Source organism: Pantherophis guttatus, chromosome 2 (assembly GCF_059756535.1).
Source record: "Pantherophis guttatus breed Tessera chromosome 2, ASM5975653v1, whole genome shotgun sequence".
Classification (NCBI taxonomy): Eukaryota; Metazoa; Chordata; class Lepidosauria; order Squamata; family Colubridae; genus Pantherophis; species Pantherophis guttatus.
In genome coordinates, this window is record NC_142064.1 from 276,215,900 (window position 1) to 276,276,847 (window position 60,948).

A 60,948-nucleotide genomic window follows, 5' to 3' on the forward strand; every position below is an offset into this window, starting at 1 on the left:
CCCGTGTGAGTGGGGCCTTGAACTAACTGGGTCAGGTCTATGGCTGCCATGGAAGCCATGAACTCCCAGGCTGCCTCCGACATTTCACCAACAGATGACAGATTGAAATCCCCCATGACCATAAGTCTGGTGCGCACTCCCGAAAGATGATGTGGCCCCCTGGCCCGCCATATCTGCCCCTCCCACCCACCGTACTAATTGGATAGCCCTTCACCTCAACCCCCGGCATTGACTAGACACCTAAGACAGGGGTGAAATGTAAAATTTGTTACTACTGGTTCTGTGAACATGGCTTGGTGGGGGTGGGGTAGGATAATGTGACTGTGTGGGCGTGGCCATCTTTTTTTTTTTAACTTTTCAGTGTTTAAAAATGCTTTGAAAAGCCTCTGACGATCCCAGCTGATTTACCTGATCGGCAGAGGCTTTCTTTTAACTTTTAAAAGCATTTTTTTTAGCCAAAGAGGTTATAGAAAAAAAAAATGCCTTTAAAAGCCTCTGGCGATCCCAGCCGAGTTGCCTGATCGTCAGAGGCTTCTAAAAGCATTTTTTTCTGCAACCTCTTCAGGTTGTAGAAAAAATGCTTTTAAAACTAAAAAAAAAAAAAGTTGGCCACGTCCACCCAGTCACATTACCCCCCCCCCCCACAAAGCCACGCCCACAGAATCGGTAGTAACAAATGTTACATTTCACCCGTGAGGCAAAGTACTGGAGTTCCATGTTTTCTTTCTTGCATGACAAATACTGCATTAAGATAGAACTGTTCTTTGCTTGGTGTTGAATGCATGCAAATAAAAAGTACAGCGTATTGCCAATTCGTAACCAGAAGTGCTGGGAGGATTTGGGGTTCTGGAGGGGGAATCCCAGCACTCCTCCTACGTGTACATTAAAGGGATTAGAAATGACTCACTCAAGCAATGCCCCACCAGCAATCAACACCCAGCTCACCATAGATGAACTCCAACATAATGATGAAGAAATAAATAACACCCCAATCAAGAAGCTCCCAAAAAGCCAACAGTAAAAAGCCCAGCCAAGGAATTTCTAAGATCACCCTCTCCAACCCTTTCAGGGCAAGGCCCCAGAATATAAACTGACAGAAAACGGCCCTCCTTCCTAGCACTGATGATGTTATCTAATTTGGGTAATTTTTTTTTTTCATTTGATTTATATGCCGCCCTTCTCCGAAGACTCAGGGCGGCTTACAATGTGCTCAGCAATAGCCTTCATCCTTTTGTATATTTATACAAAGTCAGCTTATTGCCCCCACAAACTGGGTCCTCAATTTACCTACCTTAGAAAGGATGGAAGGCTGAGTCAACCTTGAGCCTTGGCGAGATTCGAACCCTGCAGTAATTGCAGGCAGCTGGTCTTAATAACCAGCTTAAGAACAGGGTGCCTTAAACCCCTGTACTACCAAGGCTCTTAGTTGACGTCTGCAAGAAAATAAGTAAGCTCAGAGTCTCTGCAAATTCTCCGTCATCCAGATCATGTCTGTCCCAAAGGTGCTTTTTCAAGGGCTTTTAGCATTTTGCAATGCTAGGGCAAAAAAGATTGCCCGCCACAGCTGATCCCCCCCCTCCTCGTGCGCTGTTCTACTTACCGCATGCCTCTTTTTGGCGTGCACTGTGTGCGCGCACCTCACATTTGGTGCGTGGTGCACACCGCGCATGTGCAGCCAGCGAACCAGTAGTAAACCAGTTCAGATTTCCCCACTGGCTCAGACCCCATGTCTCCTTTTGTCGTCTTGAAAATTAGTTCGCCTTCTTACACTCTTTTATTCACAGGCCTTGAAAGCAGCTCACGTTTAACAGCGGCTAGAATTCCGTTTGCTAAAAATTGGAAAAAATGAGAAAATACCAACGCAAGATGAAGTCATCAAGAAAATCATGGAATGTGCTGAAATGAGCAAATTGACATTTGAAATTAGAGAACAAGAAGATAAACAATGTTACAAGATATGGGACTTATTTTATCAATGGTTAGATTAAAAAAAATATGGAAATGAAAAGATGGTAGAGATTTTAATAATACGAGAATTCTAGAATTCTATAAAATGTAACATAAAGAAGTATTACTATCAGACTGATTTAGTGATGAAATGAATGTTATAATATAAATTAATTCAAATCTTAGAATATTTTGCATAAAATGAGGGAAGAATAGCTATGGTCATATAAATGATCAACGAGGACCATAATACATAGATATATATTAGATTGATAATATAAGAATTTAGGTAAACTGTAAGCTATGAATATAGTGAAGACGCGCAAAAAACTTGTAACCAACTGACACACTGTGTGCAATTGAAGAGGGTTTTATGTTTTTATGTACGTTTGTTTAAAAATAAAAAAGGGGCTTTTGCCTGCAAAAGAAAGAAAGAAAGAAAGTAGCTTATACAGAGATATAAGAGAGTTTCCTATTAGATAAGGACTATCAGAAAATGTAGAGGCCCTGGCAAGGAAGGCAGGAAGGAAGTTCCCGGGGAGCCCGGAGAGGGCAAAAACGCCCCCCCCATGGTGCAGGAGACCGACTACGCCATACTCACCATGGCCACGCCCACCCAGCAAGAGGGCAGAACAGGGGTGAAATGCTCCCGGTTCGGACTGGATCGCCCAATCCGGTAGCGATGGAGGCGGGTAGTTCGGAGAACCAGTAGCAAAAATCCCTGCCCTCCCACCCATGCCCAGCTGAGCCGTGCGATCATCAGAGGCTTTTTTTTTCTTTTAAATGCCTCTGATGATCCAAGCTGAGTTGCCTGATCGTCAAGCTGAGTTTGACGATCCAAGCTGACTATCCAAGCTGATGATCCAAGACGATGCCTGACGATCCAAGCTGAGTTGCCTGATCGGCAGAGGCATTTAAAAGGAAAAAAAAGCCTCTGACGAACAGGCAACTCAGCTGGGATCGTCAGAGCCTTTTGAAAGCACTCCAAGCATCAAAGGGTATTCAACCTGCTTTCATTTTCACCACTTAGTGGCTTTGCGGAGGAGGGAGGGAGAAATTGGAAAGTGTTCTATAACAAGAATAACAGGAAAAGGTCTTATGGGAACAAGGGACATTTCAGCCGGTGTTTACCAAATATTTCCACAACAACACCTGGACACTTAATTGGACAATGTGACCTACACTAATGGGGGGGGGGAGGATTTTAATTAATCTTTAATTAATTAAACTTTAATTGCACTGAATTGCCTGGAAATTCCCCAGAGCTGGTTTTGTTTTCATTCTGGGCCGAAATGATGTACTCAATAAATATCTGCATTCAGAGATTGGATCATCTCAACAATGTTTGCTTAGTTGGGTTTGTCAGTCATAACTTCGACAGGCTGGTCGGTTGTCTCTTTTGCATAGTCTGTAGCAGTGGTGGGTTGCCCCCCCTCCCCCCCGTTCGCACAACCTCTTCCGATGAAAAAATGCTTTTAAAAATAATTTTAAAAAAAAGCCTCCAATGATCGCGCGGCTCAGCTGGGATCGTCAGAGGCTTTTCAAAGCATTTTTTTCTGCAACCTCTTGGCCGAAGAGGCGGTTAAAAAAAATGCTTTGAAAAGTCTCTGACGATCCCAGCTGAGTTGCCTGATCGGCAGAGGCTTTTCAGAGCATTAGAAAAAATGCTTTGAAAAGTTAAAAAAAAAAAAAAGTTGTCCCCCCCCCCCACCCAGTCACGCCCCACCAAGTCATGCCCACAGAACACTAACAAATTTTACATTTCACTCCTGTTGTTATGCAACTTTGGGAAGGCTAAGCCCACGCTTCTTTGCAGCAAGCAGTGGTTATAAGTTATTTGGCAATAGGGTTTTATCCGGTGGTGGGATTCAAGGAATTTAACAACTGGTTCTCTGCCCTAATGATTTCTTCCAACAACTTTCTTGCCAAACTGCTCAGAAAGTTAACAACCGGTTCTCCCGAAGTGGTGCGAACTGGCTGAATCCCACCACTGGTATTATCCCTTTTACAAAAGCACCTGGCTACCTAGCAGCACGTACATTATCTTGATCCATCTCAAAAAAGCTAAGCAGGGTGTCAAACAGGATGGGAGGCCACCTGGAGAAACCGGAATGCAGTCTAAACTGAGAAATATTTAAAAGCTCAGCAAAGGGAAAGCTAATTCTCTATGCTACTAATAAAACTCCCTGAATTATCAGAAACTGAGTAAGCATGATTCAGAGGAAATACTCAAGATTCCAGACCTTCTGTTTCTCTTTTCATTCTTATTCATCTTTTATATATTTCAGTCTGTCTCATCTCTCATCTATCTATCTATCTATCTATCTATCTATCTATCTATCTATCCTCATCATCATTATCTATTTATTTATCTATCTTCATCTATCTTCATCATCTATCTTCATCATTTATTTATCTATCTTCATCATCTATCTTCATCATCATCTATCTATCTTCATCATCTATCTATCTATCTATCTTCATCTATCTATCTTCATCATCATTATTATCTATCTACATCATCATTATTTATTTATCTTCATCATCTATCTATCTTCATCATCATTATTTATCTACCTTCATCATCTATCTATCTATCTATCTTCATCATCATTATTTATCTATCTTCATCATCTATCTATCTATCATCTATCTATCTATCTATCTATCTATCTATCTATCTATCTTCATCATCATCATTATCTATGTATCTATCTATCTATCTATCTATCTATCTATCATCTATCTATTATGCGGCCGTGCGGGTGATTATGGGAGCGACATGGCGCTCACATGTAACACCTCTCCTACGCGAGCTACACTGGCTCCCGGTGGTCTTCCAAGTGCGCTTCAAGTGTTGGTTCTTACCTTTAAATTGCTCCATGGCTTAGGACCTGGGTACCTACGAGACCACCTTCTGCAACCGATAACCTCCCACCAACCAGTACGCTCCCACAGAGTGGGCCTCCTCAGGGTGCCGTCAGTAAAGCAATGTCGACTGGTGGTTCCCAGGGGGAGAGCCTTCTCTGTGGGGGCACCTACCCTTTGGAACAGGATACCCCCAGGGATACGAATGATCCCAGATCTCCGTACTTTCCGTTGTGCATTGAAGACCTTTCTGTTTCACCAAGCCGGGCTGGCATAAATTTTCAAATTGTCTAAATTCTATGCTGAGGATCTTTTTTTTTTTTTTATTGAAAAGTTTTACAAAAGTTTTAGAAAAAAGAAATCCCTCCCTGTTCCCCCCACCCTTTCCCCCCCTTCGTCCCCCCCTCCCCCCGACTTCCCAGAGCAAAATACAAGGTATTTCATTTAATCAAACATAAACTAGGTTAATCTATTTATCCTCAAAGTACTGCCTCCCCCACTGAAACCTTAACTCCACTACAGATAACCAAATACTTCTAATACTAACATTCATTCATAAGCTATTTGATATTTTCTTGTCTGATACTTATTTTGAATATAATCAATCCATCTTCTCCATTCCGATACGTATCTTTCTTGCGTGTGATCCTTCAAGTACGCCGAGATTTTTGCCATTTCTGCTAGGTTTGTTACTTTCAATATCTACTCTTCAATAGTAGGCAAAGAGTCCTTCTTCCAATATTGAGCTACCAACAGCCTAGCTGCTGATATTAGATTCAGAATCAATTTAGTCTCAAACTATACAGTCCGTAGTTATACCCAATAGAAACAATTGAGGAGTAAATTTCAACCTTCTTTTCAAAATGTTCTGCAGCACCCACCAAATTTTTATCCAAAATGCCTTGATTTTCTTACAAGTCCACCATATATGATAATAGGTTGCGTCATTACATTCACATCTCCAACATTTAGCTTGCAAGTTCGAATACATACATGATAATTTCTTAGGATCTAAGTGCCATCTATAAAACATTTTATAAAAATTCTCTCTCAAATTTTGTGCTTGCGTAAATTTAACATTTCTGGCCCAAATCTTTTCCCACGTTTCCATCATCACTGGTTCCTGGAAGTTTTGTGCCCATTTTATCATACAATCCTTAACCAATTCCGTTTCTGAGTCTATTTCCAGTAATGCATTATACAACCTTTTAATATGCATCTGACTTTGATCTCTAATCTGTTTCACCAAATTTTCCTCATTTTGCATAACCCCAATTTTTTGATCCTCCCTCCATCTAGCTTGAAGCTGACCATACTGAAACCAAGTATAAATTATCCCTTCTTCTTTTAATTCATCTAAAGATTTCAATTGCAACTTGCCCCTTTCCAAGTATCTTAACTGATGAACCAAATTGGTTTAATTATTTTAAATTGTTTTTATTTCACATTATATGTATGTTATGTATGTTCACCGCCCTGAGTCCTTCGGGAGAAGGGCGGTATAAAAATTAAATAAATAAATAAACAAATAAATAAATAATAATCTACCTACCTACCTACCTACCTACCTATCATCTATCTATCTATATCTATCATCTATAAAAACCATGAAACAATAAAAACATTTTTGCTTTTTATAAGCTTTTCTGATATGTCATAACGCTGGGAGGAATTGGGCATTTTTCCTCCCCTTATGCTTGAATATTTGCATTTTATTCTTCAATCTCAAAGGGTTCAGATCATTTATCCTTTTTTTAAAAGTAGGTATAGGGCAGTGATGGCTAACCTTTTTGCCATCGCGTGCCAAAAGTGGGGGGAGCGTGGTGAGGTCACATGCACGCGTGCCCACATCCATAATTCTATGCGCCCCCCCATGCTCCCCCCGCTTTTGGCATGTGATGGCCCGGTGGGCCCGCTAGGCCCATTTCTTGCTCTCCCCAGGCTCCAGAGCCTTTCTAGGAGCCTGGGGAGGACAAAAATGGCCTCTCCCCCCCCAGAGGCCCTTCAGAGGCTGGAAACTGTGTGTTTCCTGACTTCTGGTGGGCCCAGAAGGCCCGAAAATCAGCTGGCTGGCGCATGCATGCGTGCCGGAGCTGAGCTCGCATGCCCACCGATATGGCTCTGCGTGCCACCTGTGGCACCGGTGCCATAGGTTCGCCATCATGGGTATAGGGTTTCCTGCTTAGAGCAGGGTTTGGACCAGTGGTGAAATGTAAAATTTGTTACTACCGGTTCTGTGGGCGTGGCTTGGTGGTGGTGGGGTAATGTTACTGGGTGGGTGTGGCCAACTTTTAAAAATGCTTTTAAAAGGTAAAAAAAAAAAGGCTCTGACAATCACAGCTGTGCTTCGCGATCGTCAGAGCCTTTTTTTTTTAACCTTTTAAAAACAGGAAGTAATGGCACCTGCCACAATTGCTACTGGATTGCTCGATCCAGTCCGAACCAGGAGCATTTCACCCCTGGTTTGGACCAGAAGACCTCCAAAATCCCTTCCGACCCTGTCATTCTGTATTCTCTATATGTCTGTCTGTCTTATATATGATAATCATAGGTGGCACACAAAAACACAGCAACATTTATAAAATCAAATATAAATATAAACCACAAAACCCCACAAAATCGCATTTGAAGATATGGGAAACTGAATGTCTGCCCTTCCCCAAAAGGTCCAGCCTCAAAGCTTTCAGGATTTTAAGGCCAGTTCCTGGACGTCCAACTTGCTGATGTCCCCCAATATTTAATCCTATTTTCTGAACCTCCCACAGAGGATCCTTTATTCCTTGCAGGGGGAAATACAGTTCCCAACCCTTTCTGGTATTCCCCAAATCCCTTACAGAAAGAGCTGAAAATTAACAGCCCTGTCAATCAAATCTATCAAAACCTGCACCTGTTAATAGTGGTGTTCCCCAAGGCAGTGTTTTAGGTCCAACACTCTTCATACTTTACATAAATGACTTTTGCGATCATATTAAAAGCAACTGTGTCATCTTCGCTGATGATGTTAAACTATTCAACACCACCGACAATGCAACTCCCCTTCAAAAAGACCTTGACTATTGTGTCAGATTGGTCTAACAAGTGGCAACTTCAAATCTCAACCAACAAATGCTCTGACTTGCACATTGGCAAAAAAAAAATAAAAAAAAAATCAGAACACAAAATAGAAGCTGAGTAGACATGACCTCGTAGATGAGCCTCACTCTGTCAAGGACCTTGGAGTACTTCAAGATCTAAGTGCCAGAGCCCACTGTACCAACATTGCCAAAAAGGCATTAAGAGTTGTTAACCTAATCTTGCGTAGCATCTTCTCTGGTAATATTGCACTACTAACCAGAGCATACAAAACATTTGCTAGACCAATTCTCGAATACAGCTCATCTGTCTGGAACCCGCACTGCATATGGGACATCAATAGAATTGAGCGAGTCCATAGATATTTCATGAGAAGAGTCCTCCACTCCTCTGCTCACAACAGAATCCCTTATGCCACCAGACTTGAAATTTTGGGCGTAGACAACTTAGAACTACGCCGCCTTCGGTCTGACCTAAGCGTAGTACATAAAATTATCTGCTACAGCGTCGTACCTGTCAGTGACTATTTCAGCTTCAACCACAACAGTACATGAGCACACAATAGATACAAATTTAAGGTAAACCGCTCCAAACTCGATTGCAGAAAATATGACTTCAGCAACAGAGTGGTCAAAGCCAGGAATGCTCTACCTGATTCTGTGGTTTCTTCCCCAAACCCCCCAAAACAAGACTGTCTACTGTTGACCTCACCCCATTCCTAAGAGGTCTGTAAGGGGCATGCATAAGTACACCAGCGTGCCTACTGTCCCTGTCCTAATGTTGATTTTTACTCTTACTCTTTTCATGTATTCAAATTATGTTTATACTTTTACCTGTTATCTTATATATGCTTGACAAATAAATAAATAAAACTGTTTCCAATCATTATGAAAGGAGAAGCATTTAGTGGAACAACAATTAATCAGTGGAACAACTTGCCTCCAAAAGTTGTAAATCCTCCAGCATTGGAAGTTTTTAAGAAGAGATTGGAGAACCATTTGTCTGAAATGATATAGGTTCCTGTCTAAGCAGAAGGTTGGACTAGAAAAACCCCCAAGGTCCCTTCCAACTCGTGTTATTCAATTCAATTCTAAACTAAAATTAGCCATGCAGTAGCCACAAATCACATGTCAAAATAGTTGGTTCTGCAATTTTGGGAAGGCTGAACCCACTCTTCTTTTTAACCATCAGCTGTTATATGTGCTCTGTCAATATGGTTTTATCCCTTTTACAAAAGGACCTGACTACCTAGCATCACATACATTATCTTGATCCATCTCAAAAAAGCTAAGCAGAGTGTCAGAGGGGATGGGAGGCCAACAGGAGAACCTGGAGCACAGGTTAGGCTGAGAAATATTTGAAAATTCAGAAGGCGGCAGTGGAAAATCACCTCAATGTTTGCTAATAAATCTATTATTATCAGAAACTGAGCAAGCATGGTTCAGAGGAAATGCGATTTATGACTCAACGTGCTTGAACTTTTATGTTTCTTAGTCATCTTATAACTTTTTATGACTTATATAAGTCATCTTATAACTCATTTTATAACTTTTTTGTTTCTCTCCCGCTCTCCCTTCCCTCACCTCAGATACTTCTATCTCTACTGTATCTCTCTATATCCATCCATATCTATCTATCTATCTATCTATCTATCTATCTATCTATCTATCTATCTATCTATCTATCTATCTCACTTCTATCATATCTGTCTGTCTTCTCTGCCTGCCTGCCTACCTATTATCTCTCTCACTTCTATCATATCTGCCCGCCTATCTACCTATCATCCATCCCTCCATCCATCCCTCCATCCATCCATCTAACTTCTATCATATCTGTCTGCCTTCTCTGCCTGCCTGCCTGCCTGCCTACCTATCTATTATCTCTCTCTCACTTCTATCATATCTGCCTGCCTACCTATCTACCTATCATCCATCCATCCATCCATCCATCCATCCCTCCATCCATCCAACTTCTATCATATCTGTCTGCCTTCTCTGCCTGCCTGCCTGCCTACCTATCTATTATCTCTCTCTCACTTCTATCATATCTGCCTGCCTGCCTACCTATCTACCTATCATCCATCCATCATCCATCCATCCATCTCACTTCTATCATCTGTCTTCTCTGCCTGCCTACCTATCATCTGTCTGTCTGTCTGTCTATCATCTATCTATCTATCTATCTATCTATCTATCTATCTATCTATCTATCTATCTATCTATCTATCATCTATCTATCTATCTATCATCTATCTATCTATCTATCATCTATCTATCTATCTATCTATCTAATCTGTCTTCTCTGCCTGCCTGCCTATCTATCATTCTCTCTCTCTCCTTCTCTCTCACTTCTATCATATCCGCCTGCCTGCCTGCCTGCCTGCCTGCCTGCCTGCCTGCATACCTACCTATCTATCTATCTATCTATCTATCTAACTATCTATCTATCTATCTATCTATCCATTTATCTCTTTCTATATATACGTACACATGCATATTCACACACACACACACACACACACACACACACACAGACTGTTGTTAACTGGCTCTCAATATATACAGATAGTCCTCAGTCTATGACCACAATTGAACCCAACATTTCTCTTGCTAAGCTGAGTTTTGCCCCATTTTACAACCTCTCTTGCCACAGTTCAGTCAATCACTGAAGGTGTTAAGTTAGTAACACGGTTGTTAAGTGAATCTGGCTTCCCCATTGACGTTGCTTGTCAGAATGTCGCAAAGGGGGATCGTAGCAAGAGTCATAAATATGAGCCAGTTGCTAAGCATCTGAATTTTGATCACATGATTACGGTGATTTTGCAACAGTTTTAAGTGTTAAAAATGGCCACAAGTCACTTTTTTCAGCGATGTTGTAACTTCAAACAGTCACTAAATGAACTGTTGTAAGTTGAGGACTACCTGTAGAACCGTCCTGTCCTGTCCTGTCCTGTTCCGTTCTACTCTATATAAGTTTTATGATAAATATTTCCTGACAGTGAGAACAATTAATCAGTGGGACAACTTGCCTCCAGAAGTTGTGAATTCTCCAACACTGGAAGTTTTTAAGAAGAGATTGGACAACAATTTGTCTGAAATGGTATAGAGTTTCCTGCCCGAGCAGAGGGTTAGACTAGACCTCTAAGGTCCGTTCCAACTCTGTTTTCTGTATGTCTGCATATTATTGGTATAAGTGCAAAAGTGGAAGTGCAATAAACAAATTTTCCCAAACAAACTGGGGAAGCAAAAGCCAAAGTACACGAGGTGCGCCAAAGCAGAACTGCAAGTTCCCTCAGAGAAAATCCCTGAGAAAAAAGGGGAAGGGCTGAGGACAATGATCCTCTTCCCACATCCAGACAAGGATGGACTCTAACAAAAAGTTGTCAACACCTAGAGCAGGGGTGTCAAATTGGTGGACTGCAGGTGTTGTGGCCCGCCAGCAGCCTGCGCGGATTGTGGCTGATCCTGGCGACGAGGAGGCTGGTGTGGTGTCACGCCAGCATCCTGTGCAGCCGGCGCTCGAGTTGGACAGTGAGGAGGCTGAAGAAGATGTGGTGCCAGAGGCAGAGATTCAGCCAGAGCCTTCCGATCCTCCAGAGGCTCCTTCAAGTGAAGAGAGTGAAGTGGAGGAGCCTCTTCTCAATGCACAAGCACGCAGAGCTGCCAAAAGGCAGGAGTGGTTACTCAGGAGGAGGTCTCCTGGAGAGTAAGGCTTGGGGCTAATTGGCCACTCCCTTGGTCTATTTTTTTTTTTTTAATTTGATTTATATGCCGCCCTTCTCCGGAGACTCAGGGCGGCTTACAATGTGCTCAGCAATAGCCTTCATCCTTTTGTATATTTATACAAAGTCAGCTTATTGCCCCCACAACTGGGTCCTCAATTTACCTACCTTAGAAAGGATGGAAGGCTGAGTCAACCTTGAGCCTTGGCGAGATTCGAACCTGCAGTAACTGCAGGCAGCTGGTCTTAATAACCAGCTTAATAACAGGGTGCCTTAGACCACTGTACTATCAAGGCTCTACTTAAGTTTGCACACAGCTGGCAAACGTTGCAGGAAACAACGTGTGTTCGTCCTGTCGTGCGTTGAGCATTTGAGAGTGAATTTTCCTTGGAAACCTGGTTTCTGGGCTAATTGCCAACTCTTGTAAGCCTTTATCTAATCTTTGGAATTTCTGGCAGGCTGTTAAGGACATTTTTAGTAATAGCCTGCATTTGAAAAAAGGACTGTGTTTGTAGTAAACGGAGTTGTTTGGAGTTTTGTCTGTGCTACATTTCTTGGGTTCCGTAGCTGGGGCAGAACAGCAGGATGGATGTGTCAGGTGCAGGCCACACCCACCCGAGCTCCGGGAAAGGGAAAAACATCACGTGACGGCAACATGGCGCCAAGAGCTTGACACCCGTGACCTAGAGAACCGAACACAGATAATAAAACTCAATTATACAGGGGCTCAAACACCACAGACAACTCCTGCAGGGCCAGTAATTGATGGTGGAAACTTTGTTCCTAAGAAATCATTGACAAACAGAATGGAACATAACAGAACCGAATAGAACAACGGAAGGGATCTTGGAGGTCTTCTAGTCCAACCCTGTTTAAGCAAGAAATCCTATACCAGTGATGGCTAATCTTTTTGCCGTCACGTGCCAAAAGCAGGGGGAGCATGGAGGGGTCGTGTGTGCCCACACCCATAATTCAATGCCCCCCCATGCATGCACACGAAACCCACCCGTGCTCCCCCTGCTTTTGCGATGGCAAAAAGGTTACCGGTGGGCCCGGAAGGCCCGTTTTTCACTCTCCCCAAGCTCCAGACACATTCTTGGAGCCTGGGGAGGGCGAAAATGGCCTCCCCCCCCCCGGAGGACAGAAATGGCCCGTTTCCTGACTTCAGGTGGGCCCGGAAGGTCCGTTTTTTGCCCTCCCCAGGCTCCAGAGGCTTTCTTGGAGCCTGGGGAGGGTGAAAACAGCCTTCCCCAACCCCCTGGAGGCCCTCCAGAGGCTGGAAACAGCCCGCTTCCTGACTTGGGTGGGCCTGGAAGGCCTGAAAATTAGTTGGCCGGTGCGCGCATGCACGCTGGAGCTGAGCTAGGGCAACACTCGCATGCCCACAGATATGGCTCCACGTGCCCTCTGTGGCACACATGCCATAGGGTTTGCCATCACGGCCCTATACCATTTCAGACAAATGGTTGTCCAATCTCTTCTTCTAAACCTCCAGTGTTGGAGCAGTCACAACTTCTGGAAGCAAGTCCCAAAGGTGTTTTTTCAGGAGGCAATTGGACTTTCTTGCTTTCCTTTTGAAGACATTTCGCTTCTCATCCATAGAAGTTTCTGTAGCTCTGACTGGAGGGTGGAGGATGGAAGGATTTATACTCCTTGCAGACAGTTGGTCATTTGCATCCTTTTAGAGCAGGGGTGGACAAATGTGGCCCTTTTACAACCTGTGGACTTCAACTCCCAGAAGCTGTCTCAGGAATTCTGGGAGTTGAAGTCCACAGGTTGTAAAAGGGCCACATTTGCCCACCCCTGTTTTAGAGGATCGTTGAAGCACTTGGTGGTTTATTTGTGTCCTCAGGGTCACCTGAGTGGTGTTTCTGGGTCATGTAGTCTGCAATTTTTCTCTGGAAATCTATTCCTACTGCCACATGTAAAATGCAGATAACCAGCTGTCTGCAAGGAATATAAATCCTTCCATTTCCCCACTATCCTGTCAGAGCTGAAGAAGCCTCTTGGATGAGAAGCAAAGCGTCTTCAAAAGAAAAACAAGTTGCCTCCTGAAAAAGCCCCTTTGGCACAACTATGACCTGGATGACTGAGAATCTCTACAGACTTCTGGAGGCAAGCTAACACACATTTCTGGATTTGCACTAAATTTATTTATTTATTTATTTATTTATTTATTTATTTTATTAAATTTCTCTACTGCCCTTCTCCCGAAGGACTCAGGGCGGTGAACAGCCAAAAGATAAAAAACAGAGATACAAAATTTAAAATAGATTAAAACAGATTAAACAATTTGGCTAAATTTTAAAATCCCATAATTAAACAAATTAAAATTAGTGTTTAAAATTTAAATTTTAAAATTTTAAAAGGGAGAAGATTTAGGCCAGGCCAGCTTGATGAAATAAAAACGTTTTAAGCGCGCGACGGAAGGTGCGCAGATCCGGGATCCTCCGTATCTCCGGGGGCAGCTTGTTCCAGATCGTAGGTGCCCCCACAGAGAAGGCTCTCCCCCTGGGGGCCGCCAGTCGACATTGTTTGGCCAATGGCACCCGGAGGAGCCCCTCTCTATGGGAGCGTACTGGCCAGTGGGAGGCTATTGGTGGTAGCAGGCGGTCCCGTAGATAACCAGGTCCTAAGCCATGGAGCGCTTTAAAGGTGGTGACCAGAACCTTGAAGCGCACTCGTAAGACCACCGGGAGCCAGTGCAGCTCGCGCAGGAGAGGTGTTACATGGGAGCTCCACGTTGCTCCCATAACCACCTGCGCGGCCGCACTCTGCACCAGTTGGAGCCTCCGAGTGCACCTCAAGGGGAGCCCCATGTAGAGAGCCTTACAATAGTCCAGACGAGAGGTGACGAGGGCATGAGTGACCGTGTGTAGGGAGTCCCGATCTAGAAAGTGACGCAACTGGCGGATCAGGCGAACCTGATGAAAAATCCTCCCAGTCACAGCCATCAAGCGCTCTTCTAGAGACAGCCGTGAATCCAGGAGGACGCCCAAGTTGCGAGCCCTTTCCGTGGGGGCCAATGATTCGCTCCCAATAGTCAGCGATGGCACCAGCTGACTATATCGGGACGTCGGAAACCACAGCCACTCAGTCTTGGATGGGTTGAGCCTGAGCCTGTTCCTCCCCATCCAGATCCATACGGCCTCCAGGCACCGGGACATCACTTCAAGGGCATCGTTGGGGTGGTCCGGGGTGGAGATGTACAGCTGGGTGTCGTCAGCGTACTGATAGTACTTCACCCCGAAACCACGGATGATCTCGCCCAGCGGCTTTACATAAATGTTGAACAAAAGGGGCGAGAGGACCGATCCCTGTGCCATCCCACATATGAGGGGCCTCGGGGTCGACCTCTGCCCCCCTGTCAACACAGACTGCGACCAGTCGGAGAGAAAGGAGGAGAACCACCGTAATACGGTGCCTCCCACCCCCAACTCTTCCAACCGGTGCAGCATACCATGGTCGATGGTATCAAAAGCCGCTGAGAGATCTAACAGGACCAAGACAGAGGAGCAACCCCTGTCCCGAGCCCTCCAGAGATCATCAACCAACGCGACCAATGCCTTTTCCGTGCTGTACGCAGGCCTGAAACCCGACTGGAACGGATCTAGATACGACGTTTCATCCAGGTACTGGGGAAGCTGTCGTGCAACCACACTCTCAACAACCTTCGCAACAAAGCGAAGGTTGGAGACTGGACGATAATTAGCCAATACTGCCGGGCCCAGGGAAGGCTTCTTGAGGAGAGGCCTCACCACCGCCTCCTTCAAGGCGGCGGGGAAGGCACCCTCACCCAATGAAGCATTTATAATCCCCTGGAGCCAGCCTCGCGTCACCTCCCGGGAAGCCAGTACTAACCAGGAGGGACACGGGTCCAACAAACATGTGGTCGCATTCAGTCTACCCAGAATCCTGTCCACGTCATCTGGGGTCACAGGATCAAACTCATCCCAGATAACATTCTCAAGACCTGCCCCTGTCACCCTCGCTGGACCTACCCAGTCGGAGTCCAGACCTTCCCGAATCTGAGTGATTTTGTCATGCAGATATTGAACAAAGTCCTCGGCTCTTCCCTCCAAGGGGTCCTCCCGCGCTTCCTGGTGGAGCAGGGAGCGGGTCACCCTAAACAGGGCGGCCGGGCGATTATCTGATGACGCAATAAGAGCAGCACAATGCGTACATTTTGCTGCTTTTATTGCCACTAGGTAATTCTTAATATGAGATCTTACCAGTGTCCGGTCCGATTCAGAAAGACTAGCCCTCCAACTATTCTCTAGGTGTCTTTTCCGGCGCTTCATCTCCCTCAGCTCCTCAGTAAACCAAGGAGCCAGGTGAGAACGGCGCCGGGTCAGAGGCCGCAAAGGAACGACTCGATCCAGAGCTCCAGCAGCCGCTCTATCCCAAGCGGCCACTAAGTCTCCAGTCGAGGCGTGTGCAAGATCCTCGGGGATTGGCCCAAGCTCCCTTTGAAACCTATCAGGTTCCATCAGGCGCCTGGGGCGGTACCATCTTACCAGTTCTGCCTCCCTGCGGTGGGGTACCGCGGTTCGAAGGTCAAGGCGAAGGAGAGAGTGATCCGACCATGACAAGGGCTCAATGACTATGTCCCCTATCTCAAGATCACTCAACCACTGTCCAGAGACAAAAACCAGGTCCAGTGTGTTTCCCCCCCTGTGCGTAGGGCCATGAATTAGCTGGGTCAGGTCCATGGCTGTCATGGAAGCCATGAACTCCCGAGCCACCTCAGATGCCTCACCCGCGGATGGCAGGTTGAAATCCCCCATGACCATAAGTCTGGGGGTATCAACCGCCACCGCGGCGATAACATTGAGTAGCTCGGGCAGGGCTGCAGCCACGTGGCAGGGAGCCAGATACGTGATCAACAAGCCCATCTGAACCCCATGACCCCACTTCACAAGGAGGGACTCACAACCGGCTGTCTGAGGAACAGTGGTCTCCCTCGGCCTAAGGCCTTCACTAATAATAACCGCTACTCCCCCACCCCTCCCCTGAGGCCTCGGCTGATGGAATGCGTGGAAGCCTGGTGGGCACATTTCTACCAGAGGGACCCCTCCCTCCGGGCCCAACCAAGTCTCCGTAATACCTGCCAGGTCCGCTCCCCCTTCCTGAATAAGATCACAAATGAGGGGGGCTTTATTTACTACAGACCTGGCGTTGCACAACATCAGTCGAAGGCCCAGGCCCTGAGGGTCTATGCAACCTGGAGAACGAGTGGAGCTATGGGGGCCGGAGCGCCCTACCGCTTGAAGACAGCGGGTGCGTGCTCCCTTAACATGATATGGCCCCCTACTCCCGCCATATCTACCCCTCCCACTCACAGTACCAATGATGGAAACACAGTCTGGACAAGCTTGACCCCCCCTGTTACCCCCGGATCCCCCCCACCCCCTGCCGCACATCCTGGCCCGGTCCGACCCTCCCCTAAGTGGGTTATCCCCCAAACCCACAACCCTAGTCCCTGTCCAACCCCCTCCCCCCTCCCCAAACCCCTTAAAAGTTTGGACAAAGACAGTTTTAAAAAATCCCGCAGCCCCCTCTTTGTGGCATGCCACCTCTTGGGGTTCCAAAGCCCATCATCGAGATAGGCCCTCGATAGAGTGGAGGGCCAAGCCTGCGAGAGGGGGGAGTCTCGCAGACCAAGAAGTTCCGCCGCTGAGTACATCTTAGCCAAACGGGTAGCACGACCATATCCTAAGGGTCTATAAAAGGTCCGGGGGAGAAGACGAAGAAATGGGGGATCTAGGAACATATTTACAGGACCAAGTCCACTGTCCCCTCACAACAGGGGACAAAGTCCAGAACCAAGACGACCACAATCCAAGGGGGGCAATAGATCCTACCACCCTCTCACGGTGGTTAGGTCAGCTGGTCGGACCCCTCTTGTGGTGAGATGGCAGCAATGGACCAATGAAACAGACAGCGTCCGGGGGTCAGGTCCAAAAACCCCCCTCTCACGGCAGTTGGTCCGATGGTCAAGTCCCCTCCGCTGACATATATGTAAAATCATCCCGGTTCAGCCCCCAGGGGCCCTGACATCCAGGCCACCCTCTCACTGTGGTCAACTGATGTCCAGCCCCCTCAGCCGATGGGATGCAGCAATGTACCGTCCTTCTATTTCAGATGGAATAGCCCTCTCATAGTCAGGGGGGTTTAGATGGTATGAGCATAGCCAGGTGAGTCCTACGGGCTAACAGCTGGTATAGTTGGGCCCGGTCTTTAAAGGGGACCCTGGAGGAGAGGAGAGGGAAATGGGGCAAAAAGTGGGGCAGTTGTCTCAAGCCCCCAGCCCTCGCGCAATCACAGTTTGAGGCCTCCCAGGCCTGGGAAAAGATCTCACACCAGGTCCTAGCCCCAGCCCTGGTTGCAAGTCTCCCACTCTTGATGTTTCGTTTCGTTACGTTGCCCCCCACTCCAACTCCAGTTCCAAAGGGGGGGAGGGTCACCAGCATCCTCCTGTTGTTCCATTGCCACCCCGTCTCCAACTCTGGGGGGGGGTGCCAGCGCCCTAGATATTTTGTTTTCTCCCCCCCTCCAACTCCGGGGGGGGGTTGCCAGCGCCCTTGATGTTTCGTTTCTGTTTTCTCACTCCCCACTCCAAGGGGGGGGGTTTTGCCAGCGCCCTCCGCAACATCGTCGCCGGCGCCAAACAAGCCTGGCGGCGTCTCAAAGATCTTCGGGGGTGCCCGACACGTCGTAACGCTCTTCGGGCAACCCCCCTCGCCATTCAAACATCCAGGCGGCCTCCGGCTGCGGAAAACGCCGCCGCCACCCAGCTGAGCTGCCCGCCGCTCCCGACATCGCTCTCCCTCGCTGCTCAGTCACGGAGAGGGAAAAAACCCTCTCCGTGCTGCCAGGGAGCTCCCCTAACCGGTCCTGGGGTCTCAGATCTCCAAACGACCCCCAAAGGACCCAAAAGATAGGTTGGCGCCCTGTCCTCAGATCGCGATCTCAGTGGGCGCCGCCATCTTGGACATGCGCAAAAATGGTTCAGTAAAGTAATGCTCAGTAAAGTAATGCTCAGTAAAAAAGGGTTGTGAAATCATTTGCTGAGAAAGAAGGAAATGAATTGGCGAGAATTCAAATGAAACAGAGAGCAAAACTGTTAGGGAGGAACAGAAAGGAATGGAAACAGAATCTGGAAAAGACAGCGTTCTCTCATTGACTAGACACCTAAGACAGGGGTGAAATGTAAAATTTGTTACTACTGGTTCTGTGGGCATGGCTTGGTGGTGGTGGTGGTAATGTGATTGGGTGGGCGTGGCCAACTTTTTTTTTTTTTAACTTTTCAAAGCATTTTTTCTACAACCTCTTCGGTAAAATCTCCATTCCTACCCACTCCAGGGGAAGGATATTGCAAAATCTCCATTCCCATCCCACTCCTGGGGCCAGCCAGAGGTGGTATTTGCTGGTTCTCTTAACTACTCAAACTTTCTGCTACCGGTTCTCCAGAACCTGTCAGAACCTCCTGGATTTCATCCCTGCTTGTTTATTTATTTATTTATTTTATTTTATTTTATTTTATTTCTATACATCTTGTATATATCTATATATCTTGTTGCTGTGTCCTGCGGTCAGGTGGTCCCATTTTGAGGCCTTCTGACCAGCCAAGTCACCGGGGGAAGGCAGATTCGCTTAACAACCCTGTCACTGACTTAAACAACCGCAGTGATTCACTTCACAACTGGGAGGAGAAAGGTCATAAAACAGAGCAAAACTCACTTAACAAATGTTTCGCGGAACAACAGAAATTTTGGGCTCAATCGAAGTCGTGAGTTGAGGGCTGCCTTTATTTGATATGGGGAATCTTTTGGGGGGAGGTTTTGGGTGCCCCCTAGACTCATCCAGGAGTGTCCCTTCAACTCAGAAACAAAAGTTGTGGAGAATTCAGAAGCAAATGTGCCAAGCATCCATTTTGGTCTAAGCCGCTTATAAAAATATTGAAAATACCTGGATCCCTGCCAGGACCTCCAGGTCCCCCACTGCATAACTTCCTCCATGTAGACTGTGCATTCAATACAGGGGTTCAACCAGGTGCAACTCCATCTGGCAAACGGACTATTCATCCAGCCAGTAAACAGTTGAAAGGAAAAGGAAACCACACTAAAAAAAACAAAAAAAAAAACCAATGCATGGAGTATTTGTCGCATACCATCCGTGGTGGGCAGGGATCTGTTCCCTGGGTGGTTGAGGATGGGCAGAGTTGGGATTTTAAACTAGCATTTAATTTTTGGAAAAACAATTCAATTATTTAAAATTTAAAATGACATATTTAAAATGTTTTTATTGCAAAAACAAAGAACTTTGGAGCTTTGATAAAACGAATGCCTTTAATCTAGAACAGGGGTCTCCAACCTTGGCAACTTTAAGACTTGTGGACTTCAACTCCCAGAATTCCTCAGCCACCTTTGCTTAGCCACAAAAGTGACAAAACTTGCTTTCCTTCTCTTTGCATCCCAAACTCCATTTGGATTTAACTGAGTAAAGTATTCTGCTTAGCAGTAAAAGGACAGAAAAAGGAAAGACATGTTGGAAGAAACATCCTTCTAGGTTCTGCTCCAAGTGGGGAAAAAGACACTGGAAACATGGAGACTGCTTGGAAAGATGGTTTAATGATGGACAGGATATGTGTTCAGTTCCTGAACAGAAAAGGGGCAGATACAGTAAATCCTCAGGTTTTTATGCTCTCTCTGGCTCTGCATTTCTTGGGGCCCCGAAAGAGTATCCTGATTGGTTGTCAGACTCCCAGGGGGTGGGGGCCTTGTTGGTTGATGGTCACATGTGCTTCCCAGGTCACATGTGGTGAGTTTCTGCTGCTGTTGTGTAGAGGGCTAATCCTATCTTTGTTGGATCTTTGGCAATTCCTACTATGGCTCTGCCTGAAGGAGGTAGATCTTTGTTATGTAGAATAGACTGGCCCAGGCCTTAATGGCCCATTGACAAAGGGTGGGGACAGGAAGATGGGAGCTGCTTCAAAACATGCTTATCCATTTCTCATCCAGGGAAATATAGTATTCTGCCTTTTTCATATTTCCTAAAATATTTCACTCTTCCAGGAAAGGGGTGGGTGCTAACTTCCTACATAAAGTATTCTGCTTAGCAGTAAAAGGACAGAAAAAGGAAAGACAGCTCTTGTGTTAGCTAAGAAGATTGCCCTGCTATAAAGGGGCCCAGGGCTGCATGTTTGAATCACCATTGCAAAGTTTGTATGTATGTTGTATGTAAGTTCACCTCAGCAGTAAAATGAAAAAGGTCTTATTTTAACACAAAGCAAGCCGAGCCACATGGCCTCCATGGAGATTGAATTTGGATGATACAAGTTGCTTTTCCCAGCCTAGCCAGCTCAATGTGCATTTGAAGAGAAGTTGCAAAGGCATTCTGTAAAAGAAAGATCTGGTGCAGAGAAACAATCCAGCTACAATGTATGCTCTTACTTTGAATTTTGCTTGAAGAAAACGCTAAATCCCCTTTACAGGGCGAGCAACTAAAGTCCAGAGGAACCCAAGTTCGAGGAAAGCCTCTTAGGGTCCCCAAATTGGACTGTTGCTTTGCAGCTCTATACAAAGGAACACCCTGAAACCAGTTTAACCCAAGCATCAGGTAACAGTTAGGTAACTACGGGTGCGTTGCAAACTCTAGGAGACGTTGTTGCAGTTTGCCTTCTGACCACCGGGGTGCATTGCAAACTCTAGGAGACGTTGTTGCAGTTCACCTTCTGACCACTGGGGTGCATTGCAAACTCTAGGAGACGTTGTTGCAGTTTGCCTTCTGACCACCGGGGTGCATTGCAAACTCTAGGAGACGTTGTTGCAATTCGCTTTCTGACCACTAAGGTGCGTTGCAAACTCTAGGAGACATCCTTGCAGTTTGCCTTCTGACCACTGGGGTGCATTGCAAACTCTAGGAGACATTGTTGCAGTTCACATTCTGACCACCGGGGTGCATTGCAAACTCTAGGAGACGTTGTTGCAGTTCGCTTTCTGACCACTAAGGTGCGTTACAAACTCTAGGAGACATCCTTGCAGTTTGCCTTCTGACCACTGGGGTGCGTTGCAAACTCTAGGAGACATTGTTGCAGTTCGCCTTCTGACCACTGGGGTGCGTTACAAACTCTAGGCAACGTTGTTGCAGTTCACATTCTGACCACTGGGGTGCCTTGCAAACTCTAGGAGATGTTGTTCCAGTTCGCCTGTTGACCAGTGGGGTGCATTGCAAACTCTAGGACAGTGATGGCTAACCTTTTTGCCATCGCGTGCCAGGAGGGGGGGGGGCGGGGGAGGGTCGTGGGCGAACGTGCCCACGCGCATGCGTGCGCAACCCCCTCCCCCCCGCTCCTGGCACATGATGGCCTGGTAGGCCAGTTTTTCTTTCTTACCTGGTTCCAGATCCTCTCTGTGTATCTGGGAACGGCGAAAACAGCCTTTCCCACTCCCTTGGAGGCCCTACGGAGGCTGAAAGGGCCCATTTCCGAACTCCCGGTGTGACAGGAAGTGACATTTTTTGCTGTCCCTAGCCTCCAGAACCTCTCTAGGAGTCTCTAGGAGCCTCTCTAGGAGTCTCTAGGAGCCTCTCTAGCTGAGCTGGCGTGCCCACTAATATGGCTCTGCGTGCCACCTGTGGCATGCGTGCCATAGGTTCGCCATCACGGCTCTAGGAGATGTCGTCGCAGTTCGCCTTTTGACCACTGGGGTGCGTTGCAAACTCTAGGAGACATCTTTGCAGTTCACCTTCTGACCACTGGGATACGTTGCAAACTCTGGGAAACATTGTAATTCACGTTTTGACCACTAGGTTGCGTTGCAAACTCTAGGAAATGTCATTGTAGTTCGCCTTATGACGACTAGGGTGCGTTGCAAACTCTAGGAGACATTGTTGCAGTTCACCTTGTTAAGGATATTGTTGTGTTACCAATCAGCAGAGTCAGTGCACAGAGAAACTGTATTGAGAGCAATGAATACAATACATACAAACTGCTTTAACAAAGCTTTTACTTTGTAGTGAAAAACAATTGCATAGTCTTTTAGTCAATCCAAGTCTTTAGCCATTCAAATCAGTCCGAAGTTACAGATATCTTCTTACCAGACAAACAGCAGTAATTCACGCTGGTAACAAATCACGCTGGTAGCAGATCCATCCACGTCTCCACACACGACGGTAACAGTTTCAACCAACAAGTCAAGGAACAAGTCAAGCAATGATGAGAGCAGGCCCAACAATGACTATAGCTCGGCTTCCTTCTTATATAGAGTTTACACTAGTAATTATCCATTTAAGATGAGTGAAGTAAGCAGTGCAATGACTCAACAGTACAATTATGATAATTGCAGTCAGCATTCAGTCAGCAGTCATTAATCATTACAATGACTCAGCAGTACAATTACTCAGCATTACATCTGTTACAGCATTACATAAAGTTACAGAATACATTTAAAGTGATAGAACACATATATTTCCTGAACAACTTGTTAGACTTACACCATACCCTAACACACCTTTTGTGTGTCTCTAGAGTTTGCAACGCACTCCAGTGGTCAGCAGGCGAACTGGAACGTCTCCTAGAGTTTGCAACGCCCCCCAATGGTCAAAAGGCGAACTGCAACGACATCACCTAGAGTTTGCAACGCACCCCAGTGGTCAAAATGCAAATTACAACAACATTTCCAAGAGTTTGCAACGTACCCCAGTGGTCAGAAAGCGAACTGCAACAACGTCTCCTAGTTTGCAACGCACCTCAGTGGTCAAAAGGTGAACTACAATGTCTCCTAGAGTTTGCAACGTACCCTAGTGGTCATAAGGCGAACTACAATGACATCTCCTAGAGTTTGCAACGCACCGCAGTGGTCAGAAGGTGAACTACAACGACATCTCCTAGAGTTTGCAATGCACCCCAGTGGTCAGAAGGCGAACTACAACAACATCTCCTAGAGTTTGCAACGCACCCCAGTGGTCAAAATGCGAATTACAACAACATTTCCCAGAGTTTGCAACGTACCTCAGTGGTCAGAAAGCGAACTGCAACAACATCTCCTAGTTTGCAACGCACCCCAGTGGTCATAATGCGAATTACAATGACATCTCCTAGAGTTTGCAACGCACCCCAGTGGTCAAAAAGTGAACTGCAACGTCACCTAGAGTTTGCAACGCACCCCAGTGATCAAAAGGCTAACTGCAACTTATTGATTGGTTATGCAATTTAGATTATTGTTAAAGATCAATAGAAATACCTTGTGTTCTGCTCTGGGAAGTCGGTGAGGGCGAGGGGGGGTTGGGGGGGTTGTGGGGGTTGTGGGGAAAATATGTTTGTTTTTAAAACTTTTTCAATTAAAAAAAAAAAAAAAGGCTAACTGCAACAACATCTCCTAGAGTTTGCAACGCATCCCAGTGGACAAAAGGTGAACTACAACGACATCTCCTAGAGTTTGCAACGCACCCCAGTGGTCAGAAGGCTAACTGCAACAACGTCTCCTAGAGTTTGCAACACACCCCAGTGGTCAAAAGGTGAATTACAACAACATTTCCCAGACTTTGCAACGTACCCCAGTGGTCAGAAGGCGAACTACAATGATGTCTCCTAGAGCTTGCAACGCACCCTAGTGGTCATAATGTGAATTACAATGATGTCCCCTAGAGTTTGCAACGCACCCCAGTGGTCAGAAGGCGAACTGCAACAACATCTCCTAGAGTTTGCAACACATCCCAGTGGACAAAAGGTGAACTACAACGACATCTCCTAGAGTTTGCAACGCACCCCAGTGGTCAGAAGGCGAACTGCAACAACATCTCCTAGAGTTTGCAACGCATCCCAGTGGACAAAAGGTGAACTACAACGACATCTCCTAGAGTTTGCAACGCACCCCAGTGGTCAGAAGGCTAACTGCAACAACGTCTCCTAGAGTTTGCAACACACCCCAGTGGTCAAAAGGTGAATTACAACAACATTTCCCAGACTTTGCAATGTACCCCAGTGGTCAGAAGGCGAACTACAATGATGTCTCCTAGAGTTTGCAACGCACCCTAGTGGTCATAATGTGAATTACAATGATGTCCCCTAGAGTTTGCAACGCACCCCAGTGGTCAGAAGGCGAACTGCAACAACATCTCCTAGAGTTTGCAACACATCCCAGTGGACAAAAGGTGAACTACAACGACATCTCCTAGAGTTTGCAAAGCACCCCAGTGGTCAGAAGGCTAACTGCAACAACGTCTCCTAGAGTTTGCAACCCATCCCAGTGGTCAAAAGGTGAACTACAATGACATCTCCTAGAGTTTGCAACGCACCCCAGTGGTCAGAAGGCAAACTACAACAATATCTCCTAGAGTTTGCAACACACCCCAGTGGTCAAAAGGTGAATTACAACAACATTTCCCAGACTTTGCAACGTACCCCAGTGGTCAGAAGGCGAACTACAACGACGTCTGCTAGAGTTTGCAACGCACCCCAGTGGTCAGGAGGCGAACTGCAAAGATGTCCCCTAGAGTTTGCAACGCACCCCAGTGGTCAAAAAGTGAACTGCAACGTCTCCTAGAGTTTGCAACGCACCCCAGTGGTCAGAAGGCGAACTGTAACTACGTCTCCTAGAGTTTGCAACGCACCCCAGTGGTCAGAAGGCGAACTGCAACGACACCTCCTAGAGTTTGCAACGCAACCCAGTGGTCAGAAAGCGAACTACAATGACGTCTCCTAGAGTTTGCAACGCACCCCAGTGGTCATACGGCGAACTGCAACAACGTCTCCTAGAGTTTTCAACGCACCCTAGTGGTCATAATGCAAATTACAATGACATCTCCTAGAGTTTGCAACGCACCCCAGTGGTCAAAAAGTGAACTGCAACGTCACCTAGAGTTTGCAACGCACCCCAGTGATCAAAAGGCTAACTGCAACAACATCTCCTAGAGTTTGCAACGCATCCCAGTGGACAAAAGGTGAACTACAACGACATCTCCTAGAGTTTGCAACGCACCCCAGTGGTCAGAAGGCTAACTGCAACAACGTCTCCTAGAGTTTGCAACGCACCCCAGTGGTCAAAAAGTGAACTGCAACGTCTCCTAGAGTTTGCAACGCACCCCAGTGGTCAGAAGGCGAACTGTAACAACGTCTCCTAGAGTTTGCAATGCACCCCAGTGGTCAGAAGGCGAACTGCAACGACACCTCCTAGAGTTTGCAACGCAACCCAGTGGTCAGAAAGCGAACTACAATGATGTCTCCTAGAGTTTGCAACGCACCCTAGTGGTCATAATGCGAATTACAATGACGTCTCCTAGAGTTTGCAACGCACCCCAGTGGTCAGAAAGTGAACTACAACGACGTCTCCTAGAGTTTGCAACGCACCCCAGTGGTCATAAGGCGAACTGCAACAACGTCTCCTAGAGTTTTCAACACACCCTAGTGGTCATAATGCGAATTACAATGACATCTCCTAGAGTTTGCAACGTACCCCAGTGGTCAGGAGGCGAACTGCAACAACGTCTCCTAGAGTTTTCAACACACCCTAGTGGTCAAAAGGTGAACTACAACGACATCTCCTAGAGTTTGCAACGCACCCCAGTGGTCAGAAGGCTAACTGCAACAACGTCTCCTAGAGTTTGCAACGCACCCCAGTGGTCAAAAAGTGAACTGCAACGTCTCCTAGAGTTTGCAACGCACCCCAGTGGTCAGAAGGCGAACTGTAACAACGTCTCCTAGAGTTTGCAATGCACCCCAGTGGTCAGAAGGCGAACTGCAACGACACCTCCTAGAGTTTGCAACGCAACCCAGTGGTCAGAAAGCGAACTACAATGATGTCTCCTAGAGTTTGCAACGCACCCTAGTGGTCATAATGCGAATTACAATGACGTCTCCTAGAGTTTGCAACGCACCCCAGTGGTCAGAAAGTGAACTACAACGACGTCTCCTAGAGTTTGCAACGCACCCCAGTGGTCATAAGGCGAACTGCAACAACGTCTCCTAGAGTTTTCAACACACCCTAGTGGTCATAATGCGAATTACAATGACATCTCCTAGAGTTTGCAACGTACCCCAGTGGTCAAAAGGTGAACTACAACGACATCTGCTAGAGTTTGCAACGCACCCCAGTGGTCAGGAGGCGAACTACAACAATGTCTGCTAGAGTTTGCAACGCACTCCAGTGGTCAGGAGGCGAACTGCAACAACGTCTCCTAGAGTTTTCAACACACCCTAGTGGTCAAAAGGTGAATTACAACGACATCTCCTAGAGTTTGCAATGCACCCCAGTGGTCAGAAGGCGAACTACAACAACATCTCCTAGAGTTTGCAACGCATCCCAGTGGTCAAAATGTGAACTACAACGACATCTCCTAGAGTTTGCAATGCACCCCAGTGGTCAGAAGGCGAACTACAACAACATCTCCTAGAGTTTGCAACGCATCCCTGTGGTCAAAAGGTGAACTACAACGACATCTCCTAGAGTTTGCAGCGCACCCGTGGTCAAAAGGCGAACTGCAACGATGTCTTTTAGAGTTTGCAACGCACCCCAGTGGTCAAAAGGCAAACTGCAATGATGTCTCCTAGAGTTTGCAATGCACCCCAGTGGTCAAAACGATGCAAACTCTAGGAGACTTCGTTGTAGTTTGCCTTCTGACCACTGGGGTGCAATGCAAACTCTAGGAGACGTCGTTGTATTTCGCCTTCTGACCATTTTGAATTACCTCAGAAGAGAGAAGCATGCTTTCTGAACAGGGGGACAGAACTACCATTATTTTACACTAGGAAATGGGGTAGTTTATGAAATACTTAGATGCACCTCACCTTGACTCACCTTGAGTGTAAGTCTATGTGTTTAAGGATTCCCAAATAAATATAATCTGTATGAAAACCTGTTTGCTAGAGTTTATCTGCCTGTTCCCAGTGGAGCCAGAGGCCTGGGGAACAGAACAATTACCATGATTAGAGGATTTAAAGGCCTTTAAGAGAGGGCCCTGGTGAAGAAAAAGTTGAGAACCACTGGATTAGGGGATGTTTTTTCCCTCCCTTAGGAAATACTTGGAAATCTTGTCTTTAAGATGCCACCCTTTAAGAAGTCTGAAGGGTGTGGGGTGGAGGAGGGGGAATTCATTTGGGGCAGTGGTAAAATCCAAATTTTTTTACTACAGGTTCGGTGGGCGTGGTGTGGCTTGGTGGGTGTGGCAAGGGAAGGATACTGCAAAATCTCCATTCCCTCCCCACTCCTGGGGGAAGGATATTGCAAAATCTCCATTCCCACCCCACCCCAGGGGAGGGATACTGCAAAACCTACATTCCCTCCCCACCCCAGGGGAAGGATACTGCAAAAATCTGCATTCCCTCCCCACCCCAGGGGAAGGATACTGCAAAATCTCCATTCCCACCCCACTCCAGGGGAAGGATATTGCAAAATCTCCATTCCCTCCCCACTCCGGGGGAACGATACTGCAAAATCTCCATTCCCACCCCACCCCGGGGGAACGATACTGCAAAATCTCCATTCCCACCCCGCTCTGGGGCCAGCCAGAGGTGGGTATTTGCCAGTTCTCCAAACTGCTCCAACTTTCAGCTACCGGTTCGCCAGAACCCATCAGAACCTGCTGGATTTCACCCCCGATTGGAGGGGGGGGGGTCTCCGACCTTCACTCTGGCACTGTTTCTCCCCTCCACCTCCTTTTTGGTGCCATCTAAGCCAGCTTTTGTGATTCCTGGCGACTGCCTCGACCAGCCCCTAGGACGGTGTTTCACAAACGGTTTGCCGTCGCCTCCTTCTTAGGGGTGAGAGAGGAAAGGCTGGTTTAGGGGGCTCTCCGGGCCAGGCGCTGTACGGCCTCCGAAGATGAGGCAGCGCTCCCCCATTTATTCCCCCCTCCCTTTGCAAGCCCAGGAAGGTCCCCCCCGTTTTTCCACTCCCCGCGTTTCTTCCTTTGCAAGCCCTGCGGATTTTTCTTAGCTTTCGTTTCTCTCACAGCAATCGCTTTTTGTTTTCGTTCCTGTGGTTATAGCCGCGTACTCAATTATCGGGGCGGAGCAATTGCGGTTTACAAAGGGTAAACCGTTTCCACGTCTCTCAGTCTGTCTCCCGAGTCCTGCGAGCAGGAGGAGAAATGCGCGAGTGGGAACGCAATGGAGCTTTGGCTGGAGTTGCTGGCTTTGCAGGCGTTGCTCCTGCTGGGGGGCTCCTCCGGTAAGCGCTTTCGGGGGGGGGGCTGCGTGGGGTTTGCAGACCCTAAATTGGTTGGGGATTTATTCAGGAGATCTCCCCCTTCCCCGTTATTGAGCGATCGGGTGAACGCAGGCGAAGATCCCGCAGAGAAAACGTCGCCTTGGATAGCCTTCCTGCAGGAGAAGCGCTCACTTGGATTTGTCGTTATAGATCCCATTGTTCCCCCAGCGCTGGATTCTGGAATAAACCATTTATTTTGCCGTCGTAAGATGTTGATCTTCTTTGCCCAGTCCGGATCCGCCTGGCTCCTGATCCGGCAAAGCTTGTTAGCATAATAAACAGATCCAGGACAAAGTTAGAACAGCTGATCTTAGGGCAAAAGGTCGCGCGTTGTGTAAGTGGCTAGGCAAGACTCTCTGGGGCAGTGTTTCTCAACCTTGGTAGCTTGAAGATGGGTGGACTTCAACTCCCAGAATCCCCCCAGCCAGCAGCGCTGGCTGGGGGATTCTGGGAGTTGAAGTCCACCCATCTTCAAGCTTCCAAGGTTGAGAAACACTGCTGGGCGAAAGGGAGTTCTCTCTGGTTGTGTGTGTCTGTGTCTGTGGAAACGGTGTCATTAACCCCGTCCAGATACAGGATCAAATCTCCCTAGGACAGAGGTCTTCAAACGTGGCAGCTTTAAGACTTGGGGACTTCAACTCCCAGAGTTCCTCAGCCAGCATTTAAGACTCGGGGACTTCAATTCCCAGAATTCCCATGCTGGCTGGAGAATTCTGGGAGTTGGAAGTCCCTAAGTCTTAAAGCTGCCAAGTTTGGGGACCCCTCTCCTAGGGGCACTTCCCTCTGGTTTTCCATGGTTTTCTTCAGAGACTATTTTTGATTTACCTCAGCGTCTGAGAGAGCCAGGGTGATCTAGTGCAGGGATCTCCAAATTTAGCAACTTTTAAGACTTGGGGACTTCAATTCCCAGAATTCCTCAGCCAGCCAGGAATTCTGGGAGTTGGAAGTCCCCAAGTCGTAAATGCTGGCTGAGGAATTCTGGGAATCGGAGTCCCCACGTCTTAAATGCTGGCTGAGGAATTCTGGGAGTCGAAGTCCCCAAGACTTAAAAATTGCCAAGTTAGGAGATAGACCCCTGTGGTTAAGGCACCAGGCTAGAACCTGGGAGGCCACGTGTCCTGCCTCGAGCTTGCTTGGATGACTTTGGTTAAAAAGGGGAAGGAAATAGGATTTCAAACTTCCCCAAAGTTTTCTGACTCTCCTCCTCCTCATGAGCCTATTCACCCCAGAGGATATTTATGGAAGCTTATTCATCCCAAAGCACATATATAGAATCACACAACCACCCAGCTCAGATGGAAGAAATTACTTGGGAAAGGATTAGAGCATGTACACAGTTTTAAACCTAACTCAGCTTTTGATTCCCTGCTCCATAATGCACAACTTGCAAAGAGAAAGCCTCCAGGTTAATGGCCAAGTAGCCTAGCTAAAGTAACTCGCTGTGAAATGCAAAATGTGAATTTTGCCTGTTGTAGATTAGATTAGATTAGAATTCTTTATTGGTCAAGTGTGATTGGGCACATAAGGAATTTGCCTTTGGTGCATATGCTCTCGGTGTACATAAGAAGAATAAAATACATTCATCAAGAATGGTAAGGTATAACACTTAATTATAGTCATAGGGTACAAATAAGCAATCAAATCATACTAGGAAACAATATAATTAGTAAGAATACTACAGTCATACAGTCATAAATGGGAGGAGATGGGTGATAGGAACGATGAGAAGATTAATAGTAGTGCAGACTTAGTGCATAATTTGACAGCGTTGAGGGAATTATTTGTTTGGCAGAGTGATGGCGTTTGGGAAAAAACTGTCCTTGTGTCTAGTTGTTCTGGTGTGCAGTGCTCTATAGCGTCGTTTTGAGGGTAGAAACTGAAACAATTTATGTCCAGGATGTGAGGGGTCAATAGATATTTCCACAGCCCTCTTTTTGACTGGTGCAGTATACAGGTCCTCAGTGGAAGGCAGGTTGGTAACCATTGTTTTTTCTGCAGTTCTAATTATCCTCTGAACTCGGTGTCTGTCTTGTTGAGTTGCAGAACCAAACCAGACAATTATAGAGGTGCAGATGACAGACTCAATAATTCCTGTATCAACAGCTCCTTGGGCAGTTTGAGCTTCCTGACTTGGTGCAGAAAGTATCTTATTTGAAGATAGCAAAGCTCTGGGCTAGATGCCAGAAAATGTATTCCTTTCCTTCTGTAAGCTTCATTGTTTTAAGCGCTGACAAAAATGATTATAATGGATAGAGATTAGGTTTCTAACACAATGACGTTCTATGCAAGCTGGGTGTAAAACTATAAGGAGACGGAAAAAGTTTTTTTTTTCCGCGCGCATTTGCTTTTCTCTTTCTCTGACTGTTTTAAGGTGGGAGAGATAAGGTTGCTTAGTTTTGCTTTGGCCAAAAATAAAACTGGTTATCAGTTTCATATCAGTGCCTCGTGTTCAGAGTTTCATTGACTTTATCGGATTCTGAGCTGCACAAAAACCTTAACACTTGGATAAGCAGCAAACATTTCTAACCGATGGGAAAATAAAAGAAGACCAGTTGCCATGACTCAACTTCCCAACAACTCTACCTGGTTAACTGAGAATCTTCACGAACGTATTCTGAAACCGTTGTATGTATGTATGTATGTATGTATGTATGTATGTATGTATGTATTTATTTTTCATATTTCTATGCCGCCCACTCTCCGAGGACTCTGGGCGGCTTACACCAAAGACAGTATACTGAATAGCATATTGCCCCCAACAATCTGGGTCCTCATTTTACCCACCTCGGAAGGATGGAAGGCTGAGTCAACCTTGAGCCGGTGAGATTTGATCTGCTGAACTAGCAGTCAACTGAAGTAGCTGCGGTACTGCACTCTAACCACTGCGCCACCTCAGCTCTTATAACAGAATAACAGAGTTGGAAGGGACCTTGGAGGTCTTCTAGTCCAGCCTCCTGCTCAGGCAGGAGACCTTTATACCATTTCAGGCAATTTCTGTCCAATCTCTTCTTAAAAACGCCTCAAGAATGATGACGCACCCACAATTTCTGGAGGCAAGCTGTTAATTGTGCTGACTGGGAAATTTCTCCTTGGTTCTAGGTTGCTTCTCTCCTTAATTAGTGTCCATCCATTGCTGCTTCTCCCGCCCTCAGGTCCAGCTGGATTTCTTCCAAACTAATTAATTGGTTGAGCGATTTTGCGAGATCAGATTTCTTGTCGACTCTTAGCAACCACGTCTCCATGGCAACCAAAACTGACACTCAGAATGTCGCTTCTAGCCTTGAGATATCCACTTAGCCTGCCATCAGAACGAGGAAAAGGTCAGTGGTGGGATTCAAATAATTTAACAACCGGTTCTCTGCCCTAATGACCATCTTGGTAGGCGTGGCTCAGTGGTCATGTGACCGTGTGGGCATGGCCAACTCAACGTCACTCATGTCAATGTGCGCTTCGCCTTAGCTGGTACAATGTAATAAGGGTTAAACCAGAGAGGCAGTTTCTGTAAGCAGGGCAATAAAGTTTAGGCTAGAAACACCACCAGAAGGTTTCCTTCCTGCCTTCCTTACAGGATTAGCCCTGTAAAGTGGAAAAAAACAAAATAAGATTTCTTCTAACAATCGCTTCTCCGAACTGCTTAGAAAGTTAACAACCGGTTCTCCCGAATAGGTGCGAACTGGCTGAATCCCACCACTGGAAAAGGTACAGCTGTCCCTGCTGAATTTTTCAAGGTTTGCCAAGGTTGTCTTGGTCCCTCTTCAGGATAAAAATCCCTTTCAAGCCAAGCTCAACTCCTCACGACCTTATGGAGGGGGGGGGGAACTACTTTTAAAGTGAGATTGTGTACTTTTGTTTCAGAGTATTTTCATATTGTTGATTTGATTTGTTGTTGTGGCATATGTAGCCATGTCTCTGCCCAGCAACACGGAAGTGTTGCCTATTGGCTGTGAAGTGACAGCTCGGCCGGTGGGAGAAATGGGTGCGTGGCCACCTGTTTGACAGCTGCTGTATAAATAGCAGCCGTGACAGAAATTGTTGCCTTGTTCATTCGTTCCTACTGTAATGGGTGTTTGCTGTTGTTATGGCCTGAGGCCTTGCCTAATAAAGGGCATTGTTTATTTATTTATTTATTATTTAAATTTTTATACCGCCCTTCTCCCGAAGGACTCAGGGCGATGCACAGCCAACACTAAAATACACATATACAAAAATTTTAAAAGCAATTTAAAATATATTAAATAATTTGGCCCCAATATTATTAAAAAACTAAAACAACCATTAAAATTCATGTTTAGGCCAGCTCAGCTTGTTGGAACAATAACGTCTTGAGGGCACAGCGAAAGATGCGTAGGTCAGGGATCATCCGTATCTCCGGGGGCAATTCATTCCAGAGGGCAGGTGCCCCCACAGAGAAGGCTCTCCCCATGGGGGTCGCCAGTTGACATTGTTTGACCGACGGCACCCTGAGGAGTCCCTCTCTGTGGGAGCGTATTGGCCGGTGGGAGGCTATCGGTAGCAAAAGGTGATCTTGTAAGTACCCAGGTCCTAAGCCATGGAGCGCTTTAAAGATGGTAACCAACACCTTGAATCGCACCCGGAAGACCACCGGGAGCCAGTGCAGCTCGCGCAGGAGAGGTGTTACATGGGTGCACCATGTCGCTCCCATAATCACCCGCGCGGCCGCATTCTGGACCAGTTGGAGCCTCCGAGTGCTCTTCAAGGGGAGCCCCACGTAGAGAGCATTACAGTAGTCCAGACGGGAGGTCAAATTGTTATTTAACACCGTCTAGCCTCTTCTCACCTGGCTTCAAACAAAGCAATTGCCTTTTTTGGTTGCCTTTTAAATTCTTTTAACAATAAGCAATCATTGCTTCTTGGTCCCCCAGGGGAAAAATTCCTAGCTGGATAAAGGTAGCCCTTGACGTAGCAAGCTTCGCTTAGTGACCATTCAATTTTACAGTGACTTATGGCCATTTTTCACACTTAACCACCATTGCAGCATCCCCGTGGTCTCTTGAGCCAAATTCAGAGACAATGGTTGCAGTGTCCTGGGATCATGCGATCCCCTTTTGTGATCTTCTAACAAGTAAAGTTTTATTTTAAAACTGCATTATTAACAACTGAAGTGATTCGCTTAGCAATGGTGGCAAGGAAGGTCATAAAATGGGGCTAAACTCACTTTTACTAAATGTCTCATTTAGCAACCAAAACCTTGGGCTCAGTTGGGGCTGTAAGTCAAGGACTGCCTGTAATAGCTTTGGTCATTTGAACCTTGTCATTTGTGACTGAGATCCAAAGGTTTGGTGGCATCTTAAATATCAAATCAAAATATCAAATATCAAGTTTTTGTGGCTGATATTTCAGTTCACTAGAGCCATAGAGCAGAAAGGGATGAAGATGGTAAAAGAAAATAGCAATAGCAATAGCACTTAGACTTAAATCATTGGTGAAATTCAAATTTTTTTCACTACTGGTTCTGTGGCTTGATGGGTGTGGCTTGGTGGGCAGGGCAGGGGAAGGATACTGCAAAATCTCCATTCCCACCCCACTCTGGGACCAGCCAGAGGTGGTATTTGCCGGTTCTCCGAACTACTCAAAATTTCTGCTGCCGATTCTTCAGAACCTGTTGGATTCCACTCCTGACTTAAATACTGCTTACAGTGCTTTCTGAGTCAGGGGTGTCAAACTCACGTCGTCATGTCGTCGTCAGGTGACGAATCACAACTTTTTCCCCCTTTGCTAAACCGGGGAATGACTGTGATCAGCACATGACGCATCCGGCCCGTGGGCTGAGAGTTTGACATCCCTGCTTCTAAGCGGTTTACAGAGTCAGCCTCTTGCTTCCCAACCATCTGGGCCTTCGTTTTACCCATGTAAAACGTAAAACTCTCTGACGATCCCAGCGGAGTTGCCTGATCATCAGAGGCTTTTAAAAGCATTTTTTTCTGCAACCTCTTAAGGTTGTAGAAAAAATGCTTTTAAAAGTAAAAACAAAAAACAAAAAAGCTGGCCACGCCCACCCAGTCACATTACCACCCCTCCAAGCCACGCCTACAGAACCGGTGAATTTTTTATTTCACCACGGAAGAAAATCATTAAGATGTTGGTTTCCACCGCAGACATTTCTGGATTGATGAGCTGTTTTGAGATGAATCATTTTGAATCATTAGGAAGAAAATAGTATTATGAATTGAGTCACTCCTTCCTTCCTTCCTTCCTTCCTTCCTTCCTTCCTTCCTTCCTTCCTTCCTTCCTTCCTTCCCTCCCTCCCTCCTTCCCTCCCTCCCTCGCTCCCTCTGTCTCTGTCTCTGTCTCTGTCTCTGTCTCTGTCTCTCTCTCTCTCTCTCTCTCTCTCTCTCTCTCTCTCTCTATTTTTCATATATCTTTTCAATGTGAGCCAGCTGTTGATCACTTTTGACATTTTTTTTTTTCTGCAAATGCTTCTCCTCTGGCTGTAACTTGTGATCTTGTCCACATGTCTTAAAGTTGTCGTTTGAGAAACACTGTTTTAAAAGATCCTGGATGTTGAAATCTCCCAGCCCAGTACACATTTGCATTAAAATGCAAATGAAGTGAAAATGAAGAGATAAACATTTGATCCTGCGTTTTGAGTGTAGAATTGACAGTACTCATGTTGGTGCTGCCACCTTGTGGAGGAAAAGAGGACCTCTGTCGTTTCAGTGTCACAGTTAAGGATTGTGTACTGAAAACACAAAATGGGCTGAAACTACATAGAAATTCCTCCCACCCCACTTCCTCAAGGGTCAACACATTCTTTCCCACAGAAGGGACATTCTGAGGGGTTTTCTTAATATGGTGCAGAACATAGACACAAAGACTGCATTTGTTTTTCCCGCATACAAAATTACAAAATCTATGATGAACAGTTGTGGGAACTGGGTGTGTCTAGGCCAGGGGTCTGCAACCTTAAACACTCAAAAGAGTCATTTGGAACCGTTTCCCACAGAAAAGAAAACAACGGGAGCCACAAAACCCTTCCCGTGCCTATTTCTTGAGTGGCCACAAAACAAGCATATGTAGTTGAATTAAACGTTCTGCTTTCTTCTGAAACTTTTCTTTTCTTGGATTTATCCATGGTTGGCCTACTGGGGGGTTGAAAAGCTCAATAAATCAAATGCCGGTGGGTGTCGCACATTAGCGGTTGTGACGCATATTTTGAATGACGGAGCCGCAGCAGAGGGGTGAAAGAGCCACATGCGGCTCCAGAGCTGCTGGTCTAGGCATTTGTTAACTGGTGGTGAAGGTAAGTGATTACCACCCCGAGTCACACCCACCTGGCTGCAAGTGAGTTGTCCCATCCCCACCCAATGACGTTACCTAGTTTGTTTAATGAAACATCTGCAAGAAAAACAACCAAGCTCAGAGAGCGCCACTCACTGACTAGAGTCGTCTTAGCTTGGCTTTACCATCAGCCAAAATCTGCATGTCCCAGATTTAGAGACAGAATCGTAAAGCCTTTGAAGCACAAAGATGATGGCTTTCTGGTTTGAGGGCCACTGTGTGAAGATTGGAGGAACGTGTCAGGTCTACCATCGTATTCTGGTGTCCTGCCATTATGCTGGGGCGGGTGGGTATACTTGGGATTTTTCCACTTCTGCTGTGTGCCTGGGAATTAGGGAAGGAGACAGTCTTTGGAGACGGGATAGAATCCTTCCCAGCAGATTTTTGCCAGGTTCCAAGGCCGTCGTGCCCTGAGTGTGCCTGACACCTCAGTGTTCTCAAAACATCTTTTTGGCATCACATTGGCTGCCAGTGGACTGATCATGGGGGGGGGGGGGTTGGGATTGGGAAACTGAAAGAATTGCTTTTGCTTTGTGTGGAAACTTCAGATTCTGCCTGACTTTACTGCAGTCAGTTTCTCTCAGTAAAATTTCTTTTGATTCAATCCAAGAGTCTTGTTTTCCTGAGGGGGCCGATTGGGGCAGGCCTGAAAGAATGTCCAGAACTGAAGATCTCCTGTTTTCTCATCTTCCCTCTTCCTTATTAGGCTCTTTCAGGCACTCTCTGCGATATCAGTACCTGGTGGTATCCGAACCCAGTGAGGGGCTGCCCCAGTTCATCACGGTGGGCTTTGTGGATAACCAGATCATCACTTACTATGACAGCCAGAAGAAGAAGAAAGTGCCAAAGGTGTCCTGGATGAAGGAGGTGGAGAAGGAGGATCCCACCTATTGGAAGGAGGGAAGCGATATCTTGAGTTTAACTCAGGAGGTGTTGCAAGAAGACCTGAGACATGTTCAAAACCGCTACAAGCAGACTAGAGGTGAGCGAAGGTGGAATCGACACTTGGGGGCTTTGGGGGGTGGCGGTTGATAAATCGTCCGTGAAGAAATAATCGGTCTGCAAGACCTGTATTCATCAATTGGATTAGAACAGGGGTTCTAAGTATGGCGTCTTTACAACCTGTGGACTTCAACTCCCAGAAGTCTGGCTGGCTCAGGAATTCTGGGAATTGAAGTCCACACGTCATAAAAACGAGACAGTTGCCCACCAGGCATTAAATGAAGAAGGAAGTGAGTAGCGGTTCCTCCTCCTTTTAATCTCTTGCATATTGGGGGCATGTGGGGTATAGGGGAGGAAGATGAGGGCAGCCCCTCATCCAATAAAGAAAGGGAGACGCTGGTCTTGCTCCTCACAAGAACTATTCTCTGTTGTCCAGTAATTCTCTCTCCCTCTCCTTTATGTCCAACAGCAACATTTCTTGCCTTAAATGTATTTTTGGATAAATGGTTGCATGGAGGTGACAGTTCTTTGAAGGCTGTCCTAGGGAAGAGATGGCTCTATTGTGGTTGAATTTTTTACTCTCTCCGTGCGGTTTATATACCATATTTTTCGGACTATAAGATGCTCCCAAGGCCTCTGCGCGCCCCATTTTTGCGAAAAACGGGCCTGTTTTTTTTGCAAAAACAGGATGCACGGGGCGGGGCTTCGGGAGGCCAGAAATGGCTATATTCGGTGTATAAGACACACCAACATTTCCACCCTCTTTTTTGGGGGAGAAGTGCGTCTTATACTCTGAAAAGTACGGCATTTAAATTTTTTTTTTCATTTTTAATCATGATCCTTTTTGTATTTTAAAATGATTATTGTCTATATCGGGGTCTCCAAACTTGGCAACTGTAAGACTTGTGGACTTCAATTCCTAGAATTCCTCAGCCAGCCATACTTCAATTTTGGGAGCTGAAGTCCACGAAGTTGCCAGGTTTGTAGACTCCTGGTCTGTATATTTGACCGATTGCTGTATGCTACCCTGAGTTGCTTTGTGTGAAAAGGGCGGCTGGGTGAATGAATGAATGAACGAATGAATGAATTCATTTATTCATTTATTTATATTTCACATTTCTTAACTGCCTGCCTCTTTCATGAAGAATGGTTGCAGGATTTGGGGGTGGCTAGTCTAGAGAAAAGAAGGATTAGGGGGGACATGACAGCAGTATTTGAGGGGCTGCCACAAAGAGGAGGGAGTCCATTTCTTTTGCACCAGCTGGCAAGACAAGAAACAGTGGATGGAAACTATTTAAGGAGAGAAGAAACCTGGAATTAAGGAGAGACTTCCTAACAGTGAGGACAATTAACCAGTGGAACTGCTTGCCTCCAGAAGTTGTAGGTGCTTCGTCACTGGAGGTTTTTAAGAAGAGACTGGGCAGCCACTTAATTGAAATGGTATAGAGTCTCCTGCTGGACTAGAAGACCTCCCAAGGTCCCTTCCAGCTCGATTCTGATTGATTGACTTCAGATTAATAAATAAATAAAATGAAGAAGAAGAAGAAGGAGAAGAAGAAGAAGGAGAAGGAGAAGGAGAAGGAGAAGGAGAAGGAGAAGAAGAAGAAGAAGAAGAAGTAGTAGTAGTAGTAGTAGTAGTAGTAGTAGTAGTGGAGGAGGAAGAGGAGGAGGAAGAGGAAGAGAAAGAGAAAGGAGGAGGAGGAGGAGGAGGACGAGATTTGCTCTCTAAAGTGCCTGGAGGTAGGACAAGATCCAACGTGTGGAAGCTTTACAGAAGGCCATCCAATCTCAGGGGACAGAAAGGTTTGACTGTCAATAACTATTAAGCAATAGTTGTGTTGTGGTTGCCCACCTTCCTGGTGTTGTGGTTGCCTACGTTTGGTGGGAATGAAAGGAAAGTGAGCCTCTTTTGTGGGGGTTTCTGGGGAGGGGGATACCCGGGGTCTTCCTCACCCCTTTTTGTGCTTTTTTTCCCCCAGGGTTTCACACATGGCAGACGTCTTATGGCTGTGAACTCCAGGGAAACAGGAGCAAAGGAGGTTATTCGGAATATGGCTACGACGGGAAGACCTTCCTCACCTTTGATAAGGAGACCCTGAGCTGGGTGGCTCCTGACCCCCTGGCTGAGATCACCAAGAGGAAATGGGATAATAATGTGCGGTGGTCCCAGAGAAATAAAATCTACCTGGAGAAGGAATGCATTGAATGGCTGAAGAAGTACCTGTCCTATAGGGAGAAGGCGATGCTGCCGAGCACAGGTGCGTGCCCTGGGGGAGGAGAAATAACAGTGCTGGATTTATATTAGATGAGATGAGGTCCTAAGCCACTGTTTCGTAACCATGGCAATCTGAAGATGTGTGGACTTCAACTCCCAGAACTCCCGAGTGTGCGACACGCCGCTCCACTTGTGTAAGCAGCGGGTGCTCGGACTCGTGCGTGAAGCTCCAATTGCGCAGGCGGATAGCACTCGTGTGAAGCTCCCATTTGCGCGAGTGGTGGCCATGTACATCCACTGCTCTTGCAAATGGAGCTATGCGGACTCCCACACGTGTCTGTCATTCACACAGAACTATTCCCTCTTCCCCTTCCACTGGGCCGCCATGCCAGAAAGCCTCTTCCCCAAACCCCCGTTCTAGGCAGCTTTTACGAAGATCTTACACTCAAGTGTTAAACCTCTGCTCCTTAATCACAGGGTAGCACTTTGTAGCATTTCAGTTCCAAAGGTGAAGAGATCCCTGGAGTGCTAAGCGGGGTGAGAAAGAGGGGGAAGTTTGGATTTTGACACATTTAGTTTCTCTTTTCTTTCTATGTATCCTATTTCTTGCCTTGTCTTTTAGTATAACCTTTCACCTGATTTATAACCGTTGCCTGGCACCTTAGATGCCTGCAAATTTCTCACCTCTTGGGCAGTGGTGAAATTCAATTTGTTTTTACTACTGGTTCTGTGGGCGTGGTGTGGCTTGGTGGGCGTGGCAGGGGAAGGATACTGCAAAATCTTCATTCCCTCCCCACTCTGGGGCCAGCCGGTGGTATTTGCCAGTTCTCTGAACTACTCAAAATTTCCGCTACCAGTTCTCCAGAACCTGCTGGATTTCACCCCTGCTCTTGGGGAATGTAAGGGGAGGGTGGGCCATGTGGACTGCAATGCCCGGAAGATGGCCCTGAGAAAGTTCTCTTATCTCTTTCTCAGAGTGGCCGGTACAATAACATCTTCACACCTGCAGATTGGCTGAATCCACATCCAGATTGTTGGGAAGGGTTTCTAATTTCCTTTATCCTAGTTGTATGCCCTGAGGGACCTCAGAGCCTGCTTTGATTCTGTCCTGCTTTCACCTCTTTTCAATAAAAGGTTCCTTTTGAAATACAAAGTTTCAAGAATCTTTACTTTCTTGAATAAGGGAGAGAGGCTGGACCTTACAGCAGCTCTTTTTTTTTTTTTCTTTGCTAAAATTGTGTACATTTTCCAGGCAGTTCTGGAAAAAGACACAAATCAAAGACGAATTTATTTCTTCGATCAGCTGGTATGGAAATTCAGTGTTAATTCTGGTGGTATCTTTTCTGCAGAGTCCCCAGTAGTGACAATGAGCAGCAGGACGGAGGCTGAGGATGGGATGGAGACGCACGTCTGCCGAGTCCATGGCTTCTACCCCAGGGAGATTGATGCCTCCTGGAAGAGGGACGGGGAGGTCTGGCTGCAGGACACCCTCCATGGGTCTGTGGCCCCCAATGCGGATGGGACCTACCACTACTGGCTCAGCATCCAGATCGATCCCAAAGAGAGAGACCGCTATCGGTGCCACGTGGAGCATGACAGCTTGCAGGAACCTCTGGACATGGCTATGAAGGGTGAGAGGCTCAGTTGTGGGCAACCCGAGGCTTGATTGGATAGATGATAGATAATAGATGGATGGATGGATGGATGGATGGATGGATGGATGGATGGAAGATAGATAGATAGATTGATAGATAGAGTGATATATAGATGATAGATAGAGTGATATATAGATGATAGATAGATGATAGATAGACACAGAGACAGACAGATGATAGAGAGATAGAGATGAGATAGATATAGATACATGATTGTGTTGTTGAAGTTTTTGTTTCTATAAAGTGCTGAGAGTCACAAAATTGCAAATTGCTGTTTTTGAGCTAAACAACTAAAGAGGGATATCGGCTGCCTTCATGCTGGGCTGGTGTGAGAAGAAGGCAGCATCACGAGGACATGTCTTCTAGCAAGGGGTCTTCATGCTACAGTTAGAGGGACATGAAACCCTTAGACTTATTAATTTTGGGAATTTCCAGTCCTTGGGCTGCATTAAGTTTCTCCTTTAATTGGGGTTCTCCTTCAATTATCTGCTCTTTCTCTCAATTCAGAATTAACCAATTCAAAAGCCAGCTTGGGTCTCATCATCGTCGGCATTATGGCTGCTCTTGTCCTGGTGGGTGTGATTGCTGGGATCCTCCTGGTATTCTTCAGTAAGTATCTTTTTTTTTTGGGTGATTGAAGGAAAATAGGGAGATTCTTCTCAAATCTTTCCCTTTGTGGGGGGGGCTTTTTCTGGGCTTCCTTCTGTTTTCTTGCCTTCAGAAGTTGTGGATGCTCCAACACCAGAGAAGGGACTGGACAACCATTTGTTTAAAATGGTATAAAGTCAGGGATGGGCATCAAAAATTTTAGCAAGGGGTTCTCTGCCTGGTTGCTGGGTGGACGTGGCCTAGTCGGCCTCCTGCACCACGGCACGGGGAGGGGGGGTTGCCCTTCCCGGGCTCCGGAGGCTTTTCCTCAAGCCTCTGGGAGGGAGAAACGGCCTCCCCAGGCCCGTTTCCGGCCTTTCCGAACTTCCGGTAGGCCCGTTTTTTGCCCTCCCCTTGCCTCCATGTGTGCCCTGCACTTACCTGCATCCAAAACAGGCTGTGTGGGGACTCCTGGGAGGGGCGGGGTGGGCGGGGCCAGCCAGGAGTGGGATTTGGGGGGTTCTCCGAACTGCACAGAATCTTAGCTAAAGGTTCTCCCAAACGCTTGCGAACCCCCAGCAGCCCACCCCTATATAAGGTCTTCTGCTTGAGCAGGCGGTTGTTATTCCCTGTCTTCTTCTGAGCTGCGAAGGGGCATCACAGTTCTGTCTTATTTAAAAGCTTTAGTCAAAGGGCAGCAGATAAAGATTCCAATGAAAATTGGGTGCTTTCACTTCCCCCATTTCTCTTCCATCTCAGAGGCAGCAGGTCTCTCTCCCGGGGGCAGGGGGCAGGGGGAAATCAGATGTTTGTAGTCTGTAGATCAGGGGTGTCAAACTTGCGGATGCGTCACGCGCTGGCCATGCCCGCCTCCAGTTTAGCAAAGGGGGGGGAAAGTCGCAATACATCACGTGACCACGACGTGACGACACGATGACACCCCTGCTGTAGATCTTTCTGTGTCTTATTTATTGCTACGAGAGGTTGTGACTCAGCAACTGTGAAGACCTCTCTTGGGGCTTTTCCCCTACAGAGGGAGAGATTGGATGATCTCTGCCGGATTGTTTTTTTTCACGGATTGTTTTTTTTCCTTGCAGAAAAACGTGAGGATGGCTACAATGCAGCAAGAAGTGAGTGGTTTTTTTCCACTTGACATATTAACTCCCACTCAGAGTAGGGATGAGAGGCTCCATTAGTTGAGGAGTGTATATATCTTCCTGTGAATCCAAATGTCCTGAGCAGCTTATAGCGCTGCAGAGGACCGAGAAGATGAGGAGGATGGGCTGGGTTGTTCCTGTGAACGGAAACCCAGAGAAGAAACATCTGATAAGAAAAACACTCGAAACAGTGAGGAGACCCGGCTGAGTTGAAAATCCCTCCGATTGAGAAATTGCTCTTGTTTTCTTCGTTTGTTTTGTTTTGTTTTATGTTTTGTTTTATTAGATTTATATACCGCCCTACTCCTGAAGGACTCAGGGCGGTGAACAGGCACAAAATAAAATACATAGATACAAAAGTTAAAAGACATAATTAAAACCAGATTAAATAATTTAGCCCGAGACAATTAAAAAATCCCAATAATTTAACAGATTAAAATTTCGATTTAAAAGAATTTTAAACACTTCTTTTCTTTTCTTTTTTTTTAAATCAAGTTTTATTTGTCCCTCCCCCCCCCCCACATTCACCCACATCTTTTTTGAACAGAGTATTGGCCATATCTTATACAATTTATCAAATTCAAATACATTTTACTCAGTTACAATTTTTGCCACAATTTTCTTTTTTCCCTTTTTTTAATCATATCTCAATATTTCTTTGCTTGCTTATATAAACAACATCTTCATTCACCCTCAAATTCTTTTTTTTTTTTAGTTTTAAAAACAAACTTTATTCGTATTTAAAAAAAAACATTTAAAACAAATATAAGAAAAACTAACAAGTTTCTCTTAATCAAACATACAAATTACATATACATATACAGTACATATATAGTGCTCAACTTCATCTATTGACTACTTTCTAATGTTATATATACATATATACATACGCACAGTGACTTATTTCCTTCTATATCTCTCTGACAGTGCAGTTGTTTATTTACATTGATTTCTCCTGAATTTCATCTCTAACCATTCCCCCTCCTCTGACTTATCCACTGGTACCAGCTATTCCATATTTTAAAGTATTTTGAGTCTTCCTTATCCTGTAATTCTAAGGTTAATTTATCCATCTCTGCGCATATATAGATTTTTTGTATTACTTCCTGATCAGTTGGCAAACGATCTATTTTCCAGAGTTGTGCCAACGCTAATCTAGCCGCCGTTATAATGTGGAGTATTAAGTATTTTGTGTCCTTTCTAATATTCTTATTAATCATGCCTAGTAAAAAGACTTCGGGTGTTAATTCAATTTCATAATTTGTTATTTCTAATATCCATGTTTTTATTTTGTTCCAATATTTCTTAATTTCTGGGCAAAGCCACCAAGCATGGTAAAAAGTTCCCTGCGTTTTTTTACATTTCCAACAAGCCGGATTCACATTTGGGTACCACATTTTATAATGATTTTCTTTGTAGGCTACCGATTTTGTCATGCTATAATTATCTTCCCATGCTCTTTCCCAATCTTCCAGTTGTATATTGTGCCCTATGTTCCTCGCCCAGGCTATCATCTGCCCTTTGACCAATTCTTCTGCCAAATCGTATTCAAGTAAATATTTATAAATTTTTGAAATTAATTTCCCTTCTTTAGATTCCAGTAATTTATCCAATCGATTTTGTTTTAAATTCAAATTCTAATTTTCCTGCTTATTCGTATTTATTCTCTTTTATTCTTTAACAATTCATTCTTTATCTTAATATATTTGTGTTTGTTCGGGATTGCCTTTCTTCCATTTCATCTTTTTTATTGTACAGCAATCTTTCTCCTCCAATCTACCATTTCCCTCTTTTCTTTCTTTCCTACTTTCTCTTTCCCTCCTCTTCTTCTCTTATCTACTTCCCCTCCCCTTCTCCTTCTCCTCCTCTCTTCCCCCCTCTCTTCCACTCTCCTACTTTAATTTCCCTTCTCTTCCTTCTTCCGTACTCTTCCTTCCCCCTCTCTCCTTCCTCTTCCGTTCTACCTCTCTTCTCCTCATCTCTCTCTATTGCTGTATTCATCTTCAATTTAATATTTTCCACTATGGTGTCCAGATAACCCCGATCTTTCATTTATCAAGTATATTTCACAAAATTCCTCTTATCTTTTTAATTATAAACAGTATATTTCATTTCATTTAATTTTTCCCTTTAAATTTTACCCAATCTTCCAATCCTTTATCTTCTTTACTTTTAACAATATGTTTTTTCTTCTTTACTTCTTGCAAGTATAACACTTAAATCATTTTTTAACATGTCAATTTCATTCAATTTTACATTCAACTTCAGTTTTCCATCATAATTTCAATTAATGCTTATGTTACTTATTTCTCTCCATTTAATACTTTCTCCAAATCATTCTTTCTTTCACATTGCACCTACTGGTCTGTTTCATTTAACAACATTTTCACTTATAATTTCTACCACTAACATCATTCTCTTTATTAACAAATTAACATTTTCACTGACTCTTAACCATTTTCCCTTAGTCTCTCCACAATTCCATTTCTTAGTTCCCATTCCCTTACCTTCCTCTTTTTCCTTTTCTTGTATCTCCCACTCAGCCTCTTTCCTTTAATTTTAACTCTATTCATTTTCTTTTTCAATCTTTCCCCGTTTATTTATCTTCTTTTCTTATTTGAGATGTATTTTCACTTATCCATTCTTCTTCTGTTACTGCTAAACCCAGTGTAATCATCTTTTTCTTTATTTTGAATTATTTTTTCTCCAATATTATCTCTTTGTTTCTTTTGTTTCTCATTCTTCAGTTCTTTCTTTTTTTTGCATTCTAACCAATCCTCTGCTTCTTTGTTTCCCTTAAATGCTTCTCTTATTTTTTGAAACATCTTCCTCAATGTCTCCTATTCCTCCTCCCAATTCTCCATATTTTCAATTTAAAAGACTGAGATTTTTAAATTTATTCTTTTCCTTTACATATATTTCAAATTTCCAAGTCCATAATGTTCTTTTTCCCCCCTTTAAATAATGTCCAATTCAGATCTTTACTTGAGCCGGCACCGTTTCAGTCTTTGTCCTTTGTTCTCTTATCTTGGTAAAACTGTATGAATACTCTCACACCTCTTTCTCACACTCTCCGCCAGCAGCTGTCTTTCTATGATTCACAATCCTTTGCATAACAAAGTGGCCATCTTGTAATACACAAAAGCATTCACTTTTTCTTTTCCACATTAAATTCTTCTACTGTTTAAAATGTTTTTCTATCTTCTTTTCCTTGTCTTATTTTTTCCCTCCAAATCCAGTTTTAAATCCGAATGGAAGATTTTTTTTTCAGGGCTTTAGGTTTGATTTTTAAAGTTCCGGCTTTTTTTTTCTCTCCACTTTAGTCCTTCTGTGCCAATTAGCCTCCAAACTTCTGCTACAATTTTTTCAAGCACTCAAAGACTTTTTTTTCCTTTTATTTATTTATTTATTTATTTAATTTGTATACTGCCCTTCTCCCAGAAGGGACTCGGGGCGGTGAACAGCCAAAATTAAAAATACATACAATACAAAGTTAAGATAATTAAAAAGAATTAAATCATTGGCTTCTCAATTTAAAACCCCCAAGTCTATAAAATTTAAAATCCCAATTAAGAACCATTTAGGCTAGGCCGGCTTGGTGGAATAAATAAGTCTTCAGGGCCTTACGGAAGGTCCGGAGGTCCGGGATCAGTTGTATTCCAGGAGGCAGCTCGTTCCACAGGGTGGGTGCCCCCACAGAGAAGGCTCTCCCCCTGGGGGCCGCCAGCCGACATTGCCTGACCGATGGCACCCTGAGGAGGCCCTGTCTGTGAGAGCGTATTGGCCAGTGGGAGGTTATCGGTAGCAGCAAGCAATCTTGCAAATATCCTGGCCCTAAGCCATGGAGCGCTTTAAAGATGAGAACCAATACCTTAAAGCGCACCCAGAAGACCACCGGGAGCCAATGCAGCTCGCGCAGGAGAGGTGTTACATGGGAGCGCCACGTCGCTCCCATAATCACCCGTGCGGCTGCATTCTGCACCAGCTGGAGCCTCCGGGTGCTCCTCAAGGGGAGCCCCATGTAAGAGTGTTGCAGTAGTCCAGGCGTGACGTGACGAGGGCATGAGTGACCGTGCATAAGGAGTCCTGATCCAGAAAGTTGGCCAATTACTCACCTGGTAACAATACTCTGTTCAATTACCACTCCAATATTCCCTCTTTCTGATCGTGGCCATTCTGGTTTGTGACAGCTCCTTAATGGCTGCCTTCCTTCGCCAACGGGTCAAAGACTAATGCCAGCATTTCAGGGAACTTGCTCATTCCCTATCCGTGCCAGCCAGTGTCTTCTTTCTTCGCTCTCCACAAGACAGCTATGATCCCTTGGGATCCCCAAAATCAGCTAGGATTTCGGTGTTCTCCTGGAGCCTCAGAATCCACACCGTATCGCCTGATGCCGGCCACGCCCCTTCCTCAAGTTGCTCTTGTTTTCCAAGCAGGCAGAAAGGAAAGGGTTGGCCATAACACGATCAGGAAGCTCCGTAAAAGTACTGATCAAAAAGAGGCATTTTGAGAGAAAAGGAGCCTTGGTGGATGCCAGCTAGATCTCTTCTTGGTCTCCCACCAAAAAGGCTCTCTAAGTATGAACTGATTGGAAAAAGTAACATTGGAGCCAGCTGTATTGTCAAGGAATTGCATAGTACCTATTCAGATGAAGTCATTAACACTGAGACAAGTGTGTATTTTTTTATATAAATAAAAATATTTATGATTCAAATTTACAGCAGTCTTTGTCATCATCCAGAAAGAAAAAAAAGGCAAGATAGTGAGGGACACAGGAATATCATGAGGCAAATTAAAACAGGAGCCTTGATAGCACAGTGGTCTAAGCACCCTGTCATTAACACAGCTGCCTGCAATTACTGCTGGTTCGAATCTCTCCAAGGCTCAAGGTTGACTCAGCCTTCCATCCTTTCTAAGGTAGGTAAATTGAGGACCCAGTTTGTGGGGGCAATAAGCTGACTTTGTATAAATATACAAAAGTATGAAGGCTATTGCTTAACGCATTGTAAGCCGCTCTGAGTCTCCGGAGAAGGGCGGCATATAAATCAAATTAAAAAAAAAAAAAAGTATACAGAAGACAAGAGAAGAAAAAAAGGAGGGAAAAAGGGGGAAACTCCCCCTTTATACTTAAGGCAGCCAATCATAGCGTAGATTGCCTCATGCAGGAGTCAGCACTTTCTAACCACTACAACTGTGTGTTCTGGCCTATCCATTTATTAAATGCAATATCTTAGCACCCCTCCAATTTATAGCTGGACAGCATTTAAACCAAGTTGTTTTATTAAGAACCTCGTGTTTTTGTATACTTAATGGCTTTGTCATGAGGTCAACTAAATTAATTTCTGATGGACAATAAATTAGGTCTATTGTATTTTCTTTCGCTGCTTCTCTGACATGACAATATTTTATGTCAATGTGCTTGCTTCTGGTTTTTATTCTCTCTCTCCTGTTGCCGTTGTATACATGTTGTATTATCTTCAAATACTGGCATAGCTCCTTTCACTTCAATATCCAAATCCTTTAACAATTGTATCTACCCGTTGTTAAGGATATTGTTGTTGTGTTACCAACCAGCAGAGTGTAGAGCACAGAGAAACGTTGCTGAGAGCAATGAATAAGAGATGTGCAAACTGGTTTATCAAAAGCTTACTTTATAGTAGAAAAAAACAATCTCATAGTCTTTAAATCAATCCAAGTCTTTGCCAGTTAAATCAGTCCAATGATACAAAAATCTTCTTACCACACAAACGGTAGTTGGTTAGAATAACAAACTCACTCTGGTTCACAAACCACGATGGTTGCAGATCCGTCCAACGATGAGAGCACGATGGATAGCACTCCTCACAATATGGTAGCTTATCATACTCTGGTAGCATATCACATCAGCTTCATACACAATGGCAGCATAGCATAGCAGCAACTGAACACGTTACAATACCTTGCTTAAATACCCTCACAACCAGTGATTACCTAATTACAGCATGACTCAGCAAGAAAACCTTAAAGTCACATAATACATTTACAGATTAAAGTTACAGAACACTTATATTGCCTGGACAACTAGTTAGGCTCAAACCATATCCTAACACCCGTGATGGCGAACCTATGTCACGCATGCCAGAGGTGGCATACAGAGATGGCATACAATCTTCACGAGTGTTGGTGTGTCGGAAAACAGGCCATTTTCAGGCCTTTTTCCAGGCCATTTTCCAGGCGGTTTTCAGGCCGGTTTTCAGCCGTTTTCAGGCTGGTTTTCAGGCTGATTTTCAGGCTATTTTTCAGGCCTTTTTCCAGGCGGTTTCCAGGCCGGTTTTCAGCCGTTTTCAGGCTGGTTTTCAGGCTATTTTTCAGGCCTTTTTCCAGGCGGTTTTCAGGCCGGTTTTCAGCCGTTTTCAGGCTGGTTTTCAGGCTATTTTTCAGGCCATTTTTCAGGCCTTTTTCCAGGCGGTTTCCAGGCCGGTTTCCAGCCGTTTTCAAGCTGATTTTCAGGCTATTTTTCAGGCCTTTTTCAGGCCTTTTTCCAGGCGGTTTCCAGGCCGGTTTTCAGCCGTTTTCAGGCTGGTTTTCAGGCTATTTTTCAGGCCGTTTTCAGGCCATTTTTGGCCTGAAAAATGGCCCTGAAAACCAGCTTGAAAATGGCCTGAAAAACTGCTTGAAAATGGCCTGAAAAACAGCCAAAAAACAACCTGAAAACCGGCCAGCTGGTCTTCTGGTTTCCAGCACTCCGACACGCGCATATGCACACATGTTCCTCTCCACTCAGTGCCAAAAAAAGGTTCGCCATCACTGGTATATACCATGTTATCTCTGAACACTATTCTGATTATGTTTCGGATTTTGCTCGAGCTGTGGAAATGGCAACTGAAGTTTTTTTCTACATTTTCAACCAACTTGTTGGAGTTCCGGCTAAACATTGCACACATTAAAACAAATCGTGACGCTGATGTGCTATCTTGTATATCATTAGTCCAATCACTGTCTACAATACGTTTCCAATCCCAATTCACTTGATGATTGTAAATGCAATCTCAAATCCATGGTTCGTTTTACATTAGTTTTGCGGGCCAGCGAGGGAGGGAAGGGATGGTTCCCCACATGGAGTGGGCAAGCATGCATGCACGCAGCTGCAAGCACACATGACAGTGTTCGCCCATTGCTCACGCGTGTGGCTCGCACGCCACTTCTGCAGCCAGATCCTGAAAGGATGGAGTCCCGGTACTGGGCCACGGCCCAGGGGTTTAGGGACTCCTGCTTTAAATAACATATTATTTTAATTCCTAACCAGTGTTGCTGTATAGGCTTTAATCATTTAAGACCGTGATGGCCCAGTTCAGCTCTGCCGCGCATGTGTGGGCGCCTTCTGCCAGCCAACTGGTTTAGGGTCTCTGCCACACATGGCCTGAAGGCAGGATGTGGAGGGGGGTCATGCATGCATGCGCGGGGGCTGTGTGCGGGGGTTGCGCATGCATTGCATTTTGGGGGTTCAAGCACGCTTGCGCGGTTTGGGCACTCGGTCCGGAAAACGTTAGCCATCACTGATTTAAGAGCCATGGTGGTGCAGTGGTGAGAATGCAGTACTGCAGACTACTTCTGCTGCCTGCTGGCTGCCTGGAGTTTGGCAGTTTGAGTTTCACTGGCTCAAGGTTGACTCAGCCTTCCATCCTTCTGAGGTTGGTAAAATGAGGACCCAGATTGTTGGTGGCAACTCCGTGAACCGCTTGGAGAGGACTGTAAAGCACTATGAAGTGGTATATACAGTAATAATAATAATAATAATTTTATTTCTATACCGCCCTTCTCCCGAAGGACTCAGGGCGGTGTACAGCCTATTTAAAAACACAAAAAACACAACAACAATTTAAAATTTAAAATCATTAAATAATTAGGCTCCAATTAAAATCCCAGAAATTTAAAATACCCTAATTTAAAACGTTATGTTAGTAACCCTGCCTGGCGGAACAACAGGGTCTTCAGAGCGCAGCGAAACACCCGGAGGTCGGAAATCTTTCGTATTTCGGGGGGCAGTTCATTCCACAGGGCTGGAGCTCCCACAGAGAAGGCCCTCCCCCTGGATGTCGCCAGCCGACATAACTTGGCTGATGGCACCCGGAGGAGACCCTCTCTGTGGGAGCGGACTGGTCGGTGGGAGGCTATTGGTGGCAGAAGACGGTCTCGAAGGTACCCGGGTCCTATGCCATGGAGCGCTTTAAAGGTGGTAACCAACACCTTGAATCGCACCCGGAAGACCACTGGGAGCCAGTGCAGCTCGCGCAGGAGGGGTGTCACGTGGGCGCAACGGGTTGCACCCATAACCACCCGCGCGGCCGCATTCTGGACCAGTTGGAGCCTCCGAGTGCTCTTCAAGGGGAGCCCCATGTAGTAAGTCTAAGTTCTATTGCTATTGCTAAATTCAATATCGTAACATGTATTCATGTCAACTGTGCCCTCTGGCTGAAGAATTAATGAACTGTTATACAGGTATTCTTGACTTAAGACCACAATTGAGCCCCAAATTTCTGTGGGTAAGTGAGACACTTGTTCAGTGAGTTTTGTCCCACCTTACAACTTGCCATAGGTGCTGAGTGAATCGTTGCACTTGTTAAATTAGTAACATGTTAATTGAATCTGGATGTCAAGCCTGATTGCAGCTCGACATACTTGCTGGAGGGAGAGGCATTCAAAAGCGTCTTTCGCAGCCATGTTAGAGAGAGAGATGTTTACACATTACTCGGGTTAGAGGTGGTGACAGGTACGTTCAATTACTGGTGATGGTGGTCACTACGAGTCGCGTTTAGGCTGCGGAACAGGTTAACATGTCAGGGGAGTCACGTCTCCGAAACTACGATGACGAATGCGGAAGAAGCGGAGCGATCCAACGCCCGCTGCAACCATCCGAAACCAGGATCAGCTGAGAAGCACGAATGTGGGTGAGGCGTGGGTGCGGTCGGTGCGGTTTATTCAAAAGGCGCTGCTGAGTCGCAACGCTCAGCGCTGACTTTGTAAAGTTGTGCTTGGTTTTTCCTGATGCCCGGTTGTTGCGGATTAAAGCGTTGACTCCCAAACTTGTGTTTCATTTGGTGTCTCGATGAAGGACTGCCCAGACGCAGATCAGAAGAGCCGAGACTGGGTTCCCCATTGACTTTGCTTGCCCGAAGGTTGCAAAAGGGGATCACATGACCCTGGGACACTGCAACCTTCATAAATGTGACTGTTGCCAAGCATCTGAATTTTGATCATGTGACTATGAGGCTGCTATCGTGGTTCAAGTTTTCAAGTGTGAAAAATGGTCATAAGTCACTTTTTATACGTGATGTTGCAACTTCGAATGGTCACTAAATGAATTGTTGTAGGTTGAGGACCACAACAGCAGCTTGATTCAATCCTTTTGAATGCATTTGTGGGTCTCTCCCTCCCTCTCTCTCTCTCTCTCCCTCCCGCCCTCTCTCCCTCCCTCTCTATCTCTCTCTCTCTCCCTCCCTCCCTCTCTATCTCTCTCTCTCCCTCCCTCCCTCTCTATCTCTCTCTCTCCCTCCCTCCCTCTCTATCTCTCTCTCTCTCCCTCCCTCTATCTCTCTCTCTCTCCCTCCCTCCCTCTCTATCTCTCTCTCTCCCTCCCTCCCTCTCTATCTCTCTCTCTCTCCCTCCCACCCTCTCTCCCTCCCTCTCTGTGTGTAAGAGACAGACAGAGAGCAGCAGCTTAAGTCAGATTTGTGTTTCTCCATCTCCTTCCGTCAGCCAAGAGACTTACCTCCCATTTTCTTTTCTTGCTTTTCCAGAAAGTGACAAAGGATCCAACAGTTCGGACTGGGGTAAGTCAGAGGGAGTTGCTCCTGAATAAACAATAGCTATTGTCAGGGTTCCAGTTAACATACCCAATATATGTGTATACATATTAAGGATTCTTTCTTATGTCTCTTAGCTAAAGCAGCTTGATTCAATCCTTTTGAACGCATTTTTGGGTCTCTCCCTCCCTCCATCTCTCCTTCCCTCTCTCTCCCTCTCCCTCTCCCTCTCCCTTTCCCTTTCTCCCTCCCTCCCTCTTTCTCCCTCCCTCTCTCTGTGTAAGAGACAGACGAGAGCAGCAGCTTGAGTCAGATTTGAGTTTCTCCATCTCCTTCTGTCAGCCAAGAGACTTACCTCCCATTTTCTTTTCTTTCTTTTCCAGCAAGTGACAAAGGATCCAACAGTTCAGACTGGGGTAAGTCAGAGGGAGTTGCTTCTGAATAAACAAGAGCTAATGTCGGGGTTCCAGTTAACACACCCAATGGAATCAAAACTCCAAGGCAGGCATATTCCTCAAAGTATAGATTTATTAGGCATGTCATCTGGGGGAAACCTGACTCTGGAGGACCTGAGGTTTTTCCCACCTGAATCAAAACCCATCACATGGTCCAACCAAGTTGCAGCCACCATCTTGGCTGGCTTCGGTCCACGCCTCTCCAACACCTGGTAGAACGTCCTTGGCTCCCACGGGAAAGAATGTTGTTTTGGCTACACATCCCCAGCTGTCTCTGTCTCTCCCTCCTCCCCTTAGGTTCTCACAGCTCCAACCGGCCTGGCTGTGGCAGCCCCTGAAGATGCTCCCAAAATGGCTCCAGCTTAAAAAATGGCTTCAGGACTGACAGCTATTCTGTTTTCTTAGCAAGACCACTTGGCAGAGAGGGGGGAGGTTGAAAAAAGAGAGCCCCCCTTTTTATAGAGGGTCTCCTAATATTTATTTATTTATTTATTGGTTCGATTTATATGCCGCCCTTTCTCCGGAGACTCAGGGCAGCTTACAATGCGTTAAGCAATAGCCTTCATACTTTTGTATATACCTGCTTAGTAGGGCTTTCGCCCCGCCCAGCGGTGTTCTTTTTTATACAAAGTCAGCTCATTGCCCCCATAAACCGGGTCCTCATTTTACCTACCTCGAAAGGATGGAAGGCTGAGTCAACCTTGAGCCTGGTGAGATTCGAACTTGCAGTAATTGCAGGCAGCTGGTGCTACTTAACAGCACTTTAGTCCGCTGCGCCACCAAGGCTCTTTAGCATCCTCCATGTGTTCCTTCTATGAGTGGTTCTAGTGACACCAGGATTTATTCAGACAGGACCGGAATAAAGGATTTATAAATCTATTGAGATTGAGTCTTAAATTGGTATGGTCACTCCTCACATTTTTCCACCCAATATAATTAAGAGATTATGTCAATGGGGAAATTGTGTGTGTGGGGGGGTTCCCTCTGTTTACTTGGAGGACAATTGTTCATGAAGGATTAACATTTACATCAGCATATGAATAGTATAAGATTGGAGTAAAGGTTCCTCATTGAACAGGGAAATGGAGAAAATCCTGTTTTTGTTTTTTTGCTTATCTCTAGGGCCATGATGGCGAACCTATGGCATGCGTGCAACAGGTGGCAAGCAGAGCCATATCTGTGGGCACACAAGCATTGCTCTACTGAGCTCCAGCGCGCATGTGCACGCTGGCCAGCTAATTTTCGGGCCTTCCGGCCCCACCGGAATTTAGGAAACAGGCCGTTTCTGGCCTCCGGAGGGCCTCTGGGTGGTGGGGAAGGCTGTTTTCACCCTCCACAGGCTCCAAGAAAGCCTCTGGAGCCTGGGGAGGGCGAAAAACAGGCTGTTCAGGCCCACCGGTAATCTTTTTGCCATCACATGCCAAAAGGGGGAGTGCGGGGGGGGGTCCTCACCCGCATGAGCGGAGGGGCACGGGGGCATTGAATTATGGGTGTGGACACACACACGTGCGACCCCCCCATGCTTCCCCCACTTTTGGCACGCAACGGCAAAAAGGTTAGCTATCACTGCCCTAGGGATAAGTGAGGGTGAAGGTTGGTTCTCTGAGCTTGTGGGTTTCATTCCCGGGCTAGATAACATCTTTAGCGGAGTTTACGGAAAATGTCAGTGTCGGTGTTCTTCTGTTTAGCAAAGTCTCCATTTTCCCTTCAATTCTGATAATTTTGTTCTCACTTTTTTCTCTTTTCCCCCTTTACTCTGTACAAAATCAAGTGCTTCTCTTTATTCTCACCACCTCTCTTTTCCTTGATTTCTAACAAAGTTACAGAATACACTTTCTTTGCACTGGTTTGTTCCTGCAGAGGAGAAAGGGAAACTCTCCCTGTTGGATTTCCAACTTCCTTCAAACAGGGAAGGCAGCCTAAGAGCTTACATGGCGCTTGCTTTGGAGCAAAGAGCCCTTTAGTCCCGGAATGGGAAATAAGGAAATCACCAGAAATGCTATGAGCCCTAACAGTTAAGAGACCTGTTTTGGTCAGATGGCTTGGTCTCCTTTTAGAGATCCATGAAGCTGCAGAGGTTTATTGGTGAAGAGAAAGAGACCTTATCACAGGACCAGGTCAAAGCGGAGACTCACTCTGTGTCTTTCTCTCCAATGCAGGGAGGAACCAGGCCATTTAGCAGCCTCCTCGCAGGTGAGTGGCCCCAGTGGGGTCTGTGTGGGGAGGAGGAAGGGAGGAAAACGAGGGCTTTGAGGTCCAAGGACCAACTGATGGTGAAGATACTTTGGGAAATCCCTCTTCTCTCTCCTATTTATCTCAAACACTGCAAGGTAAGGAATTTGGGGGATATTCAGAGGGGCTGTGGGGAGGGGTCTGCCTGCCCCCAAACTCTGATTCTGCAAGGCCAGATTGTGGCACTTCTCAAGATATGACTGGATGAGGAGGCTCAGAGAACTGGAGAGAGGAGATCGGAGTGTCCCCAGTGTAAGGGACAGGGAGGGGCAGATGAAGAACTTCTTGAGGGTCCTACAATCATGGATGGAGTGGGGGCTTCTCCCTCCTCAAGTCCATCTGAGAATCCCACCCTCCAGATGCTGAAGGAAGACCTAGACTCTCTGGAGGCCATGAATTTATTTGCACTTGTTTCTGGAGGCAACCTGGAGTTGAATTGGATTTGTGTACTTGAGGGCACGCATCCATACATGTTAGGCAGATTCTCACCCACCTCAGGAGCCAGTCCCAGCCTTGCCTCTCCCTCTTGTATTTTGGAAAATTCCACCCAGCTGATCCCTCTCTTGAGGTTGCTGCTTCTATTCCTTCCCTGGGCTGATCTTTGCTGATCCCTCAGCCTGGACTGTGTGATTCCTCCTCTTGGCTTCCTCCTAGACTGACCCTTCCTGTTTTTCCCCTCTTTGCAGCACGAATGGACCATTCAGCATAAGGAGAGAGGAAAGGACTGGCATGTTGAATGGTCAGGGATTCTTTTTCTCCCGCTGATGAACAGCTGATTTTGCCACCAAGCTGTTTATTTGGTCGCTTTGCTCCTGGTTTTATGAACGAGAGACTAGGAAGGACCCAAGATGAATTTCGGATGATCATTAACTGAACTCCTTCAGGGGGTGGTGGGGTCTGGATGCCCGCAAAGAGCTATTAATGAACATTAATCTCTTGCCTTTTCCCTTCAGCTGCTTATCTTTCTTAAGCATGCCTGGGTTTTAATTGCACTTTATGAAGCCGTACATTTTACAATCTTTTGATTTATGACTAGTTGATTCTGACCTACTATATAATCCCTTGCTGTAATTTTACAACCTTAAATTTACATTTACATAGGATTACATTATATATTTTTGCCCTTTCTAGGTTTTTTTTTTTTTTTAAAGAAGAGCCTTGATAAACTACCTTTTTATTTTTTATGGGGAAAATTCCCCAAAAATAAGACCCGGTCTTATATTTTTCTTGCCTCCAAAAGAGGCACCAGGTCTTATTTTGGGGGGATGTCTTCTACTGTCTCACCTCGCGGCAGTGGCACAACAACCCCACCCAGCAGGAGCCTGTGTAGTCACTGACGGCCCACTTCTTCTGCGGCTGCTTGCCATCGCTCGCGCACAATGCCCCCAGCCTCTGTTTCGCTGTCAGAGGCCTTCAGGAAAGGCCTCTGCAGCTGAGAAAGGAGATCTGACAGTGCCTCTGATAGTGATATAGAAGTCGGAGGCGCTGTATGCATCAGTACGGAGCTCGTTTCTCAGCTGCAGAGGCCTTTCCTGAAGTCTCTGACAGCAAAATGGAGGCAGGGGGCAACATGCACAAGCAGTGGCAAGCAGCCACAGAAGAAGGCGAAGCAGGTATTGGCGTGCGTGAAGCCTGGCTGCAACTGTCCAAAGATAAGCAGCTCCACCACCATCTCCACCCTATCTTGATTTTTACCCATGTGCCTCACCCCACCCCGTGCAACCAGGTGCAATGGAGTGGGCGGGATCTTAACTACGGCTTACTTTGGGGGGCTAGGGCTTACTTTGGGTGCACGTGTAAAAATCAAGCTAGGTCTTATTTTTGGATAGGTCTTATTTTGGGGAAAACACGGTAGGTCCTTTTAGTATCATAACATTCTAAGGCATCAGTTCACAATATTAAACCATGAATGCCCCAGCTCAACCCCAATCTTCCACGTAAACCATGTAAACCAAGTTCTATTTGTTATGAGAAGCATCTGGCCTCTTGTGCACACCTGTTGATATGACCTTGAGAAGTTTTCAGAGTCTTGCAAGCTCCTATGGAATGGCAGAGGTTTGGTTTCTCCAAATTGACCCATTCATAGTCAACATCTCCCACCTCCCTTACTGTAATGACCAGTTGAAATGGAGAGGCATGGAGCTGTCTATATTTCACTCTTGACATGCTGCCCCCTCAAAAGAAGAACGGACCTGGAAAGGTAAAAAATAAACACATATACATATATACATTGATCAACATTCTTTTCCCCTTTTATATTGACCCATATGCATTCTAGGAGGCTTTCATTCGTGGTTTTGGGCATTTCTATAGAGAAGTAGTTATCTCTTATATATAATGCAACTTTACCTCCTCTCGTGTTAGATCTATTTCTTTTGAAAAGTTTATATCCTTCCATCAGTACATTCCAGCCATGAGTTTCATCCCACCAAGTTTCGCTAATGGCAACTACAGTATATCATACTTCTGCGTTGAATTTTAACTTTGCTGTTGTTTAATTTGTTCACAATTTCTTCTTTGATATATGTAATGTATGATAGATCAATTAGGGTGTCAAATTTCGTGGTCGTCTCGAATAACCTCAACCTGCATTTACTCTAGTGCTGACATAGGGTTGCAAATAAATATACAAGCTTATAAATTTCAGACCTGCTTTGCAAGGAAGGAATCTAGTATTCAACTAGGGGGTATATTAAGTTTTGCAATAGTGGTGAATATCTGTAGTTCAGGTGTAAGATGAGGGTGAAGTTTCGTTCTCCGAGCTTGTGGGTTGGTTTCTGAAACGTTCCATTACCAGGATAGGTAACATTTTCAGCGGAGTTTAGGGGATGTCAGTGGTCTTCTGTTTATAAGTGTCAGCCAGATCTCCAGCATGGGGTTCGAATTTGCAGCATGCTTGCTATCGGCTGCCATAGTAACAGGGAGCGGGGGGCATGGCATTTGGGTTGGTGAAGTGAGCTGGTGAGGTGAAGTCCTATTGTGAACTGAAAGAGAGGTTTTCTCTCAAGAATTACTGGGCCGCTGAGGGGAGTTGTTTACACCCTGTCAGGGCCAACTGTCCTGGACTCCAGACTGGCGAAATACCTGTTGATGAGCTTCACACAACATCATACTGGACGTTGATTGGACACTCGGCAAGGGACCCTGAGGGGAGGGATTTGGGGAAACGTTCAATCTGTAACTTTTGCACGTTTTGAATCAGATCTTGCCTTGCTTTTGCTGCTCTCATTCCAAACTCAGTAAAAGTACCTCTTCTCTATCTCAATGGAGTTGAGGGTTTTCCTTTTTCTTGGGTTTTGAACGGAGGCAGGCCTGACAATAAGGGCTTCAGGTGTGGGTACGTCAAGTGAGGATCTTGTGATGGGTCAGCTGTGAGTCATCAGTGAATCTTGTGATTGGTCTTGTGATAAGATTACATCAGGCCTGGGTCTGGTTGAGGGTACTGTCTCTGTTTGGCTGCGTGGTTGATTTTCTCTTCTGGATTTTGTATTTTAACCTTTTGAATAAAATAAATATTGTCTTGAAAAAACAAAGGAGAGAGAAAAGAAGAGGAAATCAACCTTATTCTGAATTAGGGCAGACTCTTAGGAGGAACCCTTTAGACCAGTGGTGGGTTTCAAAATTTTTTACTACTGGTTCTGTGGGCGTGGCTTGGTGGGCGTGGCATGGGAAGGATACCGTAAAATCTCCATTCCCACCCCACTCCAGGGGAAGGATACTGTAAAATCTCCATTCCCACCCCACTCCAGGGGAGGGTTACTGCAAAATCCTCATTTCCTCCTGATCAGCTGGGACTCGGGAAGCAGAGAATAAATTGGGGCAGGGCCAATCAGAATTTTTACTACCGGTTCTCCGAATTACTCAAAATTTCCGCTACTGGTTCTTCAGAACTGGTCAGAACCTGCTGAAACCCACCTCTGCTTTAGACCCTCCCAAAATGCTGGAACCAGGATAGATCATCATTACATTTATCACGAGTGCTAACCTTTTTTATTATAATTGAGGAACAGAGGAGAACACTTTATGTGTTTATAATTGTGGAATCAAAAGGATTTAAATCGGGTTTAGAAGATATTATTTTTATATTATTGTATAAGTAAATCCAATTATTTTTTACAGTGCATTCTGAGATTTCTGTCATTAAATTAGTTAATGTATTTTAATTAAAAAAAATAAGAATTGCAGTTAGTTGACTATATCCAAGTGTGGCAAATAATCATTACACTGAGTGCAGCATTCAAACGCTTTCCCTCCCTCACCCCCGATTTTATCCAGATTGCCATTAGTGGATTTTCATGATGCAGCACAATGGAACACGAGATTGATTGCACCTCAAGACTTCTGCTCCCATAATCATTGCGTGCCTACTGCAACAATACCAAAATTGCTTGCTGAAAATAAATGGCTTTGTTTTCTTCTCACCTGAATTTGCTGCCTGTTTTGGATGGTTGGAAATAGGCGGGATTTTACCCTCTTTGATGCTCAAAGATCCCAATTTCACTTTGAGGAAGAACTAAGGCAACACTTCGAAGTGTGAGATTTAAAATTCCCAAAATTTTATACTCACAACTCCAAGACAAGTCTGGTTAACAAAATCAAAGATTTATTGGAGAAAAACATGAAAATTAAAAAAAAAAAGGCGTTGGAAGAAATATCCTTCTGGGTTCTGCTCCAAGTGGGGAAAAAGACACTGGAAACATGGAGACTGCTTGGAAAGATGGTTTAATGGTTTGAGTTCCTGAACAGAAAAGGGGACGAGATACAGTGAGTCCCCAGGTTTTATGCCCTTTCTGGCTTTGAACTTCCTGGGGCCCCGAAAGAGCATCCTGATTGGTTGTCAGACTCCCAGGGGGTGGGGGTCTTAGCTAGCCTTGCTGGCTGATGTAATCTTCCCAGGTGCCATGTGGTGAGTTTCTGTTGCTATTGTGTTGCAGATGGGTCTTATTGTCAAAGTTTGAGTTTCTGCCTCTGGCCCATTGACAAAGGGGGGTGGAGGGGAGGCAGGAAGGTGGGAGTTGCTTTGTCTTTAAAACATGTTTCTCCATTTTTCAACCAGGGAAACATAATATTCTGCCTTTTTTAATATTTCCTAAAATATTTCATTCTTCTAAGAAAGGGGTGGGTGCTAACTTCCTACAAAAGAAAAGCGGTTGCAAGCACGGCCTCTTAGACTCTTCCCAAATGGATTGAGTTCAAAGAGTGCCAAAAAGCAGTTTTCAAGCTATACATTTTATACACCTTCACAATGCACGCCATGCCTAAGAAGCCCTCCCAACTCCCCCTTATTCTCTTAAGTCATCCTTTAAGTTGTTTTACACTTTAAAGTGCTTTCTTTTTTTTTATTGAAAAGTTTTACAAAAAAACAAGAATTTTCTTCCCCCCCATATTCCCCCCACCCTTTCCCTCCCCTCATCCTACCCTCCCCCCCAGACTTCCCAGAGCAAAATACAAGGTATTTCATTTAACAATCATAAAATAGATTAACCTACTTATCCTCAAACTACTAACTCCCCCCCCCCCCCCCGAAACCTTAACTCCACTATGGATAACAAAATACTTTTAATACTTAGCATTCAGTCATAAGCTATATGATATTTTCTTGTCTGATACTGTAGGAAGTTAGCACCCACCCCTCTCCTGGAAGAGTGAAATATTTTAGGAAATATGAAAAAGGCAGAAATATGAGAATTATATTTTACAGACAAAGCAGCTCCCATCTTCCTGCCCCCATCCTTTGTCAATGGGCCATTAAGGCTTGGGCCAGTCTATTCTACATAACAAAGATCTACCTCCTTCAGGCAGAGCCAT

At 45.5% G+C, this 60,948-nt stretch overlaps 1 protein-coding gene across 1 annotated transcript; it reads left to right on the forward strand.

Moving 5' to 3' along the window:
• Window positions 1–28,337: 28,337 nt before the first annotated feature.
• LOC117668277 (major histocompatibility complex class I-related protein 1-like) lies at window positions 28,338–59,561 on the forward strand. The gene is made up of 10 exons (XM_034422055.3): window positions 28,338–28,776; window positions 36,821–37,096; window positions 39,036–39,314; window positions 40,621–40,902; window positions 41,434–41,535; window positions 42,612–42,644; window positions 52,448–52,480; window positions 52,837–52,869; window positions 55,068–55,101; window positions 55,827–59,561. The coding sequence occupies exons 1-9, from the start codon at window positions 28,716–28,718 to the stop codon at window positions 55,085–55,087; spliced, it is 1,119 nt and encodes a 372-aa protein (XP_034277946.2). The 5' UTR covers window positions 28,338–28,715; the 3' UTR covers window positions 55,088–55,101; window positions 55,827–59,561.
• Window positions 59,562–60,948: the final 1,387 nt, after the last annotated feature.

Excerpts from the sequence above, each read along its gene's own strand:
- LOC117668277 (XM_034422055.3), top strand. The coding sequence starts at position 28,716 with ATGGAGCTTTGGCTGGAGTTGCTGGCTTTGCAGGCGTTGCTCCTGCTG. Across the intron at positions 37,097-39,035 it reads CCGCTACAAGCAGACTAGAG|GGTTTCACACATGGCAGACG; the intron begins GTGAGCGAAGGT and ends TTTTTCCCCCAG. Across the intron at positions 52,870-55,067 it reads ATCCAACAGTTCAGACTGGG|GGAGGAACCAGGCCATTTAG; the intron begins GTAAGTCAGAGG and ends TCTCCAATGCAG.